General features: G+C 39.6%; 4 protein-coding genes across 4 annotated transcripts; all 4 read left to right on the top strand.

Moving 5' to 3' along the window:
- The first annotated feature begins 3681 nt into the window (after positions 1–3681).
- Positions 3682–4191, top strand: LOC131228103 (chaperone protein dnaJ 20, chloroplastic-like). The gene has a single exon (XM_058223935.1). It carries the CDS (start codon positions 3682–3684, stop codon positions 4189–4191), a length of 510 nt encoding a protein of 169 aa, XP_058079918.1.
- Positions 4192–11125: 6934 nt separating this feature from the next.
- On the top strand, positions 11126–11635 carry LOC131228105 (chaperone protein dnaJ 20, chloroplastic-like). The gene has a single exon (XM_058223936.1). The coding sequence runs from the start codon at positions 11126–11128 to the stop codon at positions 11633–11635; it is 510 nt and encodes a 169-aa protein (XP_058079919.1).
- A 4815-nt stretch (positions 11636–16450) lies between these two features.
- LOC131228106 (chaperone protein dnaJ 20, chloroplastic-like) lies at positions 16451–16960 on the top strand. The gene has a single exon (XM_058223937.1). The coding sequence runs from the start codon at positions 16451–16453 to the stop codon at positions 16958–16960; it is 510 nt and encodes a 169-aa protein (XP_058079920.1).
- Positions 16961–22897: 5937 nt separating this feature from the next.
- LOC131227026 (mitochondrial import receptor subunit TOM40-1-like) lies at positions 22898–46329 on the top strand. Its single transcript, XM_058222711.1, has 11 exons — positions 22898–23158; positions 31296–31377; positions 31473–31572; positions 31667–31762; positions 31892–31942; positions 35049–35114; positions 36535–36636; positions 39493–39561; positions 39654–39737; positions 44495–44590; positions 45909–46329. The coding sequence occupies exons 1-11, from the start codon at positions 22999–23001 to the stop codon at positions 45963–45965; spliced, it is 963 nt and encodes a 320-aa protein (XP_058078694.1). The 5' UTR covers positions 22898–22998; the 3' UTR covers positions 45966–46329.
- Positions 46330–72089: the final 25760 nt, after the last annotated feature.

Raw genomic sequence — 72089 nt, forward strand, 5'->3', positions numbered from 1 at the left:
CGATCCTGACTGATCTTGACCATCGGTTCTGTTCGAATCGGGACGGATCGGGTCTGATCGGGCTGGATCCACCGGTTCAGGTATGAAATGCCCAGCTCTACCCGCGAGCGGTGGTAATCAGAGTACCGCCCACGGTAGTCCAACTAACGCCCAGGCTGGGTTTGGTCCGAAACTCATGCAGCTAGCTCCGCACACTTTTTTTCGAGAGAAAGCGGTAGTTTGACTACCATCGGCAGTAGTCAAACTACCGCTCGGGTATAGTTTCTCCCGCAGTTTGATCGGTGGACCTATTTCGAGCCCGGATAGTGGCTCAAAGCCCGCTTTTGGATATTTTGCTCAAAATGACTCGAAAATGGCTCGATTGTGACCCGAAAATGCCTAAGAAATGGATTGATTTTGAGCATGGTCTAGCTTGAATGATGGCTCGTAATGGCTCAAGTTTAGTTAAGGTTCGGATCAGGTTTAGGAAATGGCTGCGGTTTTGAGTAGGGTGTGGAGTTCGGGGGTAGGAATTAGGGAATAGGTTTGGTTCGGATTAGGGTTTAGTCGGGATTAGGATCTAATCATGGTTCTCAAATTATCTTTACCTTTTTCAAGATATTAGCTTGGGTAGAGTGTCTACAGTTTCATATACATACCTTCCTTGCCACCAACCACACTTCTTTAAGTCATTTCATCAAACACTTGGTTAGCAACATCAATATCAAAATAACCGAGTCACTGAACTGGTTCGATCCGAGTTCAATTCGAGTTGGGTTCGATCCGCGTTGAGTCGAGGTAGGGCTAGCTTGAACTCGGCTCGAACTCATTTTCGAGCTCAAAAAATCAGCTCGACTCGGCTCGAACTCAGCTTCTAATCGAGTTGAATCGAGCTTTTTGGGGTCGGGTCGAGCGAGCTAACTCGATCCGTGTACACCCTTAATTATATCTGGTCATGTGTCTTTATGCTAGCTTCACCGCCTTAGCGTTAGCGTGCTCTTTTGCATTTACATAACTTGTATTTTCTTGCCACCTATTATTAGGAGAATGACAACATTTAAAGTTTTGGTTGTGTATGTCTTTCGATGTTAATCTCTCTTCTCCATAAGTAACTTTTTTTAAAAATTGTTTTGGGTGTGTGTATGTCTATTTGGACGTATGATCATGCATGTAGTGATTGGTCGGAATTCGATTGGTGTACATTTATGTATGTGCCAAAGTTGTATACGATTTGATTTGAACCAAACACCTTATGACCCTTAGATCCCAAATAATCAAATTATGAATAGATTTATGAATATTAAGCCGACTACTCAGCCACCAATTGATAAGGAATCAGACAATTTGCAAAGTGGAAGGTTAATCATTCAAATGAGTTCATTTTGCCTTAGATACAAGGACTTTTTTATTACCGTGGTGATAGCTTGTGTCATTTATTAACAAATTAAACACTTAAAGAAATAAACAAAAAATATAAGGCTAAGTGTCGATTTTAATTAAATTAAATCTGAGATAATACAATTAGTAAGTAAATAACAAGTAAATAAAAAAAGCATAAGAAATTATCAGCGGCAATTCATGCCGGCTAATTGGCCATGGATACTTGATGATCATCTAAATTGGGACAATCGTGAGACAGTAATGATTTGACCAATCGGTCATGGCCTAAAGAAATTGCTAAGGACTTAGGGATTTGGAATACAACGATGAGACCATGGACGAGAAGATAAACGAATTTTGATTTATTGCACTAATGTGTTAAATAAAAGTGGACAAAACTAAAATAAAGCTAGATTTGTTGTAGCATTGTGATGGATAGAAGTGGAGAGGCTAAATTAAATCTAAGTTAAAATAAGCATCCATGTGGATCGAAAAACTAAGATAGGCCGTTGAATTGAATAAAAGATTTCTTTGATTCGATTGATGAGAGTCTCAAGCTCTTTATTATTTACTGCTTTTATAGATTTGAATAGACAATGGCCTCATGTATAATCAATAGGCCTTCAGGGGTTGATTAACTAATCAGTGGAGATAGCCTTGACCTAATAGACTTTTAACTGGAGACTAAATATCATGCTACAATATTTTCTTATATTTACATTTTTGGATTATTTTCTCTTTGTAGTATAATATTGGCAAGTTTTCGTATGTATGTGACTAATTATATCCGGTCATGTGTCACTATGCTTCACCGCCTTAACGTTAGCGTGCTCTCTTGCATTTTCATAACTTGTATATGGTATTTGCATGACTTGTATCTTCTAGCCATTTAATATTAGGAGAATGACTACATTTAAAGTTTTAATTGTGTGTACGTGTTTCAATGCTAATATCTCTTCTTGGTAAGTACTTTTTTTAATGATATGTACGAAAGTACTGACACGTTGCAAGTTGAAGCTTATACACAATGTCTTTCTAAGGTTGGTGGAACGTTCTAATTTTAGTCAGAAAACACGTAAACCGATTGGCTACGGATCCTATCACTAGCCAACTGTAAATAGATTGGCTCAGACCCTCCCACTAGCCAATGGCAAGTAGTCGGTGGTTTGTGGGCCCCACCATGATGTATGTGTTTCATCCATGCCGTCCATACATTCTTCTGGGTCATTTTATGGTATCAGCCCAAAAATGAGGTTTGTGGGCCCCACCATGATGTATGTGTTTCATCCATGCCGTCCATACATTCTTCTGGGTCATTTTATGGTATCGGCCCAAAAATGAGGTTGATCCAAATCTCAAGTGAACCGTACAGTGTAGATTGAACGCCCACCATTAAAAACTTCCCGGGGCAACAAAGGTTTTGGATCAAGCTTTTATATCCAAATCTCAAGTGAACCGTATGGTTGCTCTGATTAGGTCGTGTTGCTACCACCGCCAGCCATTTGTTTTGTCAGCTCATTTTCAGGCATAACCTTAAAATTGAAGCATTTCCAAAGCTCAAGTGGACCACATCACAACTAACACTCCCATCGTAACCACCCAATTCGGTGTAATGTGGTTTGTTGCCCTTTCTATTTTACCAACCATTGGCACGCCAGTGAACGGTTAGGATAGTCTAATCCTAGTTGGCCTCGTGGAATGAACGGCCCGGATCGTGCATAGGTCATCAGGATGGCATCAATTGAACGACTCATAGTCTCCAGAATCTAAGTTCACCACCGTTTACTCATCCACGGTACACATACGAGAGGCATACAGCGAATAACCAATCGAGACAATCCAAAGGCTGGAACCATCCTAACCATCCATTCGGGTAACAATCATATAGACCGTTAACTATAAAATGCTCCATGGTCCAAATTCCCGAGTCAATATCAGACGGTTAAGATCGTCAGATCACTGTATTTCTCAACCTACAAGCCATCCACAAAGGGGCCGTGGATTGGATGGTCCGGATCGTCTCACACGTACGCCAAGGGCACCACAATTGATTCCCTACCACTCTTCCCTTCTCGTAACCTACCCTAACAAAAAGAAATATCCGAGGGTATTTTAGTCATTACAGATAGAGAATTTGGATTTGGATAACAACAAAAACCACGTCCCCCGAAAGAAATCACCCAAACACGAAATCGAAACCGTAGCTTCTTAAGTGGGCCCCACCTCGCTTTTCCCCCAACCTATATAAACCCCGACAAGCTCCCAGTCCCTCTCATGTCCTTTTTTATCCAACTCTCTCTTCCTAGTTTAAAACCCAAAACCATGCAATACCACCTTCCATCCTTCACTCTCACCCCAAAACCGCTCCCCACCCCAAAACCGCTCTTCCCTAAAACCAGACTCCACTACAAGCCCCGGTTCTCTGCCTCCGTCGCCGCGTCAGCTCGTCCCACAACGATGTACGAACTCCTGTCGGTGACCGAGAGCGCCGGTCAGGACGAGATAAAGGCCGCGTTTCGGAAGATGGCACGGAGGTGGCATCCGGACACGTGTCGGTCAGATAACGAAAAGGAGGATTTTACGAAGCAGTTCATAGAGGCTCGGGAGGCATACAGGGTGCTGTCCGACCCTGTGCTTCGGGAGGACTACGATTACCGGCTTAAGAGCGGTTTTAACGGCGTTTTATTAAGGAAAAGGGGGATTAGGAAATCGGGTTTTGGGGACTGGGAATCGCAGCTGGCGGGTCTGAGGACCCGATCGTACGGACGTGCCACGTCAGTCTCCTGGGGGAGACGTATGAGAGCAGCTGCTGCTGGAAATTCTCGTGCATGAGAAGGCCCACTTCTGGTGGCCCTCGGGATTATGCTGGTGGGTCCCATCGTTTCGACTGGTAGGAGCCGTCTAGGAGCCGTGGGATTACTCGAGTTGGTAGTCCTGTGGACTATGGTTCTCTATTTTATTATTGATTTTTTGTAAATATTTTTTTTGTAAATTCTTCCGTAGATGCAAATACGTGTAAGTTTTTATGGAAAAAAATTTCCGCAATCTCACGGTGGGCCCCACTGCGGACCGGGTACACTTCTGGTGGTCCGCGGTATTAGTTATTAAAACAGTGATCACCTGATGCTCCAGTGGTTACCATCCTTTTGGCTGAGTAAAAGGCGTGGGACCACCTGAGTCGGTAGTCCTGTTGAATATGATTTTTTTGTCTTTTGTTTTTTAATAATATTTATACATTCCTTGGCAGATGTAAATGCTTGTTATATAATTATGGAAATTAAAACACTATTTAGGAAAATTAAAAACATAAATGCTTCAGGGGTGTAAGAGCATGAGTTATAGTGCTCCTAGTTGCATGCATCCCTTCACATTGGCAATCCAATGGATCGATCCGAACCGTTGATTGATGATTCTAATTTTTTGGGTTTTCTGAATTCTCGTTAGAGTAATGAATCAAATCTCATTATTGAATTAGAGGCTTGCGGTGTGGAATTTGAGTGGGATACATTTAAGCTTCTATTATATCAAAAACCCATTAAAATACTCAAAAGACCGGACCTTCTATACAAAGGAACCAACTTTTAACCATCATAAAACTGGCAGAAAAGCTAGTATTCGGTTAGAACAAATAGAGCTACGGTCGCACTAAATTAGACAGGAAAGTCGGTGAACAAATTTTTTTACTTTCGGTCGTACCAAGTGTGGTTTTCGGTCAGACCAAATATGGTCATTGGTTGGACCAAATGTGGCATTTGGTTACAGCTGAAATAACTTGAATTTCTGTCAAGCACGTTGACTTATTTTAACTTATTTCGGTCGGTGTGAAGGTGGGTTCGGTAAGACTAATGGTTACTGGAATTGTGCAAATTTTTTTTACCAACTCAAGTCCTCTAAAGCAAATCTAAGTATGTCCCAATAATGCTGGCTGAGGAATGATCGATAAAATGTTTACCTAATAGGGTTAGGATCATCTAAAAGTTTATATTGTTTTGGCTCAAGAGTTAGGGTCACATAGTCAATCTCATATACATGTTTTTTATTCCTTGATGTTACACTTCCACTTATATATTCAGTCTTTAGCTTCTAAGGGCTCAACCGACTCCCTAACACAATGACTCACGTGATTTACAAACAAGGTCACAAATCAGTACCCATTTGCCTTGGATGCAAGGATTTTTTATTACATAGTGATAGCTTGTGTCGTTTATTAACAAAGTAAACACGTAAAGAAAAAAATAGAAAATATAATGCCAATTATTGATTTTTATTAAATTAAATATGAATGTAATCCAATCAGTAAGTAAATAATAAAGCAGAAGAAATTATCAACGACAATTCATGCAGGCCAATTGGCCATGGATGCTTGACGATCATGTGAACTCGGACAGTCATGAGACTGTCGTGATTTGACCAATTGGTCATGGCTTAGAGAAATTGCCAAGGACTTGGGGATTTGGAATACAAAGATCAGATTGGACGAGAAGCTAAACTAATTTCAATTTACTGCGTTGACGCATTAAATAAAAGTGGATAAAACTAAAATAAAGCTACATTAATCAATATGAACTTGTTGTAGCATTGCCTGGACATAAGTGGAGATGTTAAATTAAAACTAAGCTAAGATAAACGTCCATGTGAAAGGAAAAGATAATATAGGTAGCGTTGAATTGAATAAGGGATTTCTTATGTTCCATTGATGAGTGTCTCTAGCTCTTCATTTTTTGCTTCTTTTATAGATTTGCATAGGCAATGGTCTTATGTATAATTTATTGGCCTTTAAGGATTGATTAACTAATAAGTTAATAGCCTTAGCTTAATGCGCTTTTAATTCAAGACTAACTAGCATGCTACAGTATTTGCTTATATTTACATTTCCAAGTTGTTTTCTCTTTGTAACACAACGTTGACAAGTTTTTGTATGTATGTGGCTAATTATATCTAGGGGTGTACATCAAGTCGAGCTGGCCTCAGCTCGACTCGGCTCGGCCACTAGCTGACCTTGGCTCGAACTCGGCTCAGCTCGGTCCTCGAGCTTGACTGACCAGCTCGGCTCGATTTGGTTAGCTTGGGCCAGCTCAGGCCAAGTTCGAGGCAAGATCGAGCCGAGTTTGCCATTGAGGCATTTTCACAAACATCTGGACTGCACCTTCCAAATCTCACTATATTTGAGATAGCAGCAATGGTTTTACAGGTATTTTATCAAACACCTTCTGAGCAACATAAAAATCAAGAAAAAAAAAGGGTGTTGGTTTCTGTGAACACTGAAAATCGATGCCCACGTTGATTTATATGTTTGTTTTGGTGGTGAGGGTGATTAGGCTAATTTGTGGATGTTGGAGTCGTCACTAGCCAATTAATCTCAGAATCCCGCAGTCGGCTAGAACTCACGGAATATATAAGGTTGGAGAAATCCAAAGATTTTCCTACCTTAGATTGACTCCTGATCTGCGATCTGGGATTCCGGGTAAGGGACCTCGGTTACAAAGAGGGAAGGTATTAGGCACCTTCTCTGCCCGTACAAATGTACGGTCTCTAATCAGTGTAGTAAGAAAATCTCAATGGATGAATGGTGTAGTCAAAGTAAGACTAGGCACACGTGGATTTCTGATGCGGCAAGATCCGAGATTTCGGCAAGCCACAGAGCATACGTCCAATGATGTGTCTAGAAGGCGGATGCGATAATGCTTATGCAAAAAGGTAAAGAAAAGTGGACTAGATTGCTAGAAATTTCTGATGTAACAGGATCCGATGTACGGCAAGTCATAGAGCATACGTTCACTAGAGATCTAAATAAGCAGGGGGGTTGAGAAGAGAATATATGTCATGATGAATGCTTGCACAAAATAAGAGGATCTTTGGCTTGAACTTGAATAGGCTAAGACATGGGTTGCACCATGACCAATCCAGGCTAGACTTAGGATTGAGAAGGTTAAGAGGAGGTTAAGAAATGGCTAAAAAATCTGATCTTAAAGGCTTGAGAGCTTTCTCTCACCCTCACTCTCTTCCTTTCTCTCTCTTTCTCTCACTTGGATTTTTGGGAATGTGAAGTGTGTGTTGAAATGTGAAGAAGAGAGGGCTATTTATAGCCTTCTCCAATGACAATGTGGTTATTGTTGGGTTTGAGAGAGGTAAATGCTGACATGACAACTTGGGATTAGTTGAGGGGAGAGGAATGCCACATGACATGCTCTCATTGGCTCTTGGGGCTGGTAAAATGATAATTAGGGTTGGCTGGAGGGGTAATTTCAGAGGAAAGTTGACTTTCGGGCGCAGAGACAGCTGTTGCTCGGAGGATACATGCGCCCCGCGAGCGGTGGTAATCAGAGTACCACCCACGGTAGTCCAACTAACGCCCAGGCTGGGTTTGGTCCGAAACTCATGCAGCTAGCTCCGCACACTTTTTTTCGAGAGAAAGCGGTAGTTTAACTACCACCGGCGGTAGTCAAACTACCGCTTGGGTATAGTTTCTCCCGCAGTTTGATCGGTGGACCTATTTCGGGCCCGGATAGTGGCTCAAAGCCCACTTTTGGATATTTGGCTCAAAATGACTCGAAAATGGCTCGATTGTGACCCGAAAATGGCCTAAGAAATGGATTGATTTTGAGCATGGTCTAGCTTGAATGATGGCTCATAATGGCTCAAGTTTAGTTAAGGTTCGGATCAGGTTTAGGAAATGGTTGCGGTTTTGAGTAGGGTGTGGAGTTCGGGGGTAGGATTTAGGGAATAGGTTTGGTTCGGATTAGGGTTTAGTCGGGATTAGGATCTAATCATGGTTCTCAAATTATCTTTGCCTTTTTCAAGATATTAGCTTGGGTAGAGTGTCTACAGTTTCATATACATACCTTCCTTGCCACCAACCACACTTCTTTGAGTCATTTCATCAAACACTTGGTTAGCAACATCAATATCAAAATAACCGAGTCACTGAACTGGTTCGATCCGAGTTCAATTCGAGTTGGGTTCGATCTGAGTTGAGTCGAGGTAGGGCCAGCTTGAACTCGGCTCGAACTCATTTTCAAGCTCAAAAAATCAGCTCGACTCGGCTCGAACTCAACTTCTAATTGAGTTGAATCGAGCTTTTTGGAGTCGAGTCGAGCTAGCTAACTCGATCCATGTACACCCTTAATTATATCTGGTCATGTGGCTTTATGCTAGCTTCACTGCCTTAGCGTTAGCATGCTCTTTTGCATTTACATAACTTGTATCTTCTTGCCACCTATTATTAGGAGAATGACAACATTTAAAGTTTTGGTTGTGTATGTCTTTCGATGTTAATCTCTATTCTCCATAAGTAACTTTTTTTAAAAATTGTTTTGGGTGTGTGTATGTCTATTTGGACGTACGATCATGCATGTAGTGATTGGTCGGAATTCGATTGCGTGTGTACATTTATGTATGTGCCAAAGTTGTATACGATTTGATTCGAACCAAACACCTTATGACCCTTAGATCCCAAATAATCAGATTATGAATAGATTTATGAAGATTAAGCCGACTACTCAGCCACCAATTGATAAGGAATCAGACAATTTGCAAAGTGGAGGGTTAGTCATTCAAATGAGTTCATTTTGCCTTAGATACAAGGACTTTTTTATTACCGTGGTGATAGCTTGTGTCATTTATTAACAAATTAAACACTTAAAGAAATAAACAAAAAATATAAGGCTAAGTGTCGATTTTTATTAAATTAAATCTGAGATAATACAATTAGTAAGTAAATAACAAGTATATAAAAAAAGCATAAGAAATTATCAGCGGCAATTCATGCCGGCTAATTGGCCATGGATACTTGATGATCATCTAAATTCGGACAATCGTGAGACAGTAATGATTTGACCAATCGGTCATGGCCTAAAGAAATTGCTAAGGACTTAGGGATTTGGAATACAACGATGAGACCATGGACGAGAAGATAAACTAATTTTGATTTATTGCACTAATGTGTTAAATAAAAGTGGACAAAACTAAAATAAAACTAGATTTGTTGTAGCATTGTGATGGATAGAAGTGGAGAGGCTAAATTAAATCTAAGTTAAAATTAGCGTCCATGTGGATCGAAAAGCTAAGATAGGCCGCGTTGAATTGAATAAAAGATTTCTTTGATTCGATTGATGAGAGTCTCAAGCTCTTTATTATTTACTGCTTTTATAGATTTGAATAGACAATGGCCTCATGTATAATCAATAGGCCTTCAGGGGTTGATTAACTAATCAGTGGAGATAGCCTTGACCTAATAGACTTTTAACTGAAGACTAAATATCATGCTGCAATATTTTCTTATATTTACATTTTTGGATTATTTTCTCTTTGTAGTATAATATTGCCAAGTTTTCGTATGTATGTGACTAATTATATGCGGTCATGTGTCACTATGCTTCACCGCCTTAACGTTAGCGTGCTCTCTTGCATTTTCATAACTTGTATCGGGTATTTCCATGACTTGTATCTTCTTGCCATTTAATATTAGGAGAATGACTACATTTAAAGTTTTAATTGTGTGTACGTGTTTCAATGCTAATATCTCTTCTTGGTAAGTACTTTTTTTAATGTTATGTACGAAAGTACTGACACGTTGCAAGTTGAAGCTTATATACAATGTCTTTCTAAGGTTGGTGGAACGTCCTAATCTTAGTCAGAAAACACGTAAACCGATTGGCTACGGACCCTCCCACTAGCCAATGGCAAGTGGTCGGTGCTTTGTGGGCCCCACCATGATGTGTGTGTTTCATCCATGCCGTCCATACATTCTTCTGGGTCATTTTATGGTATCAGCCCAAAAATGAGGTTGATCCAAATCTCAAGTGAACCGTACAGTGTTGATTGAACGCCCACCGTTCAAAACTTCCTGGGGCCACAAAAACTTTGGATCAAGCTTTTATATCCAAATCTCAAGTGAACCGTTTGGTTGCTCTGATTAGGTGGTGTTGCTACCACCGCCAGCCATTTGTTTTGTCAGCTCATTTTCAGGCATAACCTTAAAATTGAAGCATTTCCAAAGCTCAAGTGGACCACATCACAACTAACACTCCCATCGTAACCACCCAATTCGGTGTAATGTGGTTTGTTGCCCTTTCTATTTTACCAACCATTGGCACTCCAGTGAACGGTTAGGATAGTCTAATCCTAGTTGGCCTCGTGGAATGAACGGCCCGGATCGTGCATAGGTTATCAGGATGGCAGCAATTGAGCAACTCATAGTCTTCAGAATCTAAGTTCACCACCGTTTACTCATCCACGGTACACATACGAGGGGCATACAGCGAATAACCAATCGAGACAATCCAAAGGCTGGAACCATCCTAACCATCCATTCGGGTAACAATCATATAGACCGTTAACTATAAAACGCTCCATGGTCCAAATTCCCGAGTCAATATCAGACGGTTAAGATCTTTAGATCACTGTATTTCTCAACATACAAGCCATCCACAAAGGGGCCATGGATTGGATGGTCCGGATCGTCTCACACGTACGCCATGGGCACCACAATTGATTCCCCACCACTCTCCCCTTCTCGTAACCTACCCTAACAAAAAGAAATATCCAAGGGTATTTTAGTCATTACAGATGGAGAATTTGGATTTGGATAACAACAAAAGCCACGTCCCCCAAAAGAAATCACCCAAACACGAAATCGAAACCGTAGCTTCTTAAGTGGGCCCCACCTCGCTTTTCCCCCAACCTATATAAACCCCAACCAGCTCCCACTACCTCTCATATCCTTTTTTTTATCCAACTCTCTCTTCCTAGTTTAAAACCCAAAACCATGCAATACCACCTTCCATCCTTCACTCTCACCCCAAAACCGCTCCCCACCCCAAAACCGCTCTTCCCTAAAACCAGACTCCACTACAAGCCCCGGTTCTCTGCCGCCGTCGCCGCGTCAGCTCGTCCGACAACGATGTACGAACTCTTGTCGGTGACTGAGAGCGCCGGTCAGGACGAGATAAAGGCCGCGTTTCGGAAGATGGCGCGGAGGTGGCATCCGGACACGTGTCGGTCAGATAACGAAAAGGAGGATTTTACGAAGCAGTTCATAGAGGCTCGGGAGGCATACAGGGTGCTGTCCGACCCTGTGCTTCGGGAGGACTACGATTACATGCTTAAGAGCGGTTTTAACGGCGTTTTATTAAGGAAAAGCGGGATTAGGAAATCGGGTTTTGGGGACTGGGAATCGCAGCTGGCGGGTCTGAGGACCCGATCGTACGGACGTGCCACGTCAGTGTCTTGGGGGAGACGTATGAGAGCAGCTGCTGCTGGAAATTCTCGTGCATGAGAAGGCCCACTTCTGGTGGCCCTCGGGATTGTGCTGGTGGGTCCCATCGTTTCGACTGATAGGAGCCGTCTAGGAGCCGTTGGATTACTTGAGTTGGTAGTCCTGTGGACTATAGTTCTCTATTTTATTATTGATTTTTTTGGAAATTCGTTTGTAGAGGTAAATACGTGCAAGTTTTTAGGGAAAAAAATTTCCGCAATCTCACGGTGGGTCCCACTGCAGACCGGATCCACTTCTGGTGGTCCACGGTATCAGTTATTAAAACAGTGGTCACCTGATGCTCTGGTGGTTACCATCCTTTTGGCTGAGTAAAAGGCGTGGGACCACTTGAGTCGGTAGTCTCGTTGAATATGATTTTTTGTTTTTTGTTTTTTAATAATATTTGTACATTCCTGGGCAGATGTAAATGCTTGTTATATATTTATGGAAATTAAAACTCTATTTAGGGAAATTAAAAACATAAATGCTTCAGTAGTGTAAGAGCATAAGTTAGAGTGCTCCCGGTTGCATGCATCACTGCACATGGGCATTCCAATCGATGAATCCGAACTGTCTATTGAGGATTCTAATTTTATGGGTTTTCGGAATTCTTGTTAGAGTAATTAATCAAATCTCTTTATTGAATTAGAGGCTTGGGGTGTGGAATTTGAGTGAGATTCATTTAAACTTTTATTATATCAAAAATCCATTAAAATACTCAAAGGCCGAATGTTCTATATATGTGTATCAACTTTTAACCGTCATAAAACTAGCAGAAAAGCTAGTATTCGGTCGGAACAAATGAAGTTACGGTCACACTAAATTAGACAGGAAAGCCGTTGGATAGATTTTTGCACTTTCGGTTGTACCGAATGTGGTTTTCGATTGGACCAAATATGGTCTTTGGTTGGACTGGATGTGGCATTTGGTTACAACTGAAATACCTTGGATTTCTATCAAGCATGTTGACTTATTTTAATTGATTTCGGTCGGTCCAAAGGTAGGTTCTGTAGGACTAATGGTTACTGGAATTGTGCAGTTTTTTTAGCAACTCAAGTCCTCTAAAGCCAATCTAAGTATGTCCAAATAACGCTAGCTAAGGAATGATCGATAAAGGGTTTACCCAATAGGGTTAAAATCATATAGAAGTTTATATTGTTTTGGCTCGAGGGTTAGGGTCACATAGTCAACCTCGTATATATGTTTTTTGTTCTTTGATGTTACACTTCCACTTATATATTCGGTCTTTAGCTTCTAAGGGCTCAACCGACTTCCTGACATAATGACTCACGTGATTTACAAACAAGGTCACAAATCAGTGCCCATTTGCCTTGGATGCAAGGACTTTTTATTACCATAGTGATAGCTTGTGTCGTTTATTATCAAAGTAAACACCTAAAGAAAAAAATATAAAATATAACGCCAAGTATCGATTTTTATTAAATTAAATATGAATGTAATCCAATCAATAAGTAAATAATAAAACAAAGATATTTTCAACGGCAACTCATGCAGGCCAATTGGCCATGGATGCTTGACGATCATGTGAACAAGGACAGCCATGAGATTGTACTCGTGATTTGACCAATTGGTCATGGCCTAGAGAAATTGCTTAGGACTTGGGGATTTAGAATACAAAGATCAAATTGGACAAGAAGCTAAACCAATTTCAATTTACTACGTTGATGCATAAATAAAAGTGGATAAAACTAAAATAAAGCTACGTTAATCAATATGAACTTCTTGTAGCATTGCGCTGGACATAAGTGGAGAAGTTAAATTAAAACTAAGGTAAGATAAACATCCATGTGAAAGGAAAAGATAAGATAGGTAGTGTTGAATTGAATAAGAGATTTCTTATATTCGATTGATGAGTGTCTCCAACTCTTTATTTTTTCCTGCTTTTATAGATTTGCATAGGCAATGGCCTTATGTATAATTCATTAGCCTATAAGGATTGATTAACTAATAAGTTAATAGCCTTAGCCTAATACGCTTTTAATTCAAGACTAACTAGCATGCTATAGTATTTGCTTATATATACATTTCCAAGTTGTTTTCTCTTTGTAACACAACGTCGGTAAGTTTTCGTATGTATGTGGCTAATTATATCTAGGGGCATACATCGAGTAGAACCGAGTTGAGCTGGCCTCAGCTCGACTTGGCTCGGCCACTAGCTGACCTCGGCTCAAACTCAGGTCCGCTTGAACTCGGGTCGGCTTGGTCCTCGAGCTTGACTGGCCAGCTCGGCTCGATTCGTTCAGCAGCTCGGGCCAAGATCGAGCCGAGTTCGCCATTGAGGTATTTTCACAAGCACCTGAACTGCACCTTCTAAATCTCACTGTATTTAAGATAGCAGCAATGGTTTTATAGGTATTTTATCAAACACCTTCTAAGCAACATAAACATCAAGAAAAAAAAAAGATGTTGGTTTCATATACGTACCTTCCTTGCCACTAGCCACACTTCTTTGAGTCATTTCATCAAACACTTGGTGAGCAACATCAATATCAAAGTAACCGAGTCACTGAATTGGTTCGATCCAAGTTGAGTCGAGCTGGGGCCAGCTTAAACTCGGCTCGAACTCATTTTCGAGCTAAAAAAATCAGCTCGAACTCGGCTTCGAACCGAGTTGAACCGAGCTTTTTCAAGTTGAGTCTAGTGAGCTAATCGAGCTAGCTCGATCCGTGTACACCCCTAATTATATCCGGTCATGTGTCTTTATGCTAGCTTCACCGCCTTAGTGTTAGCGTGCTCTTTTGCATTTACATAACTTGTATCTTCTTGCCACCTATTATTAAGAGAATGACCGCATTTAAAGTTTTGGTTGTGAGTATGTCTTTCGATGTTAATCTCTCTTCTCCGTAAGTAACTCTTTTTAATGTTTTGGTTGGAGCCTATGAACACTATTCATCCCATCAGTGGCTTAAAGGTGGAAAGGTTGGTGGATCGTTCAAATATCGGCCAACAAACACACGGGATTATTAGATGGTGATAGGGTTTCTACTGACTTTGCGAACAACCCAGCCATGTGGGGATGGGATTGCATCCTACCCTTGCCGGTCTCCAGCTGGTAACCGCCAGGAGCTTTGAGTGGCCACCATGATGTATGTCTTATCCACACTGTCCATCTATTTTTTAGTATCATTTTAGGGTATAAGCCTACAAATGAGGCAGGTCCAAGGCTCAAGTGGACTACACAACGGGATTAAACTCTTACCATTGAAAACTTCTCGAGGACCCCAAAAGTTTTGTATGGAGTTGATATTTGTGTTTTCTCTTCATCCAAGACCTGTAACTTTATGAATAGGTTGGATGGAAAATAAACATAATTGTGGGCCCTAGAAAAGTTTTAACGGTGAGAATCATTATCACAGCAGTTTCTTGTAGTGTGATCTACTTAAGCCTCCAATCTGTATCATTTTCGGGCTTATACCCTAAAATGGAAAAAAAAAATTGGATGGATGGGTATGGATAGGACCCATACATTAGCAGTTAGATTAATCTCAGAATCCATTTGGTTGTCCTTTTTATATGCTCAAAATATCTATAGATGATAACTCTCCCTTCATCTTATCTTAAATTCTTATGGGTTGATAAGCTGGCCGGTGAACACGAAATGGACACTTGATCTATGATGTAGAATTAGAAATGCTGATGCAATTTGCAGGAAGGCAGTTTGAGGACCAGACAGGAAGGGACAATTATCACGACTGTGAGATCTGGGACGTTCATCAGGTGGGGCCCAGTGACCGTGGCACAAAGATAGGCCGGTCCACTCATCAGGCGGGGAACACGTTTGAAAAAACAAAACGGAAATGACTAGTAGCCTCTTTTTATTTTTTTTGTTAGCGTGTTAGTACACCCATTGTCAGATCACGCTTTACTGTTAGCCACCCCCACTAGGGAAACGATGCCAAGACCTCAGTGTTGAAACAAGGGATCCTTCACTCAGTCTACCACTTGAGCTATGGATCTGGGTGTGGAAATGACTAACAGCCTATAGTCAACGCAGAAGCTGTGTACCAACCTGATTTTTGCGGAGGCGGTTTTCCTGCTACGCTTGGTGGACCCATTTTTACGATTCGATAGTAAAAATGAAGTAGATTCAAAACTCAAGTGGGCCACACCACAGAAAACACTCCAATCATAACCACTGAATTCCGTGTAATGTGGATTGTTACCCTTTCTATTTTACCAACCATTGACACGCCAGTGAACGGCCCGGATCATGCATAGGTCATCAGAAGGGCAGCAATCAAGCGACTCACAGACTCCAAATCCAAGTTCACCACTATTTACTCATCCACCGTACACATACGATTTGCATACAGCGAATCAGAAATCGAGACAATCCAAAAGCCGGAACCATCTTAACAATCCATTCATGTAACAATCATATAGGCCGTTTACTATAAAACGTTCGGCTATCCAAATTCCCGAGTTAGTATCAGACGGCTGAGATCGTTAGATTACTGTAGTTCTCAACCTACGACCCATCCACAAAAGGGCCGTGGATTGGATGGTCCGGATCGTCTCACACGTACGCCAAGGGCACCACAAATGTTTCACCACCACTCTCCCCTTCCCATAACCAACCCTAATAAAAAGAAATATCCGAGGGTATTTTAGTCATTACAGATGGAGAATTTGGATTTGGATAACAACCAAAACCACGTCCCCCAAAAGAAATCACCCAAACACGAAATCGAAACCGTAGCTTCTTAAGTGGGCCCCACCTCGCTTTCCCCCTACCTATATAAACCCTAACATGCTCCCACTTCATCTCATATCCTTTTTCTCCAACGCTCTCTTCCAAGTCTAAAACCCAACACCATGCAATACCACCTTCCATCCTTCACTCTCACCCCAAAACCGCTTTCCAACCCAAAACCGCTCTTCCCTAAAACCAGACTCCACTACAAGCCCCGGTTTTCTGCCTCGGTGGCCACGTCAGCTCGTCCCACGACGATGTACGAACTCCTGTCGGTGACCGAGAGCGCTGGTCAGGACGAGATAAAGGCCGCGTTTCGGAAGATGGCGCGGAGGTGGCATCCGGACACGTGTCGGTCAGATAACGAAAAGGAGGATTTTACGAAGCAGTTCATAGAGGCTCGGGAGGCGTACAGAGTGCTGTCAGACCCTGTGCTTCGGGAGGACTACGATTACCGGCTTAAGAGCGGTTTTAACGGCGTTTTATTAAGGAAAAGCGGGATTAGGAAATCGGGTTTTGGGGACTGGGAATCGCAGCTGGCGGGTCTGAGGACCCGATCGTACGGACGTGCCACGTCAGTCTCTTGGGGGAGACGTATGAGAGCAGCTGCTGCTGGAAATTCTCGTGCATGAGGAGGGCGCCCACCTCTGGTGGCCCTCGGGATTATGCTGGTGGTCTCGTTTCGACTGGTAAGAGCCGTGGGATTACTTGAGTTGGTAGTCCTGTGGACCATGGTTCTTTCTTTTATTATTGATATTTTGTAAATATTTTATTGGAAATTCGTTTGTAGATGTAAATACTTGTAAGTTTTTATAGAAAAAAATTTCCGCAATCTCATGTGGGTCCCACTGAGGACCGGGTCCACTTTTGGTGGTCTGCGGTATTAGTTATTAAAAAGGTGATCACTTAATGCTCTGGTAGTCACCATCCTTTTGGCTAAGTAGAAGCCGTGGGACCACCTGAATAGGTAGTCCTGTGGAATATGTTTTTTTTTTAATAATATTTGTACATTCCTTGGTAGATGTATGTAAATACGTGTTAACTATTTATGGAAATTAAAAACAGAAATGTTTCAGTGGTCTCAGAGCACTGTAAGTTATAGTGCTCTTAGTTTCATCAGTTGACATTGGCATTCCAATCGATTGATCCGAACCGTCTATTGAGTTTATAACACAGCTTATGTGCCACTGTGAAAAAATCGCATGGATCGGATGGTTCAATCACCACCGATTTGACATTATTTTATTTAGCCGTTCCTTTCCAGGACATGGATGGGATGGTTGTGATTGCCTGGCAAAAGTGATACTTTGGAATGATAAGCAATCGATGATGGGCCCTAATAAATAGAAGTATCGAATTGTTGATTGGACCTACTTTTGCGTAAACAATCTTGTCCGTCCATATTAAAAGCTATTGATCAAATGGACCCGTTGAACTGGGTGAGGTCAACATACCACCTACGTCTTCCAATCCGGTGATGGAAACGGATTGGCTACTCCCCCTGCCACCAGCCATTGGCTGCTGGTCGGTGGTCTGTGGGCTCCAGAATGATGCATGTGTTTCATCCATGCCGTCCACATATTTTTCCAGATCATTTTATGATTTGAGACCAAAAATGAGGTATATCCAAATCTCAAGTGGACCACATTACACGAAACAGTTTTGAATGAGAGTAGGCCATTAGAAACCTTTTAGGGGCATAAAAGTTTTGGATCGAGATGATTTTTATTTTTTCCCTTCATCTGAGCCTGGATGACCTAATCAACCGATTAGATGTTAAATAAACAGTACAGTGGGCTTTAGGAGAATTTTAATTGTGGATATCCAATCAGTATTGTTTTCCTGTGGTGTGGTCCACCTGAGATTTATATCTCTCTCATTTTTTGGAAGAAGCCATAAAATTATATTTAAAAATGGATTAACGGAATGGATGAAATACATACATCATGGTGGGGCCCACAGAACACCGACCACCCTCCAGGGGCTGGTGGCAGGGGGAGTAGCCAATCCGTTTCCTCCGGTGATTGACACGAATGGGTGGTGAGCGGATTAGGCGTTGCTCGGAGGCGTCATCGCTGATGTCACGGCCGGATATTATTTATCATTGGTGTGTAGAAGGAAGCTGGTCGCTAGTGTACCACACACCAGCTATATATCTGTGTATTGACGTTAGCAAGTTTTGTGGGTCCCATTATAAGGTATGTATTATATCCAAGCAGTCTATCCATTTGGCGAGCTCGTCTTAAGGCTTGATCTGAAAAATAAGACATATCTAAAAATCAAGTTGACCACATTTAAAAAAAACAATGAGGGATTGAACGTCTACAAAAGTTTTGGATCAATATGAAATTTGTTTTTCCTCTTCACCTGTAATTTTTTTACTTATTAATAGATTTGATGTAAAAAAAACTTTATGTTGGGCCCTATGAATTTTTTATAGGTGAAAATCATTATCCTTACTACTATTTTTGGTGTGGTCCATTTTATCCTTGGATATAATTATTTTTTTATATAGTAATTTAAAATGACCTCGGAAAAAATGGATGCACAGTATATATAATAAATACATCATTGTAGGGTACGTAGCTTTGATCTCCTTTGAATTGTTTGTATAACGTGCAACCAGGGAAGCATGGAGCTTATCTTCGCACAACATGTATCTACATCATCAGCTACCTATTAGGCGTGTGGTACACCAGCCAATCCACTTCCGTTTAACAGGAATTGTATTGGGAAATGCGTAAACTATGTGCGGTCGACAGTAATTCATGTATTTTATCACCGTGAATTATAGCACAGGAAACCGTGTGAATTGACAGTCCACCGTTGAAAAATCCCTGGAGCCATATAAGTTTTGGATAAGCTTACATTTGTGTTTTCCCTTCAACCAATTTGCGGTGATCTTATGAACACGTTGGATGACAAATAAACATTATTGTGGGACTTAGAAAGGTTTCAATCCCATGGTTTGGTCCACTTGAACTTTGGATATACTTTAATTTTGGGCTTAACTCTTAAAATGAGCTTGTAAAAAATAATAGAGAGTGTGGATAAACCACATACATTCATGGTGGCCCCAAGAGAGTTTAGTCAGCGTGATAAAAGCACAACTAAGTACGCATTCTGATTTCAGTGTGTACTTGACCATACTGCATGACAATGATATGCCGCTGGGTGAAGTATAATCCACTCCTGCTTTACTTCAGTTGAGTGAAACTTGGTCCAGTTCAGCTCAACTCGCCCATCAGGCTAAGCCAGCTTGACTTCGCTTGGTTTGGTCCCCGAGCTTAATTGGTCAACGTGGCTTAGCTTGGCTAGCAGCTCAGGCCAACTTGAGTTGAGTTAGAGTTCGAGTTCAAGGTTAAGTTTGAGACTATGGGTTGAGTTTGAGTTTAGGTTTCAAACTTTTTAATATATAATATATATAATATATAATTTATTTAAATATATAAATATTTATAAAATATTTATACTAAGTGAATTTGATCCGAGTTGAATCAATTTGAACCAAGTCAAATTTAAAGCCCAATTGAGTCAAACTCAGTCTAGCGTGGACTTGTCTCAAAATTTTTTCCAACTAAAAAAATCAATTTATTTCAAGTTGAGTTGAGTGGGTTAACTGGGCTAACTAAATTTGATTACAACCATACTTATTAGGGGCTTTGTGAGGATCATACACACACACCTAACCACATTCAATATTCCTCCGTACTTTCACTGCATTTAAGATTTATGTGGCTTTATGAATAGATTGGATGACAAATAAATGTTAAGGTTTCAATTGTAAGAGTCATTGTCACCATTGCTTCCTTTGATGTGGTCTACTTGAGCCTCCAATCTGCCTCCTTCCTGTGTTCATGATCTAAAATGATTCACGGCATGGATAAAACACATACATCGGATATACATCAGTGGGCCCCACAGTTAGCCTTGTCAGGACCGTCCGTCTCTAGCAAAGTCCTAGTGGGGTAGTACCCAATTTGCATCCTCTCGGCCTGTAATCACCACACGTGCTGGCCATGCCAGGCAAAGCTTCTATATAAAAGCTTTAAATAAATTGAACCCTTGAATTTAATGGGTAGGCTAGACACAGCCCAAGATCGGACCCATGACAGACCAGGCCCAATAATCGGGTCTGATTGACCCTCCGTCACTTCTTATTTTCTTTGATGTGATTCTCAGTTGTGGCCCAATGTGGTCAACGGCCAAGATTGGGTAGTGTCATGGTCAGTCCAAGCCCTACTGGATAAGACAAGGTCCGACCCTTATCCGAAGATGGTCCAATTTTTAGGTCCGATGACAGCTTATGTCAATCACGGTTAAATCATCCTTACAAGCCCAGCCCCATATCAACGGCTGAAAATAGACCCATTACAATTGGGCCTTGGTCAGTCTGACCCAACCATGTCTGTAATAAAGGGCCCAGCCAGGCTCGGGCTGGGGCTTGACATAGCATATGGGTTAAGGAGGGTCCTATTGGTTCGACTCGAAGGGAGTTCTAAACCTGAGCTAATTGATAATGGGGTCTGCATTTCAACCCCGGAATCGATCCATTAGTATAAGGGCTTGGTCTGGGTCAGATCCAGATCCATCTAAGGTGGGTCCAGTTGGGTCCTAAGAGAATCCAGAGCTGGTCATTTATCTACGGTCGATCAGTGGGGCCCACATTATCAACGGTTTGGACTCTTTAGCCATGGGAGTACTTGAAACGCATAAGATATCTGGGCCAAACCTTAGTGGACCGTTGATCATGTGCTACGTTACACACACACACACACACACACACACCAACTTTCCGTTTGCTGGTCACTGATCAGAAGGACCACCGTTCCCTTGCTGTGACTCTTTTCCTCGAATGGTTCAACAGTGATGGGGAACACCAGATAAACGGTCTGGATCAAAAAAGACTGGGCCCTGCTTGTATGTATTTAAGGCCCAACGACGGTATGCGTATCCTCCGGACGAGGATCATATGGCAGGGACCACGGTGTATCTAGTGGCCCCATGCTAAAAGCAACATCTGTCGTATGATCTCAGCCATCTGATTAGCGGTTTTCAAATGGATGGTGCAAGAGAAGATGATTAACATTCAACAGGGAAGATTGATGGCTAGAGTCGTCTAATTTGTTTGGTGTTCGATGGTGGACAAGGTGGGCCATTCATGGATATAACACGCTAGATAGAAAGTTAGATCAATGATCCTCAACTGCCATTCTTCAGGTAGTGGGCCACCAACAATCGTGCTTGATACATATTGAGCTCGTCCTCAAAGCTATCAAGCAGATGGATCTCTAGGGGTGCACACTGAGTTGAGCTGACTTTGGCCTCAGCTAGACTCGGCCACTTGTTGACCCAAGCTTGAACTTGGCTAGCTTGGTCCTCAGCTTGATAGGCCAGCCCGGCTCAATTCAGTTAGCAACTTGGATTAATTCGAGCTGGTTCGAGTCAAAATTGATCTCTACAATATTTTTACAAATATATACGGTGTGGACTTTCACTTTCTCACCATATATAGAACAATAATAGCTTTTTACAAGCATTTTGTCAAACACCTTATCCACAACATCAAAATTAAAGAAAAATGATAATTGTTTCATATGCATACTTTCCTTGCCAGTATCTGGCACTTCCTTGAGTTATTTCATCAAATACTTGGTGAGCATCATTAATATCAGAATGATCGGGTCATTGAACTAGTTCAATCCGAGCCGAGTCAAGCTCAGGCAAGCACACACTCAGTTCAAAATTTTTCCGAGCTGAAAAGATCAACTCAACTTGGCTCGAACTCAACTGAGTTGAATTGTACTTTTTCGTGTCTGAGTCAAGCAAGCTAACTGAGCTAACACGGTTCATGTACACCCCTATAGATCTTCTTTCCCAGATCCCGACGGTTAATCAGTCGTTCCCCGGTGGCCTGGACAATCACGCTATTCTGATTATCGAATGGACCACATCTGGACGGTCGGTAGTCGGAAAGAGGGATTGAACACATGAGGCCCATGTTTCAGTGATCCCAAAACATTGATATTGTGGGGCACACCATGGATGGTCCACGCCCAAATAATAACCCTGATTAAAAGATCCCAGGCTTCTGCCTTGCATTGATTGAATGAGAACCGTTGCTGTATTGTATTTCTCGATGGGTTCTTTGTTGACCGTCTGTTGAAAGTTTTAGGATTTTCCGATCAAAGAGATCTTCAGTTCCTGGACCATTCAGAGAGGGGTCCATAATATCAACGGTTTAGATAACTAAAACATAAACATGGGTCCCACTTTTACAATCTAAGAACATGTGCTGAGTATTATATCATGCATCTGTTTGATAGCCTTTCATTTTTGGTTTCAGTTTCCACACGAGTGTTTCCGCGACACGACACGAAAGAAGTGGGCCCAATCTAACGACCGGTCCAGATCTCACTCACACGCATGCCAGTTTGGCACGTGCGGGTAGAGTAGGGTTCGTGATCCAGCCCTTCCGAGTAACAGAAGCATTTACCCGTCCTCGTCCGTATTTCATACGTATGGTATACGAAAAGAAAAAACCCTCCCAAAACCCCCGTATTCTCACTCTCTTTCTTTTCCACCACAGCAGCCACCGAGGGCGAAGCTCCCCTTAACCTACGCACCCTCCTTCCCATTTTCCTCCGCCCTACAATAGAGAGAGAGAGAAATGGGATCGTACTTCAGCCACGCCGCTCCTCCGCCCCTAGCAAGCGCCGTCCCTCCTCCGTCCGACGCGAAGGATGGAGAGTCCAAGACGGAGGAGAAAGTCGACTATTTGAATCTCCCATGCCCCATCCCTTTTGAAGAAATCCAAAGGGAAGCTCTCAGTAAGTCTCCATTTCTCGAAGATTTTCCATTTCGGAGCGTTTGTTTTCTATCGAACGGCCCGGATGAACTGAATCTTCTATTAGATTTCTGTTGATTTGATTGCATTCGGATTTCGATTCGATATGAGATTGAACTGAATCGTTGCATAGCCCCCTCTCTCTTTCTTTAATCTTTTCAGGGTTTGGAAAAATGACAGTAAAAAAATAAAATGAAATGCAGAGTTTTGTCTTCTCTGGGGAGAGATTGCGATTCAAACGTTATGCCTCCACTGGCATAAGTGTGATGATTCATGTGTGTGTGCATGGATACCGTACACGTGGCATACGTGGACTGTCCAAATAATGGGCCCCACTTATCAGGCTATGAATAGAAAAAAAAATGTGCTTGATGAGTGTCCTGAATGTTTAATAGATAGGTAGCTATCAATGGATGGATAGAATTTTAAGTAGCCAATGTCCAGATTAAGAAGAAAAGTTATTAGAGGCGTGGGATGGCCAACCTATCTGATTTTGGGGCTCTGCCCCATCCATTGGACGGTTTGGATTGAGTTACATGTCATCAAATCTTTTCTTTCTACGTCCACCCGTGTCCTCTTGGGCCTTGCCCTTTCCCTTTTAGAGCCTTCAACTTGAACCTACTCACCCGTCACTGGTGTAGTTACTGGTTTCCGATGCGCATGGATAAACCATCCAAGTCCACTTTCTCTCATCTTATTTACCTGTTGGTGCTACTCCTAAATTCCTAGTCATGCGCATTCATTTCTAGCTCTATCCTTTCCCATCTTGCCACTCATCTTTGACAACATCCCCATTTCAGCTACATGCATCCTATGAACATTTTGTTGCATAACTGCCCGACATTCTGTGCCATAAAACATGGCTGGTCTTATAATTATCCTATAAAATTTCCCATAAGGTTTGAGTGGTACATGGCGATCACATAAGACTCCAGTAGCAAATCTCCATTTCTTCCATCCAGCTTGGATTCTATGGACAACATCATTCTCAAAAAAAAAAAAAAAACATCATTCTCAATCTCTCCACTTTCATAAATTATCGACCCAAGGTATCAAAAATGGTCATTTTGGGAAACTTCTTGGTCAAAAATCTTAACTAGTTTCTTTTTCCTCTCCCATTGTTACTAAAGTTGCATTGTATTGCATGTCCTCTGTTTTCGTTTGAATGAGTTAAAAATCTTTAGATTCTAAAGCATCCTTCCATAGCTTTGCTTTGACCCTTCCTCTCATCTTGTCAATCAAAACTCTGCCATCTATAAATAACGCACACCATCACCATGGGACCTCTTCTTGCTAATGCCTCATTAACTCATCCATAACCAATGAAAAAATATATGGGTTCAATGCCAACTGTTGGTGTAAGCCTACATTAATTGGAAACTTATTTGTCTGTCCACCAATGATCCTCAAATTTGTTAGTGCTCCCTTGTACATATCTTAATCACATCTTTCCCAAATTTGTTACCCTCTGAATTTTCTCTCTAGGTACCTAGGACTCTATTGTATGCTTTCTCTAAGTCAATAAAGATCATGTGGAGATTTTGTCCTCTCCCCATATTTCTCCAGTAGCGGTCTTAGTAGGAAAATAGCTTCAATGGTTGACTTTCTTGCCATGAGTTCAAATTGATTGTCTGATACATTCATCTTATGCCTTAATCTTTGCCTTCAATTACCCTCTCCAAAAGTTTCATATTCTTTTAAGTTTAGCCCCATGATAGTTAGTGCGATTCTGTATGACTCCTTTATTCTTGTAAATTGGTACCATTGTACTTTTACTCTGTTCATCTAGCATTTTCTTCGATCTTACAATTTTGTTGATCAACATTGTTAACCAAAATAAGCCAATCTCCCGTGCACTTCCAAACCTCTATTGGTATACCATATGATCCAAGGGCTTTTCTTGTCTTCATCTTTCTTAAAGCTTTGACACTTTAGATGTGTTAATCTTATGAAAGCATCATTGGTCTCAGCTGTATTTGAGTTTATGATTCCTTCATCTTTAAACTCTCAAAGCAGTCATTATTTAATAAAGGTATTCAATAACGAAACACTGGCGGTAACGACCATTGCCATTGCTGTTATTATACGGACCATGATGGACAATACAATGTCCATTACGGCCTTTGTAACCATTGTTGTGGCCTTTTTTTATTTTGAAAGAAAAAACTTGTATTGGTCACTCAACGGGTTGTTATGGGCCATTTTTTTTGAACAACTATTATGGCCCCATAACGCATGACAGTTTGCACTGTTACTGTTACATAATGGCTGTAACTGCCCTTATGTAGCCATTTTTTATTTTTTATTTTTTGAAAACCTTACATTTAACAAGTTCTGGAATAGGTCCACCACCTTTCATTCTTCTCATCATCCTTAAACCAGTGCCCTCCGGTCGTATTTAATATATATAACATTATGTAGGTCCCTTCTTCTTCCTCCTTGTTTATGTAAGTTTGAAGACATTTACCTTCTTTTGTCCCCAATCTATTGTACCGATCATCATATGCCATAAGTTTTGCCTCACTACTTTCCTAGTGTTCTTTTTGACGTTTCCATGTTCTTCTTATTTTCCTCGTATCCATTTCTTTAGTTGCAGGATCCTTCTAACTAGGTTCTCTGATGTAGGATGGATGGCCTAGCCTAGAATGATGTAATGAGATCATTAACGGATTAACTAGAACAAATTAAAGCACAAAATAATGCTAGTCAATCACAAGCTTAATGAAATCAAGTATTTAAATATGCTCAAATTCAAGACTAAATCACAACCCATCCGTTAGATCTCATAAAACATGATTATATAGGACCTATGGAAGGTAGGACTTCCATCTAGCATATGAATTGATATAATTCTAAAGGGAATCTCTTGGTTTATTAAAGGATTTAAGAACAAGGGTTTTGGGATTTTAGAAAAATTGGGGTTTTTGTGAAATTAGGGGATTTTAGGAAATTAGGATTAGGGTTTAGATGTAAGGTTATGGGGAATTATGGTTTTGAGAGTTAGGTTTTGAGAATTAGGACGATTTAGGATTATGGTTTAAGATTAGGTTTTTGGGAAATCTAGGTTTTAGGATTGGACTTGAGAGTTTTAGGCTTAGGGTTATAGATTTTAGAGAGAGGACTAAGATCAAAGAGGGAAATAGGAGGGAGATGGGTTGGCCATATGGTCTTATCTGTATGGTCGTACGGTCGTGTGTGGAGGTTTGTACGGTGGTACGGTGTAAGTAGACACAGGTAAAGATGGCTTTTGAAGGAGATTGAGGAAGGGTTTTAGGGAAAACCAATGTTCGAAATATCGGTATCATGTTACGTATTGCACCCTTGGGATACAGATACATATCGGTTATCGCATGGGATATATCGATTGTATTGCATAATGTATCGTTGTTATTGGAAACATGGGGAAACATTAGGAAATTGGTCGAAATTTTCAATTAAACTTTAATGATTGTAAAAAAAAAGATATCAATACACACTTATAAATCAAAACATTACAAAAAACAAGTGCACATAACAGGTTTTCTTTGTAAGGGGTCCTAATCTATGTGTTGTCTAACTAAATTGATGTAAGTATATTCAAACTCTATTCATATAATTTATAAATGTAAGAAGACGTGTGGAAACACAAGCAATGCATTCAAAAGCAAAAGAAGAATCAATAGATCAGGTTACATATATGTTTGATTTTATGTTTGGACACAAAGATCGCAACCGATTTGTGAGAAATTCATTTTATTTTATTTTTTTAAATTTTTCGCGACTCTGCTCATCTCTTCCAAATCTCAAAATCGAAGCTCCCAATGCATGATTTTTCATGTTATCATGGATTTGTAATAATTCGACACTGATTTAACATGATTTATAGAAAAAAAAAAAGAGATCAGAAATCGAAAATGCTCACCAGATCGAACATGTGGTATATATCCCACTACTTTTGCATTTTGTATCGCACATGTGGGATATAAGATATGTTGTGGGATATATCAGCCGATATCGTTAATACTTAAAACACTAGGGAAAACAAAGTAAATAAAGGAGTATAGAAGGATTGAGAGAGATTGAGGAAAGTAGCGAGAGAGAAAAGAAAAGAAAAGTGTAGATAATACCTTGAAAAAGGAAAATAAGAGAAATAGGTAAGATGGAATCACTCCATGGCTTCATACCGTTACAATCACAGGAGATTTTACTTAATTAAAAAGCAAAGAGAAAGAGATTTTTTTTTTTTTTCCATATGTAATAATGGCTAAGATGGGGATGTCCAAGCCTTTATAGTATCAAAAAAGACTTTTTATAAAAAGATGCTCTCAGATAAAAATTCTCATATAAAGACACTCAATGAAATAAAATTTAGTCCTAACTCTCTAATCTCAACAAAAATATAAGTTAAACCAAAAAAAAAAAAAGGAAGCAAAACATATAAACAAACTAAATAAACTAAACTATTTCGTGGCGTGTGGGGTCCATGATCAAGACGTCTAATGACGATGATTCAACGGTCAAAATGGTCTATGGTCAAAATCCAACTGGCCAAATGGTCCAACTAAGTAACCCACATGCATCTTCCCAGGTGGGGCCTTCAAAGATGCATGATCATGTATGTGGGGGTCTTCAATAGCTAGGCACTTGAATTGGGCCCATGGGGCCCCATGCATGCACCACCTAGCATGGGAACGGGGGCTTTCCTCCTCTAGTATACTCTGATTGGTGCTCAGATGTCTTCATCATGCTGCTCCCTCATTGAATTGTGCTTTGGACACCCGTTCCCTCATCCTAAATATTTATGCTTTTTTACATCTTGAAACAAATGCTTCCCTGCTCCTACACTTGAATTTCTTACTGTTTCGCTTCATGTTGTGTGCACATATATCCATTTCCTTGCTAAGCCTTGAACATGATCCTTTGTCCCTGATAGCCTCTTGCGTCTCATTGTTCCACAACCAAGTTTCCTTATATGAGTGACTTTTCCCTCTATATACTTTTAACACTTCTTTTGCCACTTTCATATTGCACTCAACAATCTCATTCAACATATTATCTTCTTCCCCGACATTCCACTTTGCTTCTTTCATCAATTTATTATTAAAATAACACATTTTCTCCTAAAAAACTGTTTTGTCTCCTTTTAAATCCCACAAACTTGTTTTTGGACACATTGATTTCACTTTCTCTCTTCCATCTCTTAATGTAAACATCCATAACCATTCACATATGTAGTCAAACTATCTCGTGGTATAACCTTGTAGTCTTTACATATTGATCGTTTTGTCTTCTTAAGTACAAAGAGACTATACACACACAGGGAAGAAATTGTGAGCAAACAGTGTGCATTGTGCCCCTAATCTCTCACCATCGATATCATGGGCAGGAAGCTTAACAAGCATATCAAAATGAGCACTTGAAAATTCCCATTTGAAAAAATGCTTGCTAGATTCCCACCAACCAAGATTTTGTAGTGGGAGATTATGTGGAAAATGCTTGCTAGATTCCTATGGGAGATCGTGTAAAATGCTTGGTAGATTCCCACCAACCATCATTTTGTAGTGAGAGATTATGTGTGCATTGATTCTTGGTGCTTGCGGTGGGTATTGAGGTCATGCTTGTAATTTTGTAATATATACAAGAGCGGTTGATGTATGACTCTTAGGAGTCTCAACACCTGGTCAAGGGTTTGAGTACCCATAGGTGGTGAAATTCCACTATGGCGTGAGTGTGTGGGTGTGTGTGTGTGTGTGTGTAAAAAAAAAAGTGGTTGACATATGATCTAACTAGAGTTATGGCCCTTGATAGAGTAGAATGGCAGAACATGATTCATATAGTTGACCCCAATTAGTTAGGATAAGACTTAGATGATGATGATATACAATAGTAGATTGTAAAGACTTTGATGTTTTTTCCATAATTCATGAAATTGTGCTGAATCATCCATGGTACATGCCGATGCATTCATGCATACCCATCCTACCATCCGGATTGCCCAAATTGCAGGCCTCACTTGGATGTAGCTAAAGCGAAGAGCAAAGAGCGATGATTCTTCCCAACATCCGTCTCATGTGTATGTCAAGTGAAGAATCGATCAATCATCTGTTCATCCACTGCCAGTTTGCCACCAAAATTTGGTCGCACTTCTTCAGTTTGTTGCACATCGATTGGGTTACACCGAAGTCAGTGGAAGAGTTGCTTCGGGCTTGGCACAGAGTTGGATTGGGCAAATCCGGCAAAAATATTTGGAGACTGCTAATCATGGCAGTGTTTTGGGTTATTTGGAAGGCTAGAAATGATCGTTGCTTTAGAAATATGGCGGAGAGTGATTCTGTGGCCATTTTAGAAATATGGCGGAGAGTGATTCTGTGGCCATTTCTAGAGTGAGGAATCTGGTTTCTGGCTGGGTCATGTATGTTAAGGCAGCTTCGGTTGGCCTTTCGTTTGGGTCTCTTTGATTTCTTGTTGCTTGGGTTGTATTCTTTCCTCGTGTCCCGTGAGTCTTCTAATAAAATTTTCTGTTACCTCTCAAAAAAAAAAAAAGAGAAAAAAAAAAAGAAAAAGAAAAAGAAAAGAAATGCTAAATACACAAAGGGCATAAAGAATAGGCTCCAAAATCTTCTTGCTACTTTGCAATGAAGAAAGGGATGGTCCACTAATTCTTTTACTTCTTTAGACATGAAGCAAATGTTAGGGAACCTTGTCTCCAATAGGGAAGGTGGTTCGGTGCAAGTAATGGTTCAACACCACTATGCAAAAAACTGCTAGTCTAAGAGGCATATATGTTCCCCGCATGATGGTGCATGAGGATCTTGTCTCACCCTTACATGATAGATAAAAGACTTAACTAAAAAAATGATTCATGGAGTTGATCGTTTTCTGAATCATCCCATCTAATTTATTCCTCAAAAAGATCCATTTCAAAGTTTCTTGATTTCCAGCTAAAGGTAGTATCCCTAACTAAATTTTGATTTGTGAACTCATAACATCTTTAGTCAAGCACACATTTTCATATGATTGAAACCATTCAGCCAAGGGAAACTAATGGTGGACAAACTACCTTATATGTCTTCACATTATCTATCTCCTCCAACTCTCACCCTGACCTTGATTCCCATAGTGAAGATATTGCCACCCCTTTGAGTCATCCCAAAACTTATTATATCTCTTTCCATATTCTAGGACGTTTATGATGACGATCCTACCTGGAAGCCTATCCCTAGCTCAATATTTGTATGCAATCACAAGCCTTCAATGATCATTTGGTTAACTGACCAAAATGGCACTTCCATTTTTCCAGCAACCCAACTTTTATTTTGTACCTGCCCTCATACCTCTTTTCCCCTTTCCTCCCATTCCATCCTCTTCCCCTTTGATTTTTTTTTTTTTTTTTCATGTCCTTCTGTTAGATTGAAAGGAAATTGTGGCTTGCATCCTTTCCTTCCTCTAATATTTGATATGTCCCATTGGGAGAAATGGTTTCCTGTTGAGCAGCCCATAGGAAACCATTCGTGCTAGCAAACAAGGGGTCACCTCGGGTGGGCCTCATTGTGATGTGTATGTGAAGTCCACTCCAACCATCAGGTGTGTCACCCCATGTTAGGCTTAGCCCAAAATTCAGGTAGATCCGTGATTCAAGTGGGCCACAGCAATGGAAACAGTTGGGAGGGGGACACCCACCCTCGATTTTGTACGGGGCCCACCATGTTGTGTATGTTAAATCTAGTCCATCCATTAGGTGTGTCACCCAAATGTAATGCCTAAGGCCCATAAATAAGGCCATTTTGCAATTCATGTGGGCCCTGGTGAAATCAACAGTGGGTATTCACTCCCAACTGTGTTCCTTTGTGTGGCTCACCTGAATCATTGATTAACTGGATTTTTTGGCCCTGGCCCTAACATGATGTAACACATCTGGTCGGAGTAGATTTCACATACACAACATGGTGGGGCCCGTTCAGTTTGCTCTCCTACGGCACGGCTCACAGGAAAAACCATCTCTCATCCCATTGGAAAGTTCATTCTATTTTGTTGAATGCTCACATAATTTGGTGATTTACATCACTTTGCAAGCTTTTCTGACAGCTATAATTCATATGATTATCTGAAATATTAATTTATCTTAATGCATGTTTTTGCAGTGTCTTTAAAGCCAGAACTTTTTGAGGGTTTGCGCTTTGATTTTACGAAAGGACTCAATCAGAAATTCTCACTTAGTCACAGGTAGATTAAGCTATAGATGCATCTGGTGCAGCTGCAATTTCCTTTCCTTTTGGTCAGTCGTAGAAATAACTGACAGCTTGTGAGTCCTCCGTCAGTGTGTTCATGGGTTCTGCGGAAATTCCCTCCCAATCGTCCGAAACCATCAAAGTGCCTACTGCACACTACGAGTTTGGGGCTAATTTTCTTGACCCAAAGGTAGCATTTCAACTTTGAACTAGTTTTTATTATTTACATTCTAGTTTTCTGGCTGTCTAATTGAAGCATGATATATTTGGTGGGTTTTTTGCAGCTAATGCTTATAGGGAGGATATTGACTGATGGGAGGCTTAATGCAAGAGTCAAGTGTGATTTGACTGATAACCTTACTTTGAAGATGAATGCACAGGTTTTTTTTTTTTGGATTTTTTTGTAAATTGTGGATATTATTTTATGACAGGTGGAAATTGAATGCACTTATATTTTACTTGGTAATTTGGATTTAACACTTTTTTTTTTTTCGATATGTTTCATCCAGATTCAAAATGAGCCACATTTTTCCCAGGGCACATTCAACTTCGACTACAAGGTTGTCTTTTTTTTCTTGTGTGATTCAAATTTAATATAGATGTATGCCATATATTTTGAAATTCAATCATACAGTCTTCCTTGCGAACTGTGCATGATCAACATCCATGCAATGTTTGAGATGCTGAGTTAAATGTTTGAATGGTTAGAGGAATGAAATCATAACAGTGCAGTCTGTCTTTGCTTTTAAAAATTTCTAACAATAGAAATCATCATCAGCGATGAGGGGGGTCATATTTCATATTTGCTCTTCTTGTGCATATCCTAGGAAATAGATGAGGAAAAGGGCTTGTGGGGGGTTTTTGATGTTCCCATGGATTTCTGCATCCATCCATGTTTCTTTGTTAATATTCGTTAAGCAAATTATTGATAAAAAACCCGTCACGGTTTGGGTGAACGGCTTTGGTCGTGGGTTTGCTCCCCACAGACACGAGTTCGAGTCCCCGCCTCGTGGATTACCCGATGCATGTGGTTGGCGGGTGATTGTGTTCATCCGCAGGGAATAGTCTCGCCTTAAAGGGGTGGGGATACCCTGTCGTCGTTAAAAAAAAATATTGATAAAAAGTACCATAGCAAATCTTCTTAAGCTTTACAACGTTTTTTTTTTTTTTTCATTTTTTTAAGACTTGGATATTCAACGCTAGTGGTTCTCATTTCACTCCTTGAGCTTTCCTTTGAGTCTCTTAAGTGCTGGAAGTGTATACTCTACTAATATGTTATGCCATGCATTTTCTGACTTATGCACATCTTTGTGATGCCTTGTTCTAGTCTCTCTCTCTCTCTCTCTCTCTCTCTCTCTCCCCTCAATTTCTTGAAACCCAAATACTATGCCAGCCAAGGTGTGCAAAAACGGTTATGTATCGACCATAATGGCTGGAGCCATTACACGGTACGGGTCCAAAACGGGGACACCCAATATTTTTGGATGGTAACGGCCGTTACATGGAATAATGGTCATTACGGTTCCATGATAGTTGTTATGCACAACAAACCTAAAGAAAAAGATGAAAAAAGAAGAAAAAAAAAACAACATACCTTTTTCTTCTTCCTCTTCCACTTCTTCTTCAGATTTTCTCCTTCTTGGGATGTTGCAGCTGTTGCGGCGGCGGTAGCAGCAGTTGCTTTCCTTCTTCTTCCCCCGTGGTAGGTGGGACAGTGCACTTGCATTGTTTCATTGCGTGGGGCCCACCTTGATTTGTGTAATTTAAAATTTGGGACCATTGTTGCTAAGTCACAATCCGAAAATTAAATTGTTTGAATAGTTTTCATCATTAATTTGTAGACACTTGTTTTTTTGAAATATGACCATTTGATATTTTTCATTCTTCATTTTCCAATTAATGTCCAATAATCCATTAGTGGGATAAGTGCTAATGGATTGCATGAATTTGAGCCTGATTTGGGGCATGAAATGGTTCCCCAAATTAGCCCCAAATCAACAACACTATTGAGCCGAATTTAATTTTAATTTTTTCTTATGATCTAGGGGAGAAATGATATTAAATTGTTAGGTATATGAATGACATAATATGACACAAAAATCCCTAGACCCTGTATATTAACAAATCCATCAGTCAACCCGATATAACATTCTTACTAAAGACTAGACCGTTACACTACCATAAACATGTTCAAAATTATAAATGAATGCATATTCAGAATATTCATAATTTTCCAGATTTTCTGGATATTTTTTTTTTTCTGATTTTTTTGGAGCAAGAAAAAAATTTCGACTGATACAGGGGTGTTATGATTTCACATGTAACCTGATTTTGGATTTGTCATTTAACAGACGTTAGCTTCCACAATTCACACAGTTTCTTTTGAGTTTGTATATGCCAACTATTCAATATCCAAGGGCGTGTTTGGTTCGTGGAATTGAATGGTATTGAATGGTATTAGATGGGATTAACATCATTATTGCACAATGATTGCATGTCTGGAAATTCCATGGTATTGTAGCCATCCAATCCCATGTTTGGTATAAAAATTTTGCTACTCGAAGACACCGGACTAAGTAAAATCATGTTTGGTGGAACATGGAATTGTAATCAACGGACCAAATTCAAAACGGATTTCGTTCACTTGTACACATGTATAACTAGAATGTCATGTGTAAACGGTGTATGTGGATGGACGACATAGATAAGTGCATGCATCAATGTGGGGCCCACATGTGTAGTGGATTTCAAAATCCATGGAAATCCTACATGGGACCAGATGCAATTCCATGGGACTAAATGAAATTCCATCCCACCTAATCCCAACCTCTCCAAATGCTGGATGGAATTGCACGGTACCAAATGCAATTCTATCCCACCTAATCCCATCTAATACCCTGCGCCAAATGCCCCCTAAGTGCTTGTGTATCAATCGACCTCGTTAGCAGAGTATCAAATAACTTACCAATTTTTTAGAGTGAGAGAGGACTCAGGTTACATCAGTACCGTGTTCTACTGGAAAATATAAAGTGGGTCTTAGGAAGTTTTTAATGGCGAGCGTTGAGCGTTTAACCGCCACTGTTTCCTGTGGTGCAGTCCACCTGAGTTTCAAATCTGCCTCATTTTCAGGCAGCTGGCAAAATGGATGGACGGCATGGATAAAACACATACATCATGGTGGGCCCCACAGATTTTCCAGTAGCACAGGTGATCGCTGTGTGTTACTCTACGCAATCCGAGTTCGGATTGTGGAAGGCACACGCCTTTGAGGATCTGTATATCGCCCGTTACACCCACCGTTACTGCTACGGAACACCTTGGTGTCATCATCTTCTTTCTTGACATGCTAGTACTTCCCATGGACAGACAAAAAAATTCATGAAGCTTCCTCTACTAATCTGTCATGCTCTATTCTAGTATTTCTCATAGTTGATGCCTTTCCACCGACGATCTTGTATACCATATTCAGATGGTAGTCAACTGAATAGGGTCCTTGCATTGTGACAATTTTAGTTGTTCTGTTCCTAAGTGTGAGCTGGATGCAAGATCATTTGAAAGTTGACGAAAGACCTCTCTTTAAATTGTCTTAAAAACATTGTAGCACTTTTGTGGTGTGGGTATTCTATTGCCAATAACTGGAATTGTTTTTTCCTTTCTCTTTATCAGGGTAAAGATTTCAGATCTCAGTTCCAGATGGGGAACAATGCCTTCTATGGCATCAATTATATTCAGGTAATATAGGAATAGTGCCTTCTATGGTGTTACCTTTTATCCAGGTAAAGTAGTAAGCATTCTGCTCTGAATACTTCTCTGATTCACCGACGCATATGATCAGTCTTAACTTTCTGTATTTTTGCTAATGTGCTGGAATCGGGCCCTGTTTTACAGACCACAGTTTTGGCCTGGGACTGAAATTGAGGTCTGCTTAATGAATGTTCCCAGTCTGGATGTAGATTTGACAATTTTTTCTAGTGAAGCCTTATCCAAAGCCTTTGCTTGTGACTGTTATGGGTTTGCCTGGGCCTGAACTTCTAATAAACAGGCGAATTGCAGCTTGTCTCAAACCCAGGCCTATTGCCACCTTGATGCCGTATCTATATTCTGTAACCATGTTGTATCTAGGTATCATGGGTATCGGATATTTGGATAATGCCCCTTGTATGATTTTATGCTGTATGCATTGTAAATGAAGCATTTTGTGTAAATATCTGAATTGTTATGACTGAATGCAGATTGACATATGCAAGAATCATTTCGTGCAATTGTGTATTTGCTCCTATCTTACTGAACCTTGTCAAGATGGCTGGTTGGATCCTTAGATGTTGCTCCCGCTTGAAATTGTGCTTTGGAATTGCGACTCCCGCTCCTGTATCCTATCCATTTATACCCAATGACTTTGAAACAGATTCTTCCTCACCTGCACCCAAATTGCTGCTTCGCTTCACATTTTGTGCAACTATAGGCTTCCCTACTAATCTTCGCACTAAAAGTTGTACCTGTGATGTGTCGCAGACAACGAAAGAAAAAAGAAAAAAAATACACTATCGAGAAATACTGGAATACCGAGCCACTTCCACCCTTAGTCGCAGGATCCTTCCAACTAGGTGTCGGTCTCGCTTTGAATCACGCTTCAGACTTGTGCTTCCTAGCCCTTTATTACATTTTGAAACAGATGCTTATTGCAACCACTCCCGAATATGCTACCATTTCACTTCACACTTCATGCAACTATACTTTCACCAAAGTTAGGACTTTCAAGTTTTTGAAAGGGAAGTATTGATTGTAAAGCCAGGTAATGTTTGACCCAATAGGAAGCCTCAATTATAATAAGTTTAGCCAACTTTTCCCATCTCTTGAAGGATACCGAAAGCTGTCATTGAGCCTTATAGTGAATAATCACAGTTGGTATGAGATATCAAGAAAGATTGTTTCTATCAGAGACAGAAAGAAAATTTTTTTGGTGTTTTATTCTGCTAGAAGGATATGTTTCTTGAGGAGAATGATGTGATGTTTTATTTGTTATTTTTCTGGGTTTTACAAATGGTTAAACCTGTGATTTCTTTTCTCATTTGTACAAATGACACCACCTTCTTCCTTTGGAAGAAGACATTCATTTTTACATTCTTACTGAAAGTGTATTGTCGTTCTGCAGAGTATCACTCCACATTTGTCTCTTGGAAGTGAAGCATTTTGGCTTGGTCATCAAAGAAAATCTGGTATTGGTTTTGCTGCTCGATACAACACGGATAAGATGGTATGGCGACTTTCTTATTTCTTGTCAATTCCATGACACTCATAATGTGGAAACTGTACTTCTCTATGTTTATTGGGGTATCTAGAAGCATAGCTCCATGCGACTACCTTTCTGTTGCTCAGTTTTGTTGTAGGATTAGAATTTATAGAATTGTGTAACTGAAGGTTCGAGATGTTGAATATAACAACGAGATAGTGGATGAGTGCAACTCCAGAAAGAAAAGGGTGGAATCTTTAGCCACTTCTATGGATTCTCTGAAAGTCTGAATTTTCATGCATCTTGGAAGCCAAACTGTTTTGTTGCTGTTATTCATGTTAGTGATTTACTATATTCTATCGCTGGAGTGCCTCATCCACAGGTCTATTTTCTAGTTACAGTTATCCTGCTGCTAGGCATTATGTTCTTACTCTCTTTGCATATGAGAACTGCCACCAAATCTTATCAGAAAATTTCTGACTTCTGATTGACAGAGAGAAGATTTGCTGTAGTTGTTGCAGTTTTGAGTAGACTGGGATTCTGGCATTTGGATAAATGTTTTGGTCGTTTGTTGATTTTCAATTCTATTAGTCATCAATGCTTTCATCTCCATAAAATGAGAATCAGAAAAAGTTAAAAATGAGTTGCGCCACAGCATGTGTGAGCAGTTCGACAAATCAAAACAATAAACTGAACTAATTCAGTGAAGAATCTTTACTGTACCCAAAGATAGGGAAAACGATGTCTCTTCTAATTTATAACAATTATAGGGCACAATTTTGTTTTTATTTTTATTTTGCTTTTCAGAGCAATATTTCCCACATTCTGTTGTTTGCTTTTGTTATCCTTTTCAAGGAGGACTAAGGACTGAGCTGAGGTATTAGGAGGGAGGAGAACTTTTTTTATTTCTGTGTTGCTGTAACTGTCTCTTACAATGACCCTCCTTTCTTTTAGTAATGTGCTGTGTTGGACACCTTCTGTGTTAGAAGTCATTGACATGGTGGCTCTTAGGGGTAAACCTGAAATTATCCTCCTTAATTGTTGTTTAGTGTTAATAACTTTTTTTTAATGGTGTTAATGTATTTTTATGTGTAGCTTTTTCATTGCTACATTTCTTATCACACAACTGTATGGGGTGTATCAGTGTGTCGCTTTCTAGTTTCCTGTGTTGGACATGAGTTTCCATCTCCAACAACGACATGCATTTGTCTCTAAGTTACTTTGTTTTTCGTCTATAGGACATCTAGGTTATTGTTTCTGGATAATCGAAACAACATCTAGGTTATTGTTTATGGATAATCAAAACAGCTTGTTTATGCTTTGACTTTGTGCTTGCAATTCGAAGATGAGAAATGGGTGTTTTCATCAAGCTATTTGATGCAGGACAATTAACCACTTGCTTTAAAAGCTCGAATTGTTAGAGCATGGCGAATTAATCCCTTTTTCTCATAGCCCAGGCTCCACATCTCATGGGTTAGGACCTCAGCCAAACCCCTCTCGCGGGCCCCAAATCACATGGGTACCGCCTCACACGAGCCACCCGCCTCCCCGAGTGTGCCCCTGCATCCCACAGGTAACCCCACTCGAGCCCGGTGTGAAAATGCCCCTGCATTAATCACTCCCGGTGAGGAGTCTCGAACACGAGACCTCTCGCTCTGATACCAATTTGATGCAAGACAATTAACCACTTGCTTTAAAAGCTCGAACTGTTAGATCATGACGAATCAATCCCTTTATTTAATAACTCAGGCCCCACATCTCATGGGTTAGGAATCCAGCCGAACCCCCCTCGTGGGCCCCAAATCACATGGATACCGCCTCACACGAGTCACCTGCCTCCCTGAGTGTGCCCCTACATCCCACAGGCAACCCCACTCGAGCCTGGTGTGAAAATGCCCCTGGATTACTATTCCCATGGAATCTACTTATTAAGGTTCTTGGGCTGACCTAGTGTGGTTCATGCATTTGTAGTTTTTTTGGGAAGGAATTTGGAAAGTCTGTTGGAGTGGATCTCTATTGTGTTCGATAGCCTTCAAGAGATCTTTAGTGGTCCCATTATTTTGTGTTGACTAACTTCAAGACAATTATTTGCTGAGATAACAATGTTTAATTTATAATTGGAAATTTTGTTTCAAGATTGATGCAGGACAACTAACCATTTGTTCTTTCTAAAAGCTCGAACTGATAGAGCATGACGAATCAATTCCTTTATGTCATAGCCCAGGCCCCACATGCCATGGGTTTGAGGCACCCGCCTCACACGGGCCGCCCCCTGCATTAATTACCCGTAGTGAGGAGTCTCGAACACGAGACCTCCCGCTCTGATACCACTTTGATGCAGGATAACTAACCACTTGCTCTAAAAACTCGAACTGATAGAGTATGGCGAATCAATCCCTTTATCTTATAGCCCAGGCCCCACATCTCATGTGTAAGGTCCTCGGCTGAACCCTCCTTGTGGGCCCCACATCACATGGGTTCCACCTCACACGGGTAGGGCCTGCCTCACATGGGCCGTCATCCCGAGTGTGCCTCTGCATGCCATAGGCCACCCCACTCGGGCCCAGTGTGAAAATGCTCCTGCATTAAGGATCCTTCTAACTAAGTGCCACTCCCATTTCATATGCACTTTAGACTCGCTCCTGCTCTTGCTTCCTACCTATTTATACTTATTTACAATTTGAAACACTCTTCACAGTAGCTCCTGCATCCGAATCTGTTGCTACTTCGGTTCATGTTAGTGCAACCATAGTTGGAATGTGGTTAAAGAGGATTAGAAAATTTAGTTGTGCTGTTTTCATATTTTGACATTTGATTCAGAAAGTGTGGTGCATCATATTGAGAAATGGGCGTTAAGTTAATGCTTTGGAAGGACTGCAGGTTGCAGCAGGGCAACTTGCCAGCACTGGGATAATTGCTTTGAGCTATGTGCAGAAGGTATCTGAGAAGGTGAGGAGATTGGCTGTTTCAGAACTCTTTTTTGAATTTCTCAGCTATCACCACTGCATTACCTGTATCTCATGTTGCCTTTGGCCTTCCAGGTTTCTCTTGCAACTGATTTGTTATACAATCATATGACAACAGATATAACCACAAGCGTTGGCTACGATTACATGCTGCGACAGGTACTTCAATATTTCTTTATTATTATAAACTATCTATGCCTTGAGGTTAACGCACTCTTTGGAAGGCTTCTGGGAAAATATATATAGATGAAAACAGGTTCTGACAGTGCAGTCAGGGACCTGCCACCTAGGATTCTGTCTTTTCCTCAGCTTTACTCTCCATCGATATTGCAGTGATGAAAAATTAGTCTTTGGGACGAATTTCTACTTGCGAAAAGATTAAAACATTCTGATGCATGTGTGTAGTTTGAACAGTGACGGAAATATCGAAGAACAAGTAACAAAGACCATGACAGCCAGAAACATGCAGTGATTCTCTCGTTCCCCCCCTGCAAAAAAAAAAAAAAAACGACGAAGAAGAAGAGGAAAAACTGGAATGCACAAATATAAAAGGGGAAACCCAATGGCCGCACTCCCAGGGAATCAATTAGGTTCGACCTTCCATGCCCCCAGTGACCCAACCCCCGAGAATATCTACCAATGAATGCCATAAGAAGTCCTGTCTATCAGATGGTGAAGGATTACTCATTGAGTGAGTTATTTTTTATGATGTGGGCGATTCATGGTGGGACCTCCTTAATGAATGGTTTAGGTCATGGACCAACGTACGCTGTGTTCAAATTTTATTGGAGCTCATGGACATGTACACACATTTAACACGCGGAATTATTAAATCTTTGGCCTGGGGTATACTTGGGTTCTCAATTGCTGCAAGTGTACATATGTCCCCAGTGACCCAAACCCCCAAAAAGAAGTCCTGTCTATCAGATGGTGAAGGATTACTCGATGAGCGAGTTTTTTGATGATGTGGGTGATTCATGGTGGGATCTCCCTGATGAATGGTTTAGGTCATGGACCAATGTGCCCTGTGTTCAAATTTTATTGGAGCTCATGGAGATATACACACACATTTAAGAGGAGGAATTATTAAATCTTTGGCCTGGGGTATACTTGGGTTCTCAATTGCTGCAAGTGGCCCATGGTTCAATTATCCAGATTCTTCTCCATCATGGATGGTTCATGCTCCCAAAAAATTTCATGACAGGGCAATTCTAATATGTATTTCTGGCCTGCAAACAAATGGCCAAGAATACAAATACAGCAAGAATCCACATTCAATTGAAAAAAAAAAACCCGTCACAGTTGGCAGCAATGATCTTCCAAATCTGGGTAGTGTCCAGGGAATGGTCCATCCACGATGTTGAGCACAGTAGAAGTTTGGTCTGCGTCACTGAACCATTGGACCTCGTAGAAACTGGATGTGAGTGTATATTGTGGTTATCCTTCGGTTGAGGATCATATAGTTCCACCTTTTGTGCACACATGCTCTTGCATGCATGCATGCATGTGCACATGGGTGGTGTATACAGCAATCGCAGAAATTTAAATGCTCTCATTAATTACAGAGTATTATGTTCATCATGGGTACATGAAAATGTAATGTGAATTCTTGTTCTGACATTAGTTTCAATGAACTATTGCATTTGAAAAATCACATCCCTTGTTCGTCTTTTCCATGAAGTGTCTAAGGGCCTCGTCAGCATGTAAAATCCCCATTAGGATTAGGGCTGTTAATAGGCTGGCCCTGGGGTCAGCTTATGCCTGGGTTTTGACCTACTCGGCCTGGGCCTACTCAAAATTTTGATTTTGCTTGGTCCAGCCCTGCCCATTGGAAGCCCTAATCTATGTTGTCAAAATCCTACAGTTTTTTATTTAATATTTGAGTCAAATCTTAAGCAAAACGATTTGAATCCCACCACTGAGTCCCTGTTTATATGAATCCTATGATTTACGATTCAAATTATACTTGTTTTCTTCTATTTTAAGCTTCACTTGGCTTTCATTGTATGTTTTAAAATTGGTGGGGGCTTTAAAAATCATTAAAAAAATCCTTTTAAAAAAAAATTGTTTAGAAAATAATTTAGTTTTTTGATATTTCCACTTGCTCAAACCAGTGTATCCTGCTAGATATTGAATCAACCTGCAGTTTCATGTCGCAGTTTGAGTTGAGATCTGAAAGGTTGATCTACTCAGATTTGAAAGTAAAATTTCAAGTGTGCATCTAGAAGGAGGTCTCTATATTTTTATTCTTTCCGATGATCTTGTGTCCTCTTTATTTATGTTGCCCGGTTAGAATGGATGTCCTTGTGAAGTGAGATCAATGCATTGGTTATTTTTGTTACCTAGATGTTAAAAAAAAAAGGTGCCCCACCCAGGCTGTGCTTGTACTGGATTTATATTATAGACTAAATTATCATCATAATCATCATGTTCTTGTCCTAGCTATTTGGGGTCATATATTATTAGATACAAATGGCTACTTTCCTCTCTAATTCTCTTGTATATACTCTTATACATTTAAAACTGCAGAACATGAGCGCATGTAGAAAGATTTTTTATTTTTGGAATGATACTTCATTAAGAAAATGAAAAAAAAAAAGAGGCAACAAAACAAAGAAAAACAAAGAAGAGTAATCATCTCAAAAGCGGAAAACAAAAATGCTGCTCCCAAGACTGAATAAAATTTTGAGAATCTTGACCTTGGCATGATTTCAAAACTGCAGAACATGAGCGCCTGTAGAAAGATTTTTTATTTTTGGAATGATACTTCATTAAGAAAATGAAAAAAAAAAAAGAGGAGTGAAAGAGGCAACGAAACAAAGAAAAACAAAGAAGAGTAATCATCTCAAAAGCAGAAATGAAAATGCTGCTCCCAAGACTGAATAAAAATTTGAGAATCTTGACCTTGGCAAGATTTCGACCCAGTAGCCTGCAACAAAAGCTTCCTTTTATCTCTTCAGAAAAACCTGGAACAATGATTCCAACCTATTGTTAAAGATCATACTATTCCGTTCCTTCCGTATCGGCCACAATCTGGTTAGGCTAGTAAAGACAAACACCACAGGGAACTGCAATGCTTATGGCCACAGCCAATCTCCCAAGCTTGGAGCAGCATTGAGATCGAACAGACATCATCCAATCAGTCTTGGAAAGCTTAAAGAGACCCTTCATCCCTCTCATATGAACAGTGCATAACAGATGGTGCATCCAGGGTTGTTCCCACACGAATTGTAGGAAGTTGGTGAATCAATGAAATGGAAGAGGACCACTGTGGCTAAGTCTCTGATTTCCCGGCTGTGCTGCCCCCAGTTATTTTTGGCCATTTTGATCAAAACTGTTGAATCGTGAGACAGGCTGGCTTGAAGTCATTTTCTGTCATCCAGAGTCTATTGAACATCTTTAATGACATGAGATTGACTGCAGACCTGCAATTGAGGCACAGTCCATTTAGTGCAGATATCTCCCAGTGACCCAGTCATGAATAAAGAACGATTATGTGCCGTTGTCCCTGGCAACATGTATTTGTCTGTGAAGGTGATAGTCGCTGTGCAAGTTGCTCAAGTGGTTGTTAAGGAATCTCTTGATTCCACCTGGTGGACTTGTTGAAGAATACGTCTGCAAAGGTGGTACTCGCCGTGCAAGCTGCCCAAGTGGTTGTTTAGGATTCTCTTTATTCCACCTGGTGGGCTTGTCAAAGATATTGTTCGGGGTCTGTGAGAGCACTTATTAAAGCAAGATACAGCTTGGCCACTAACAATGGAAAAATGGCAATTATGTGCGTGTCACCAGCAACAGATCATCATCCATGAAGGTGACAATTGCCATGCAAGTTGCACAAGTGCTTGGGAAGGATTCCCATGACTCCCCCTGGTGGACTTGTCAAGGATAATCTTTGGGGTCTTTGGAGCCCTTATTAATAGGGCTGTCAATGGGTTGGGTTTGGGTCGGCTCTTATAGCACCTGTACCTGGGCTAACCAAGTTCGGGTCTTGCTGGGTACTGGTATGGTTCTTGAATTCCTGGACCTGGATCTGATTGGGTTCGAGTACCCATCAGGTATCCATCAGGTCCTTGTATCTAGGTTTTGAGTTGGGTTCTGGAATTGTAATAGCATTTTTCATGGTTGAACCCACCCGATGGATGGATTACATCGCACACACGTGCCACTTCGACATGTGTATGGTGTGTTAATGGCTCTCTCACATGTGTGTGGCTTGGGAAACCTCATTTGGTTGCTAAAATCATCAATAGTTGAGATGCCAACTGGATCCAACCTGAGCCCTACTAGGCCCGATTTTTAATCAGTCCAAAGGTCGAGATGCGAACCTGACCTGATTTCTTAATGGGTCCAAAAGATGGTGACTGGAACCATTAAAATTGGGTCCGGTTCATTGGGTTCCTGCGGGTCCGGCTACCCATTGACAGCCCAACTTGTTAAGGCATGACACAGCTTTTGCACTAACAATGAAAATGACCCCTGTTTCTTAGATGATCAATGGTTCACATGCAGTCTTTTGTTAATGCTAAGGCCAACCCTAAGACCACTGTTTTCCTGGCTTGATACGCCGCATTCGAGTTCGCCACATGTAACAATAGTTTGCGTTCTGGATTGTTCATTGTTTATGTCCCACCGTGGCTTGAATACAACAGAAAAACTCACCGATCTAATGATCTTAACTGTCAATGATCAATGGATGACGCAAAATGTTATTGCGGATAGTCAGTGCTGAATGCAAAAAGCCATGCTGATTGGATGGGTAATATCATCAAAAACCACGTGACATGGCGATAGCAGTTCATCCCAGGTGGAAACCGTGGAATGCATCCAATGAAAATCCAGTAACTCTTGTATTTGAGTTTAATCAGTTTATCAGCTATCTTTGACTTTACTAATGACAATGACCATGGCTTTTGCAGTGTCGCTTAAGGGGGAAGCTTGATTCCAATGGGTGTGTTGCTGCTTTTCTAGAAGAGCGGCTAAATATGGGTGTGAATTTTATTCTTTCTGCAGAGGTGAGCTTGACTAATTTGATTCACTTCAAAACTTTTTGACCTCTTATGATTCTGCATCATCATCAAAATAGGAGGTTTGAAAGTCCTGCATGCACTGCTCCCCAAGCACCATGGTTTTAAGGCTCGTCTGAGCTGAGTCTACTTGGATCTGGCATTACCTGGTCCAGTTTGATACCATAAGTTGTCCCCTGAGTCACCCCCGTCTCATGCAAGTTGGGCTGATACACTCCCAACTCAGCCGAGTCATAACTTGACTTGAGACTGAATGAGTCAATCCGAGTCATTGAGTCTAAAAACCATGCCAAGCACCTCTGCACACTGACTCACGTGCCAACTGGGTACATTTATGACATTCGATCTGTGTATAAGGTGGGACTTACCATGTAGGTCCTTTGGTCAAATTCTCAGCCTGGTAAATTATCAGATCGGTCACTTGTGTATGGAAATGATGGATGGTCTAAAACATAGGCTATTGATAGTTTCTGTACATGTGGTGTATGTTAGGACAACATTCATTTTGGTCTAGATCATCTACCCAGTGTTCCACCTAACACATGGCTCAGATGTGTGCATGGTAGATTGGAAATTGGAATGGAATCTGTAGTTGTGGTGTGTGGGCCCAGCAAGGCTTGTAAAGTAGAACACAAATATAATAACCTCTCATCAGCTAAATGGAAATGCTTTTCCTAACTATGCTGTTTTACTTCGAAGAGTCTACAGTATTGCTTTGCTTCGAAGAATCTACAATATTGGATCAAGCATTTTCTGGGCCCAGCAAACTGTATGCGGGGCCATCTTTTGGTGATCTAGACTATTCATATGGTCAATCCTGCGATGTCCCAGAAGGTCATCCCATCAGATTGGCCGAACTGTCTGATTGGATTCCCTTTAAATTTTAGAATCTTTGCTTGTAAGGGAGATATTATGCATGACCCATGTAATGATCAGGACCCACCAGATGGACTTACGTTACCCAGGGGTGGATTCCACTGATACGATTGTTGGGGCGAATGAAAGAAGGCCATTTATTTTCTTTGAGCATCATATAATATGAAGGATCAACAACTCGGATGAATAGAATGTGACTTGTCTGAGTTGACTTGGACTCAGTCGAGTCCGATCATGTTTTACACTGTGAGTTGCGATTGAAATTAGGCTGTGACTTGGCTGTTTCTCGATTCATTTCAAGACTGGATGAGTTGGTATGAATCACCAAGTAAAAAGGAAAAAAAGAACAAAGATAATACCTGTTAAGATATTGCTGTTGGCCATTGCTTTGATGTTCTGATCCATCTCTACTTCTGTCGGCTTTTTGCAGATTGATCACAAAAAGAAAGACTACAAATTCGGATTTGGCATGACCCTGGGAGAGTAGGGAGATGCTTCTTGATCCCTCGGAAAACGATTTTATTTGTATTTCTATCGACTGCTGTTTTCAACGGCTTGGCCTCAATTTAACTTTCATAGGTGTGGTCGAGCCTACCATTTCGGAGCAAGCTCGTTTCGAGTTTTTCCAGGTTGCCATTATTCTTTGGGCAGATAGAAGAAGGTATAGATGGAACTCCCAAGTTTTGTATTTTGACTCAGAGTTACAGTTTCGGTACATTAGGGAACACTGTCCTTTCGAGGCCGTGGCCACGGCAGATTTTAGCCTTTGATTTCAGTTCAGAGCTGGAGTGCTATTCAGTTACTAATAAGTGAAAATTTTAGATAGATGGTCCTGTGGATTTGGACGGTTATTGTTCTCTTGCAAAATCCATGTCCCACTTGTATATCTCCTGGTGTTATGGAAGTCCCATGTTTAGTGACGTGGATGCTCCGTCACCTTTTGCTGCGCCATCATGATATCATTGTCTATTCAAATCTCAATGCTCTAATTTAAGCTGGACCACTAAAATCGTGCGAACCCATTGGTCCAAATCTTAAGAAAAAAAAGAAAAGAAAAAAGAAAAAAAGGCAAAAGAAGGAAAAGAAAAGGAAAGAGTTCTTGTTGTATATGGATGCATGTATTTTTTCTGAGTAGTATATTTGCATAAGCAATCGGGTCCCAGTACACATGACGATTGGTACATAGGCCTTTAGCATCTATCCCACGCTTCCATTTGAAGTAATATGCTGATATTACGATCTGCATTTCTACTTGGAAACTTTTTTGTTTTCAAGGAATATTTGGATGCTCTGTCACCAAAATGTTTATTTCCATGTAAGGGAGTTCGACAGGATTTCTTCTATTCAGAGAACCTTATTTGGGCTTTTTGAAAGGATTTTAAAAAAAGATGAATTTGTAGGTTTTGTTTGATTGATACACTTTGGTTTTGGTGAATATGCGCAATCTAGGGTGATGATATGGAAGAAGTACAGATTTTTTCTATAAGTGCTGTTGAGAATGGATTTTATTTCTAGGAGTTTTGTTTGTTTAGGAAGCAGAAAATTGGGATCCATTGGACAATGGCCCACCTTATATAAACTGTCAACTAACCGTGACTATAGATATGGATAATGATTATTTTTTGAAATTCATTTTTATCTATTTGAATATGAGGCACCCCTTGAAGTTGGATAGTTGCGTCCAAATGAAGGCCTGAATAGGAGTTATTATGCAATGTATTGCACTTTTGGCACATGTACAACCCTTTGTGACAACCATAGATGAAAAATCTTGCTTGAGAAATTTTGATAAAATGATATATTGTGGTAATATCATGAGATATTCAAAATCTTTTTATTTTTTTATTTTTGCGAATTTATTATAATTGGGAAGAAAAATTATTCAACAATTAAAAGAAGTCATTTTGTACTCGTATTTTTAAAATGTTAAATTATTTATTTATTTATTATTTTATTTTTAGAGAGATTTTCTCAAATATCATGAGAAAAATGTATAATTTGGAAATCTCTGCAGAGATTGGCAAGAATGATAATTTTCACTATGGTACAACCAATGTAGTCATTTATAATTGTTGATGGATCCAGGAAAAAAAATAGTTGCGTCCACTAATTTAAGCCATCCGTTAGGTGGGCCCCAGGTTAATTTGTTTATAGCTCTAAAGAGTCATTGGACCATTTATTAGATGATCAAGATAGTCCAATAAAATCAGAATTTGATTAGGGGCCAATCAACGGCTGAGCCCAAAGGATGCTTGGTTTAGATCTACATACACGTGCCAAGTCTGGTAAACATGGAAAAATCACCTTCACCTGACGGACTCAAAAGGACAGAGGAGTCTGGGTTTGAGTACTCTTGTCATGGGCCAGGCCCAATGAGCTGGCCCAACCTGTTGACAACAAATACTCTCTCTCTCTCCCTCTCTCTCTATGGAAAGCATGGGAGAGTGGATTGCGTACTGTGTAAAATTTATGGGACCCACACGTGATGTATGTGTCTTATCCATACCGTCCATCTGTTTTAGCAACTTATTTTAGATTATGAGCTCAAAATTGAAGCATATCCAAAGCTCAAGTGGACCACACCAGAGGATACAATGGGGATAATGACGTCCACCGTTGAAACTTTCCTAAGGCCTACAATGATGCTCATTTGTCATCCAACCTGTTCATAAGGTCACACAGACATGAATGAAAGGAAAACACAAATATCAGCTCTTCTCTTTCCTCTGGTGTGGTCCACTAAAGCTTTGGAATGCTTCATTTTTAGGTTTATGCTAAAAAATGATATCGAAAAACAGATGCATGGCAAGGATCATATACATATATGATGGTGGATTCAACGAGGTTTACTAAGAACCAAAGAGAGACGGAGGAAAAGAGTGCAGCCATTTGCCACATACAAAGAGAAAAATCAATGTTGGCAACAGTTGATAAGGCATCTCCACGTCTTCCATTACATTGGTGCACTCAAAGCTTTAGATTTGTCTCATTTTCCACCGAATCTCCTACCATGAGGTGGTACAATAAATGTATTGAATGATTGAGTACATTCATCATAGTGCAATAAATAAATGTATTGAGAAATTGTGTACATTCATCATGATGGCCCGGCACAACATTTGTATGTATGTTACTTTCTACCGTAAATTCTGGCATTTTCAGGACGACAGTTAATTTTTCATATTCCTAAAATATTCTTATTCTGTGGTGGGAAGTCTCTTCGATGTTATCTGTATATTGGAAAGTCTCGGCCCTATGAAAACTACTTGCAGGTGCAAAAGCTCCTGGCTAACTTCAATAAAATAAATTTATCTAATTTTGGTGGATTGAAGAAAAAGATTATTTTTCAATGAATAAAAGAAAATTAATAGGAGATTTTTGTGTCCTGGGCCACAGCCTCCTTACTACATTGTTAGGATGGGTAGAGCTTGTTTTTATAATTTATGGTGGCACGTGTGGCTTTTGTGGGCTTTTATTGTTTTTTCATTCTGAATTATGTGATTTGGATTACGGGTCAGCTGCGGTCCAGATTGCTATTTTGGTTGATTGCATGGAGTGGATTTCATGGGAAGTTATCATGAAGTCGAGCTCTATGGGGCCCACCTGCTTTTTTTCATGAAATCCAACCCGTCCATCAGATGTGGCCTCTTGTGTTTGTGCAGGAACCCAAGAATTAGGAAGATCTAAAGATAAGGTGTGCAACAGCGCAGGTAACAATCGGGAGGGGTGAGCCAACGGTAAAGATCTTCCAGATTTTTTGTGGTACCCACTGCTGTAGTATGTGTCATCCAATCTGTTCATTAAGGATGTCCCTTCTGGATTAAGGGATACCCCAAAAATCAAGCCAATCCAAAACTGTGGTAGGACACATCAGCTGAGCTTGGAGGTTTTGGGCAAGGTTTTATGTTGTTCCATGCTGTGGGACCAACCTAACTTTTGGACCGCTGGATTTTTGGGCAGGTTTAAGGGCCAGAAAGGAAAGTACATCTGATATGTAGTTTAGATTTCATTCACACATCACGGTGGGCCCCACAGTTACAATTGAGATGACTCCATTGCGATCATCCCCACTCACCCCATTTATACTTTGGAATATTTTGCAATAGTAGGCATGCAATGTGATACTATGGCATTCATGGTTTCTTAATTAGGGGATGCTGGCCTGCAACTATGGGCTCTACCGTGATGTATGTGAGAAAGCCACTCGGTTCATCCATTTTTCCAGCTCATATTAAGACATGACTCGAAAAATGATACAGATCCAAAACTCGAGTAGTGGGCTATATGATGTGAAAATGAGGGAGGAAAATGCCTACCATAAGTCCTGCATGTGTAGGGTCTCCATATATATATATGGGTCTCCATATATATATATATATATATATATATATATATGTATATATACACACACACACACACCCCCACACACTTACACTAGTGGAATTTCACCACCTATGGATACTCGAACCCTTAACTGGGTGTTGAAACTCCTTAGAGTCTACCACCCGAGCACGAGTAAGGATCCCATGTGTAGGGTCCTTGCTCTGGTGGTAGGCTCTTAGGAGTTTCAACCCCTTGTCAAGGGTTTGAGTACCCATAGCTGGTGAAATCCATGTCGTGAGTGTGTGGTGGTGTGTATGTGTATAAGAAAAAAAAAAAAGAGGTCTTGCATATGTAGCTTCTATGCATTATTATTATTATTATTTTTTTAATTTTTACACACGCACCTGCCACACACCCAAGCATGCCGTTGTGGGATTTCACCATTTATGGGTTTTGAACCCAAGACCTTATGCATGATAATGGGATTTCTTTGTTCAACCAAAACAGGGAACTTGTTCTCGTTTTCCATATAAAATTACAGTTTGTGGGGACAATTTTACTCACCTAGTTAGTTCTCTAAGTTTACAAACTTCGAATATTGAAAACATATGAAAAGCATTTGAAGTAAAACTAAGGCTATTTTTTGTAATTTCGAGAGTTCACTTCGCAAAGGACATTGAAATCATTTAATGTAACCACAAGGTTATTTTTGTAATTTGGAGTCTACTACTACTTCACAGCCTACTACTATGATTTTCCTTACAAGAAGACAATTTTTACCTCTTCAATCTCTATCAATGTACGCAGACCGTAATCCTCCTTAGATAGTCTCCACCTTTTCTCTCTCTACGTGTAACTGGTACCTCTCTCTCTCTCTCTCTGTGTCTCTGTATATTTCACCTTTTTTTTTTTTTCACACACACACACACCCCACACACTCACGCCGTGGTGGGCTTTCACCTCCTATGGATACTTGAACCCTTGACCGGGTGTTGAAACTCCCGAGAGTCTACCACACGAGCAAGAGCAAGGATCCTCTGTATATTTCACTTGTCCTTTCACATCTGGTCTCTCTCTTTAGTCCTATATTTCATTCTCTTTCTCTCTTCACATATGTGCCATGCCTCTTATAAAATTAATGTGTTTATTTAACCATACTGCATATATTTAGTAGTACATACTAGAGCGACCGACATGTCCACTCAATCGTTCCCACATCATGTACCAAAGTAACCCACCGTTCAAGTAACCTTGGTTAATTTAGTCACATCAGGTTAACAATTAAAGAAATCTAAATTTCTCATAGGAGATTATTGAAAAAAGAAAAAAGAAAAAAGAAAAATGAAAAAGTTGTCTTATTCAAAACTCTAATTATGAGAGTCATCTCGCACTAAGAACCCACAAAAAAACGTGCTTTAACATCTTCTTAATTGAAATAAATAGTTAAGGAGAGAAAAGGTTCCTTTTTGAGAATATTCTTGAAAATAGATCGAGTGGAGATAAGGTAGGGCCTTTAGCTTGGAGGATTAGAGCATGTGGCTACGAACAAGGGTGTCAAGGGTTCCAAACCCTCCTCGATCGCCACAACGGTCCCAAAGGTAAAGACCTTGGGGCAAGTTCAATGACATATTAGGGTTAGGAGTAAAGGCATGTAAGATCCTATTTTAAGCTTAGTTTCACTCATGACATTTAAGGACTAGAGAAAAAATAATTTTTGATTTAAAAATTTCTTCCCTTACTTGAATTTCCATCACCCACCAAACACAACCCTTTTATTGTATTGAAAAGAAATGGCTTTTTCCATGTTTAAACAACTACATTTTCGTCGTTTTTTAAGGGGTTGAAATCTAAAAATTGTGAATTTTTTTTTTCCTCACCGCTCAAAGCAACTAGAGCTTTGGAGATCTTTTGATTGTAATTTAGAGAAAAATTTGAAATTCCCTAAGATATGTGCATGTAACTTTACCGCACATATGGTATTTGATCCTCGCAATGGTACACAGAGAAGTAAATATGGACCTACATGTTTTGTCTTACGTATTTGCGGATGCCGTCGTGCAATAATTCAATCTGCATAAATTCATATCCTTGCTAGTTTTGCTTTCATTTAGCATTCAAGATCTATTGTTTTGACACATGGTTGTGCTTGTCCTTTCTTCCTCTCTTTCTTTCCCCTCTTTCTAGAAGTGAACCGTGCAATGCATGGGCGCACAATACATGCGCCTGTAGAAAGTTTGCATAAGATCTAAGTCATTGTAGATGTGGGCTCCGCTCCTAACATTCAGCTGCCAAGAAGTCAAGCAAAGCTGGCGTCACATGGGCATTGATCTTACATGTGTTTCATGTTGTTGTGTATGAACGTATAGTTAGAGTAGTATTCTTTGAGTAGTCTACTTTGTTAAGGAAGCACCGTGGTTGATTTGCTCACACTTCCTCAGGAAAGAGAAGAAAGAGGCTACTAAAAGAAGAAAAAAGCACTAAAAATTTGAAAGAGGTACGGTGAGGGCTGCCACATGGGCAATTTTTCCATGTCGAAAAGTCAAAGACAACTTCCAGGACTATTTGGATTGAAAAATTCAAATAGGAAAGTTTAATATAAGACATAAAAATAGCTTAAACAAGGATTTTAGATTTTAATTAATATAACTTTGCGACAAGTTATCAGATTTATATATATAATTATCTTATTGGAAAACTATTGATAAGTCGTACATTCTGGTTAATAACAAGAATGGCTTTACACAATTTAAGGGTTAAATTTGAGTTTGAGTCAAATTTGTTATTTTTTGTTAGTTACAATTTTACTAATTTTAAAATTGTTTCAAGATTTGAGGAGTCTCACAATCATTTAGACCTTTTGTTTTGAGTCTTGTAAGGAATTTGAGTAAGTTTATTCATTTTTAAATATTTTTATCAAGTTTATTATTTTAGAAAATTTTACTTTTTCAGGAAAGTTATGAATTTAGGATTAAATAAGCCATATCAATTGCTTAATAAGGATAGAATTTAATTAATTACATCAATTATGTTTTTGTAAAGATTTTTTTCTCAAGGATTTTCTTAGAGGAAGGAGGTATTATTTAATTTCCTCCAGTTTTCACCATATACATACATGTTATGTCACTTTCGTCCTCGTGTTTTCTGACTTTCCTTTTTAACATGAGAGAGAGAGAGAGAGAGAGAGAGAGAGATGCTCATGCTTAAACATTATTAAGAGATCATTAGAACAAAAAAACAACCAATAAATTGTCTATCAAGATATTCTTCTAAGCTCATCTACTCTCCTTCCTTTTTTTCTTAAAATAATAATAATAATAATAGTCATTGGTGGGGCAAGAACACAAAACACAAAGTATTGAAAATTCTCAATCCCCAGACCCCATGATTCAAGAAGCAAAACGGCTTGAACTTAGACAAGATAGCTTCCATTTATCTGCTAAAGATAATGGCTTTCCTATGCTCGAATTGCTAATATTCTATACTTCTTACTCAAAGCTAATGCAATGCAATGAATCAAACGCAGAAAGAGAATACCATTTTTCCTCGACAAGGGATCTCCCTAGATTCTCTCTCTTTTATTTAAGCTATCTCTCTCTCTCTCTCTCTCTCTCTCTCTCTCTCTCTCTCTCTCTCTTTCTCTCTCTCTCTCTCTCCATTGTTAGGCCTATGTCCCTCCAATGCCAAGAATCAGGTTGGTCCAAAAATCAGGTGGTCCACAGTTTATGAAACAAATAAATGGCCTAAAAAACATGGCTGAAATTTTCTAAGCTACCCACTTGTTTCTACTATTGTGGTCCACCTACTTAGTTAACCGGCTTTCTTCCTACGTATAGAGAATCTATACGGTTGGGCCCACCTGATGGATGGCTTGGATATCCTCCATTTGCCACTTTGGCACGTAAGCGTTCCTTACTCTTAACCATAGTTGTGAAGATTCAATGAGTCAACTCATTGACATGACTTGCGGTAACTTGAGTTGGAGTTACATGGTCAGACTATCTTTCTAAGTAAAAGAGGCCACTGACTTTCAAACGCCCAACCTCTATCAAACAAAAGGGTCAACAAACAATGCACCCATTTTAGGTTTTTATTTTTATTTTTATATCATTACATTCCATTTAAATATTTTAAAGATTTATTATTATTCTTATTATTATTATTATTATTATATTTTTAATTTTACTATTAAATATTGCGTCGAGTTAGGTAAACTTCAGTTGAACCAGTTAGTTGAACCGATCTAGTTATATATATACCCTGTCGAGCCGAGTCGGGTTAAGATTTTAGGGTTTTTTTACTCCATGCACTTTACCCCATTGCACATGGTATTAAAAAATAATACATATGGCATGCATGTGAAGAGGGGAAAGGAGAAGGAGAGAAATGTGCAACTAGGCTGCTCATTTTAGCTGTCGCTTACGCAAGTTTTAGATATAACTCATTTTGAGTAGGTATTGACTTGAGTTGAATTCACGAAGGTATGAAGTGAACAAAGACATCATGATTAGACATATAAAATCTTTAATTCATTAGCTCTTTAATAATACCCTCTCGCACTTCATGAGAAGTAGGAGCAAGCTACTCGTGCAAAGGCAAAAATGCCTCTATTGTTAGCTGCAGGGCTTCATGCCAAAAAAAGTAAGATCTAATACATCTCTTCAATTAATTGCAGGGGCAAAAATGTCCAAAAGCCACTTGCACCGTACAGGTATGGATGTGACCATGCTCATCTCCCACTGTCAAAAATGAGATTAGCGGGAATCCAGATGGGCAACTTGAAATGGGGAATTTTGGATTTCCATTTTTAGAGTGCGTTGGATTCCCGCCCCATGTATCTTGGTCACTGTGTGCATGGGATCAGACCCGTATGGCACGTGGGCACGTGCGGTGCACATAAGAGAGGGAAGAAACCGTAGCAAAACACGACGGGAATCTGTAATCAGGCACTAATTTGTATGTAATTAGGGAGACAAAGCTGTCTAACAATAACATGGGGGGAAGCATAGATTAAAAATTCTTAATCAAAACCAACGTGTGACATGCGACGCTTGCAACGCTCGTTATGTTTCTAAGCTTTATAACACACAGTAAGTTCAATGCATCTGAATGAGTGAGAGGGGAAAATATATAATATGAAATCTATGCATATATAAATTAAGCAACAGCCCTTCTTTACACCCCTAATTGTACCATCATGGCCCACTGTTACAAGATCTGACCCGTCTATCATGTGGGTCTCACTTTGAAGTTGCCTTGGCACAAAAATCAAGTGAACCCACTGGTTAAATTTGGTTGAAATTTAGGAAACAAATGGATGGCTGATAAAAAGTTGGGAAAGTTTTTTCAGGCCATCAACCTGTTTCTAAAATCATAGCCAATGGTTTCATGGCCAGATCATTAATGTCGTCAGATCCATCTGTTGGACGGCTTGGATCATGCTCAAGTGTGCCACAATAATGGTTTTAGGACTCGGACCTGTGAGATGTGTCTCGGATTAGGCACTACATGAACCGACTTAATACTGAGTTTGCCCCCAATTCGGGAGGTGAGTCGGACGGATAGTCATGACTAAACTCGAGTTAGAATAAGTTGGTCTGAGTCAACCAGTCTTAAAAACATGGTCACAACGGCAAATAAGGTAGCGTGTAGACGGGGGACAGGTCATAAAAATGAGGCTTTTTAGTTTAAAAAATTAAAAAAAATTAATAAATTCAAAATTAAACGATAAATTTGCTACTTGCCTTTTTAGATGTAAAATTAATAATTAAACTTTTGTATTCAAGTTTACCCGATAAATCAATTTCGATAGATAAAATTGTTAAACCCTTTAGTCTATCTTGAGATACAATTGTTCTTAAATAATTTTTTATAATATTTAGTTTTGAAAAACTTCTTTCTACAAATGCATTTGTAACAGGTATGGTAAGTATTCTATATGCAATAAAATAATTTGGAAAACAATCTAGTTCTTTTATTAGATTAAGTATTTCAATTGGAGTATTAATTTCTGTTTTTGCAACTTCTTTTAAAACTTTTAATTCCGAAAATAAATCCAAACCGTTAGAAAAATGAAGTTAGAATTTAATTTTAAAAAATGACGTTAGAATTTAATTTTTTGAGAACTTACTTAGCAATAAAGTAAGTAGTTATGGTCCTAGGTTTTAGGGGAAGAATTTATTGGGAATAATGCTATTATTTTGAAAAGAGATGATAGAGTTAGACTATTGTTATTGATAGTGCTAGTTTCTAGGATTTGTTTTTTATTTTCAATTTCAAATTTGTAAACTAATTTTTAGATGTTCCTATTTTGTAGGCCTTTCAATAAATTTTATTTTAAAATTTTTAGGCTTTTTTTTTTCTTCTTAATTTTAATTTTGTTATAATATAAGACCTTCATAATTAAAAATTTTTAATTATATTATAATATATAGCCTTCATATATAATTAAGGGGCCTTAGGCGATTGCCTCACCTGCCTACCCCTTTGAGCCGCCCCTACATGTAGATGGGACACTTTACACACACACACACACACACACACACACACACACACACACACTCAGAGAGAGAGAGAGAGAGAGAGAGAGAGGAACGCTTAGCTGCACATCGGTTCTAACGGGTTCTCATGATAACTTATTTACGGTGATATGAGCCCAAAGACTGAATTGTCCACCTGATATAGCACCCCAAGAAACCTTTACGGCTAGACAAAATCGTATGGGCACTTGAACCCATGACCTCAGTGTTGAAACACACTCTGTTTACCACTGAGCCTGGGAAGGAACCCATGTGTAGATGGGACACTCAGTCCACAAGTGTGGGCTTAAAAATCTTAATAAAACAAGAAGGAAAATGGGTATTTAACACGTCGATGTATAAAATCCAATACGCTACCATACATTCACATCGGACTGGGCGGACATGTACGCATCATAGTGTAGGTGACCGATATGGTCAACAAATTGTATTGTATCTCCCAACCAAATAGTATCATAATTATCTTATTAGTGAGGTCAACCCATCTGTTGAGCTAACACGGCAGCACGGAAAGATGAAACCGCTATTTTTTAACATATCATAATATTAGTGGCCATGATTAATCCACACACTTTTTCATTAATTTATTTAATTTTTAATTCTTCCAACTTCCCTCGCAAAGCACGAGCACAGTTTACAGTTAAGTTAAAAGCTGGCGGTTGGATCATCGTCGACGCCTTAAAATCCGACACGCGTCGATGGATTTGTAATTTAAATAATCCTAGACATGTTCTGCTAATTTTGATGGACTTCATGCTGGAGAACATTTGCCTCGAGATGGGGATTAGTTGGTTTATCATTATCTAATCTTTGCACATGCTTGGAATTAGTTTATGTTTTGTAAACAGTGCTTTATTATTTTAAGAAGGGTTTGTGAGCTAAGGGTATGTGAATCTTCCCATGCACTTAGCTGCATTTGGATATGTGGACAACCTACATTTTTAATCTGGAGCATTTGTTTGGACTGACCCACTTTCTATAGGCTACCTTGAAAAAATCACTTTGATTGGATGATGAAAATTATATTAAGTTTGTGGGCGGCAAAAATGAATGGATAAGATCATTTATAGAAGATAGGTCCAGTCAAGGATTTTTAGGACTACTTTATTGTTCTGATTTTTAAATGAATATTAGGGGAGAAAGAGTAGAGTAAATCTAATGGGTGGTCCAAATAGGTGACGCAGATGCTGATGAATCCAAATGCAATTAGGTGAATAGAAAGGTTTTCATATACTTAGCCTTAAATATTGAAATTATTGGATATTGGCATCTTGGGCAGTGATGACATGGCACTGCTGTTCTTTTTTGTTAAAATTTTTTATGTCGCGGCTGCTGACTCATCACAAAGTGCCATGTGTCGTGTGCCACGTAGCGTCGCATGGTGCTTTATTTTTCATAACACAATTTACTTTATTCTTGTCATTTGGTTTATTTGCACTGGTTTAAGGTTGTAATATGAATTATCTGTGGGACTATCTTGTCCAGGCGTCTTTCTAAGCTGTGTTTTGCCAATCTCTTTAATTTAAGATTGTTTTAAAGAATGAGATTGGGATAAAATGATTCTAACTATGTTTTTCTTTTCTTGCTATGTATTAGAATGGTATTAATGAAGAAAAAAGAATCATATACTAAAGATATTTTTTTATTGGGTATGTTAGGATTAGGCAAGATCCGATATAGAGTGGGTTCTAGCTCCATTGCTCGGTGGTAGACAGATTCTATTTCAACAATGAAAATACGGATTGAGTGCCCATGTAGTGTGAGTAGGTGTGCGAGTGTGTGTGTGGGGGGTGGGGGTGGGGGGAAGAAGGAGAAGAAGACTTGAAATAGATAATTGCTGGAGAATTAATTCGAAAATAGGAAAGATTCATAAGGATTCATTTGAGTAATTTTATGACTTGGTCACATACACATGTGAAAATTAAAGATTTTTATTCAATGAGTAAACAAGGATAGGAATGGAAATGATCAACATACATTTTTACAGCAGAATTCCTCAGAAATTATGATTTTATGAAATAATGCCTATGTGTGAATCGGATTGTCGGGTAGATGCATTTTGAGGAGGGAATTACCGAAATTCCATTGATTAGTTTTTTATTCCTTTAAAAAAGCAATTAATAAACACTAGAATTGGACAGCCTACATGCATGGTTTGTGTGTGACATCCAACCTGTCTAAATCACCCAAATAAAAAATTGTGTCTATCAAATCATTGGATGGGTTACAAATGAATTTAAATGTTTTTGGGTTGTGTGAATTATTTTTTATACACCATATTTTCTGTTCATCTGATAGTCATGGTGGGGTGATGTGTTGGACACCTTAGATGCCATGCACATGCCGATTATGCCCCACAATTCTCAAATTCAACACTTGCTAGAGAATAATAATAATAATAGTAATAAATGAAGAATTTTGGTAATTTCACACCTCCAAATGCACTACTCAGTAATTTCCAATCGAAGAGGCAGTATTTGGCAAAATCCAAAATAGTGAGGAATTTTGCTGTAAAATCCCAAATCTCAATACCCTTTTTTTTTTGCTTTGTAGTAGTTATACCCATTAGTTGTCCACCTAGAGTAAAGGAGGATTAAAGTCAAATGGGCAGCCATGATTTGAGGCGATCCCAAATATGTGGAGCATGGCTTTACATGATGATGATGACAATGCTTTAAATATTGAGGAGAAAAAAAAATGTCTTTGGGCCAAATATTTTATTTATTCATTTTTTTTTAGAAAAATGCTTTAGATGGAATTTTGGCTCTTCGAAGCATAAGATCTGAAAAGAAATTTATGTCAAAATTTCAAGATTAACAAGCACTTTAACCCTAGATTTGAGCCCATATATATCTCAATGATAGGTAACTTGCATTTCAACATTTCAACATTGAGGTCTCCAGTTCAAGCCTAGTTACTTAAAGAAAAGCATCTTGATCTTTGATCTAATCTATGCAAAAAACCAAAAAAAAAGAAAAAAAGAAAAAAAAAGAACTAAAAACCAAAAAACAAAAAAGAAAAAAAAATGCAAGAAAAATTAATACTAGTAATCTAATTATTAATTTTCATGCATAAGCTCTTACTCTAACTTGGGGTTTTGATAGAGTACAATGCCTCTTAATCATAGGACCCTTGGTGGGCTTTCGCCATGTATTTCATCTTAGATGATGATATGAACTTTTAAAAAAATAATAATAATAATAAAAAAATAAAAAAATCTTATAGTAGTTGTCGCCTTATAATCATACTTCATTAATGACCCTAACCTTTTATTATTGGATTTAGGTACGAGTGATTCCAACTTCACTTTTTAGTGTTCCAAATCTATCTTAGTACACAATCATCATCAGTTTAGCAAATGTTTCTTAGGATTCCCCTTGTAGCATAGAATATAGAATATGAACTGTTCAAATCATCATCTAGGGTGGGCATGGGAACCTATCAAAACCCACCCATTTTGTAAATTTCCATAGTGGTTTATCATTTCAAAAAACCCAAGTTCGATCTCATGTCTAACCCCGTTGAGAGTACCATGAGTCATCACCTAGATATGCCGGATGGGGACCGAATGGGGCCCACCTTGATGTATGTATTATATATCCACAATGTCCATCCATTTTGCCAAATCAATTTATGGCATGAGCCCAAAAATGAAATAGATCCAAATCTTAGGTAGACCATGCCAAGGAAACAATGGTGATTGGCCATTAAAACCTTTTGATGTCATAAAAGTTTTGGATCAAGGTGACATTTGTTTTTATTCGCTCCATCCATGTTTTTGTGATCTTATAAGCAATTTGAATAGCAAATAAATATAAAGGAAATTAACAATATGGTGGGCCCTAGGAAGTTTTTAATGGCTGAGCGTTCTACTACCATTGCTTCTTATACTACGGTCCGCTTGAGATTTTGCTTTGCTTCATTTTGGGCTCTTGACTTAAAATGTTCTGAAAAAGAAAATGGATAGATGACTTAAATATACAATACATGCATCAAGGTGGGCCCATGGTAAGGGCCACACCGTTTTGGCTGAGGCTGGGCTACACCTAATCCACTCCGTGCCTGACTCGGCATCCCTGACTCACCCCAATCTGCATTCAACGCATAGCGGGATGAGTTGGTTTGGGTAGCCGAGTAAAAAATAAAACACACAATCTTTATCCATCCATTCACTCAAATAGATCAATTTCAACGTGACATTGATGTCTATGTCCAATATTTAAATATATATGGACTTCTACTTTCATTATACCCATGTATACATGTATCACTCATTTCTCACCCCAATCTGCATTCAACATTGAACGGGATGAGTTGGTTTGAGTAGCCTAGTAAAAAATAAAACACATACATGGACTTCTACTTGCACACCCATATCCATGTATCACTCATTTCTCACCCTCTGCGATGCTACAAGCATTTAACTGCAGGAACTGTTCACATGAATTTGAATGCACGTTATGGTTGCCATGCATTTGAGCAGTCGGAAGCAGCCATGATATTTACGTTGAATCCAAGCATTCATACGATGTGTCACCTCATTAATTCTCACCGTACAATCCAAGAGCTGTTCTTATCCAACTGAAGGTGGGACACACCCCAGGAAGCAATATATCATTACATCTAGGACCTATATATATATATATATATATATATATATATATATATATATATATATATATATATATATATATATATATATATATATATATATTCACGTGTTGTAGCTCTTCGCACTTATATATAATGGTTTGAATGGTACGTAGAAATGGGGAGCGGATTAGGTGTGGCCTGGCATGGTGACATCACTCAACACGGTGCTTCCATGACCAAAGGGCTCACTTTGATGTATGTATTGTATATTGGCACTGTCCATCCGTTTTTAAATTTCATTTTAAGTTATGAGTCCAAAAATGAATGAGATCCAAATCTTAGGTGGACCACGCCACAGGAAATAGTGGTGATTGACCATTGAAAACTTCTCATGGCCGACAGAAGTTTTGGATCAAGTCGATATTTGATTTTTACCCTTCATCCAGGCCTGAGTGACCTTATCACCGGGTTGGATGGCAAATAAATATTACGGTGGGTCATGGGAAGTTTTTAACGGTGGAATGGACATTCAATCACCTCTGTTTCCTCTAGTGTGGTCAACCTGAAATTTTGATCTGGTTCTTTCTTGGGTCATGTTCAAGTAAGCTGGAAAAACAAATGGACGGCGTGGATATACAATACATAGGTCAAGGTGGCTCCACGGTTCTCCTCGTAGAAACATCGTGAAGAGCACTGTATTCTAGGGGTGCACATGGGTTGGTTCGGTCCGGCTCTGGGGTGAAACCGGAACTGAACCGTTAGCACCCTAGAACTGAACCGGAACCGGACCGTGAAAATCGGTTCGATTTCACGGCTGTAGGCTTTTTAAAATCCAGCCCAATTGATATGAACTGTTGGGGCGCATCATGATGCATAAATCCATTCCTGTTTACGTATAGGAAACAGTGGAGACAGAGAGAGAGGGCCAGAGAGAGAGAGAGAGAGAGAGAGAGAGAGAGAGACTTAGGGTTTCTTTTTCTTTTTCTTTTTAAATTGTAGTTCGGTTCTGTGGTTCGATTCCTGGTTCGGTTCCCCAGTTCGGTTTGGATCTACATGCCCCTAAATCAGAACCAAACCGCATCCAACAGTTCTTTGAAATTTGGAACCGGAACCAGTGCACTCTAGAACCGGACCAAACCGGACGGTTGGATTGGTTCCGATCCGGTTCCACAGTTCTACTGGTTCGATGTGCACCCCTATTGTATTCCATCTGGAGATTTCTACGTTGGTGCTACTGTTTCTAAAATGCTTCGTAGTTCCCATTAGACGTTGGCCTCATCTCAACCGTTGATAAGGTCATTCCCACTGGGATTAAGTGAAAACATAACAATATTAGTCTCACTCAAAACTTTTGTGGCTAGTAAATGTTTCAACAGTGGGCATTCCATCCCCACTGTTTTCTGTTGTGTGGCCCATTTAAGTTTTGGATTGGTCTTATTTTAAGCTCATGTCCTAACATAACTGAAAAAACAGATAAACTGGGTGCATTTCCCACAAACAGTTGGCCCCACCTAGTTGTAGGAACTTCCTCGCATGGCCCGGTAGGGGTGTACATTGAGCCAAACCATGTCGAGCTAGCTTGGCTCAGTAACCAGGCAGACCCAGCTCGAACTCGACTTAGCTCGATGACTGAGCTAGCATCTCGAGCTTGACTTGGCTTGGTTAGCAGATTGGACTAGTTCGAGCTCGAGCTTTTGAGCCGAGTTCGAGCTCCAACTTTCGAGCTGCATTCGAGTTCAACAAGTAAAGAGAGAGGCAACAGGGAATTGGTCAGGTAGGATGACTGGATGAGCAGAGACAGGGAGGCAGCAAGGAACGAAGCTAGTCGGGCGGGACGACTGGACGAGCAAAGAGAGAGGGAGGCAACAAGGAGTTGGTTAGGCGGGACGACTAGACGAGCAGATAGAGAGGGAGGCAGGGAGTTGGTCGGGTTATTTTTTCAAACAAAAGGGGGAAATGGAAAAAGGGTAAATGCTAGTTTTTTTTTTTTTTAATTTTTTTTAATTTTTTTAATTTTTAACTTTTTATACCTACCTAACTGAGTTGATCCAAGTCGTGCCGATTTCGAGCTATATATCGAACCGAGTCGACTTGAGCTGGGGCCAACTCGAACTCATTTTCGAGCTGTAAAAATCAACTTGACTTGGATCAAATTGAACTGATTCGAACTTTTTCGAGCCGAGTCGAGCGAGCTAACCCAGTTAGCTCGGTTCGTGTACACCCCTAGTTCTAAGTGGGACTCATGAGTTGACTGGCCTGAATCATCGAACAATAGGCCTCAGTACTAGCATAACTAAGAGCCACTAATCGAAAACCAATCTGCATACCTTATTCACACGCAAATTCCTCTTTAGGCCCTCCTATGATCATCACTAATGGTTAGGTAGGAGCCCACCAAGATTGTATGATCAAAGCCATCCCTTTAAGATCATGGCATGGACCAACCATCGATTTTATAGGCCTTTGATCGAATGTTCATGCACATCCTAGATGGATGATTTTCGACACATGTGCAATTCATGATAAATTCTTCTTATCCAATGGTCGATTTTGATCATAGGTGGGCCACATTTATCCCATCAATCGATTTGCACTATAAGGGCGTGTTTGGATTCACGAATAGGATTGTATTGTATTGTATTCTCGTACGGTCAAGGTATTCATAGCACTGTAGACCGTAGCCTTCCATTTTATCTTTGACAAACAAAATGTTTGGTATAGAGGATCCGAAAGAGGCTAACATGCAACCCCACGTCTTATATGTGGTGGAAAAGCACAATCTCCTCTCTCACAAGGGATGAGGACGAACGAAGAGGTACAAAGAGGTCGTAGAAAGGCGCTATGGACAACCGTACCAATGCCTGTTGAAACCTTATTTTTTTGTTAGTGGTGCAGTGTAATGAAAGCGTTGCACTGCATGATGCATTCATGAATGACAACAGAGACGTGTAGCCCTGCAAATCTAGTTTGACGACGCACTCGGCTGGTATGCGTACCATGGATTTGAATCCAAATTCAAACACCAGGTAATATATTAATTTATAAATAAACAATGCAATACAACTTGGGCGGTTGATCCAAACACGCCTTAATAAGATAAAATGAATTCGTACGGACCATTGCTCCAAAATGAGAAATTGACCACTGTAAACACCACCTTTTACCCAGCGTTAAGACGCTCTTAAACTCTACTTTCCGAAAGTAAACCATTCTACATGAACGCACTATTTGCAGATGAAATTATCCTTGCATCCAGGACCCATGGCTACAGATTATAACCATAGCCAGTAGGTATTTAGCCACTGTGAATGCAAGGGTATTTCTGTCCGCAAATAGTGTGTCCGTACATAATGGTTTATTTTGAGAAGGGTAAAAGGTGGCGTTTACCATGGTCAATTTCTCCTACCACCCTGCCGACATTGGTTGTCTCTGCGAGAGAAATCGTACGATACGCAGCTGGCGTATTTTAGAAGTACACACGCATTTAAATTCTGAAAACTGGCTTGTTCATACGGTACTCCAAACAGATGGAATGTTTCATACCACATCTAATGGGCTTTTATTGATGATGTATTTCATAATTCTTACATATATAAGGTTGAGAAGAGAAATTCAACAATGGTCCACATTCAACTGAAGAAATCAAAAGATTCTACCCCTGGTTTTTTCTAAATTTATAATTTTTTTCTATAAAAAGTTCATCCATGATGAGAATCAACATACCAATGGTGTGGATAATGGAATCATATGAATCTTTTGATGATTAAAAATGCGTGTGTACGTTAAGAACACGCGTCGTGTGTGATGCTATTTCTCCTCATTCAATCCCAAACCGTGAATGAGTATTCACGTTACTACGCTCTTTTAACGCGTATAACGGTCCGGAAAATTGTTTGTGGGATCTAGATGTTGCATATGTAAAATCCAGTCCGTCCATCATGTTGGAACCATTATTTTGACCGTCCATGGAAATAATCTTGATTAAAAACATATATGGACCACACTAACGAGAACGGTGCTAAGTTCACAAAGTGTAGCTCTTATGAGTCATATTTGAGGCTGATATTCGTCTCTTCTTTTTTATCCTGGTAAGGTACGCCTGATTAACGGGTTTGATGGAAGATAAATTCCACCGTGGCTCCACACATAAACCTATGGCTGGAATCCAATCCCTATTGTTGCCCATCCGAGCTGAGGATCTAATCCAATATTTGGCCTTGTTGCCTATGATCGACGGTACAACCTGATGGACAGAGTGGATTTTACATATTGCAGAGGGTGGGCCAGTGAGGCACTCAACGACCTTCATGGTGGTGTGAAGACTGTGGGGTCCACAACTCATTTTAAGGCATGAGCACAAAATTGTAGCATATCCAAGGCTCCCACAAAATAAAAATCAATGGCATAATGACGTCCACATTAATACCTTGTAATGCTTATAGTGATACTTATTACCTGACATCCAACCTTTTCATAAGGTCAAATAAAATTGGACCAAGAAAACACAAATATCAGCTAGCTTGATTCAAAGCTCAGCCTCCGGTTGAAACATTTCAGCAAGCGACTTTCCATTCTTACTATTTCTTGCAGTGTGGTCGGAGCTCTAGATATGCTTTAATTTTGGTCTCATGACTTAAAATGAGCTGTGGAAATGGATAAATGGTGTAGATAAAACACATACATCACAGTGGCCCACCATGATCCAAATTAGATTGATTAATGAGTCACTTAAGTATGCTTTTATTGTTCTTAGTATTTTTTAAAGCTCGACCTGAATGTATGTGGTTTATGCACACCATCCATCCATTTTTTTCAGCTCATTTTATGGGTTGAGCACAAAATTGAAGTATATTCGAAGCTCAAGTGGACTGCACCACACAAAATTGTGGGAATAATAATTTCCGCCGTTGAAACCTTCCTAGCCCACAATGAAATTTTTTTGTCATTTGTAAACATTTTATCTAAAATGAGGACAAGCCACTCTTTGAACTTTAGCTTACTTCAATAAATTATCTCATACTGACTTAAAAATCATTGAAAATCCAAACGGGTCGAACTAGGAGTATACTTGGCACGTCCTGAAGACAACCAATGGACTTGATCGGCTAACGCCAAATCCGGTAATGAGCCAGTTACGGTTGTATATCCGAACTCCATAGCCTCGCGAACTCCCTATATATAGCAATCAATGTACGAGAAAAGGATAAAATGAATTCTCTCTACCCAATGATCGCTCTTTGTATTAGTTAGTATTCCTGGATAATGTTATATTGAGGCATGATAGGTCATATCTTTAAAAAAGAGGAAAGTATAGTTTTCGTTGTCCATAAAGTAGCCATGATATTATTGAGAGCAAATTCTAACCAATTAAGATGATTTATAATTCATTGGAAAGGTGGTCAAATTATATTTCTAATGAACTTAATTAAGTTTTCTCTAATCCAGATTATGATGTGGAAAATTTGGCTCATTTATTAAAACCTCGCATTGTTGACGATCAAAAGCCGTAAAAACTCTGGCTACACTTTAGACTAGTTAAATGATATATGATTGAAGTGATTTCAATTGTATTGAAAAGCTTATCAGACGATATTTCCAATGATACTAAGATTATTGGTTAAATTGCAAATAATCAATTTCATATACTAAATGATCATACTTTTGACAAGTCAAACAGAATCCGATCGAAATGATTCTAATATTGTTAAGAAGCTTATCTAATTACCTTTTCAACAAGATTAATATTAACGAAAACGGATAAACAACGAAGAATATTATATAAGCATTTAAACAATTTGTAGAAAAAAATAAAAATTAATTATTACATTTTTTATATTATATATATATATTTATTATAAAATAAATATATAAAAGTAATCATTATTTTTTAACACACACACACACACACACAAATATAAATTACAGGTGCACACAACGCAACACGATGAGTTATGATGTTGGTAGTGGATTGCAGCTACCAACGCTTATATAAGGAACCTGCTGCCAAATGAACGGAGAGAACACGGAGAGAAATGAGGAAAAGTGAGAGAGAGAGAGAGAGAAGGAAAGAGTGAAAGAAAGAAACAGAGTGAAAAAGAGAAAGTGAGATAATAGAAAGAGAGATAGAAAAATATAAAGAGGGTTTGAGGTTGGAGTTCACCCGGAGGTGTTGCTCGAGGTGTCTTAAAGATTTCTAACATGCCGACATGCTAATATGTTACCCCACATATGAGATTAAAATGGCCATTAAAGAAGTCATTGAAGTTAAGAATTTGTACATTTCTATTTAATTCGCATTTCACTCCACACATTCTAAGTGTATTAATTATATCCACATTTCTTTTTATCTCATTCAACATTATTCTCTTAAAAAAAAAAAAAAACTTTATTTGCCCACCCATGATCTTAAATCTTGCAAAGTAAAGCTAGTTGGCATTTCATTTTACTCACTGTATTTTTACTTTATTTACCTACTTAGGGCATCTTGACTCTGTAATGTAAGGGTAAATAGTTTTTTCTTATTTTATTTTGTCTGACCCTTATAGGTTATGTGAAGTACAACCAAATATAAAAATGACAAAACTCTTTTGTATCCCTAAAAATTTCAAAATCTTATGAAGTAGACACCGCATATGATATGAGCGAAAAATGGCGCTTAGTCCATTCTTTTTACGTCATCGAGACCCTTACTCAGAATCTATGGCCATAGACCAACCGCATGACTCACTTGAGTTATGGAATCGTGAGATTCCCTGACTCCTAAGCAATTCTATGGTTTTTAGCATACCATATATTTTAAGCTTCATTCGACTAGTAGTAACTTCGAATCAAATGCATTTTTATACCCGAGTCAATAACATACTTTGTCTACATTAACAAATTAATACCAAAGTTAAGAAAGTGAGGGCACCACTATGCTCACGCGTAAAAGAAGGTGTCCACATCATCCAACCTGTTCATAAGATCACACAGATGTGGATGAAGGAAAAACACAAATATCAGCTTGATTTATAACTTCCGTGGTTCCGCAGAATTTTTCAATGGTAGACATTCAATTCACACCATTTTTTTTGGTGTGGTCCACTTCAGCTATTTTTGAGGTAAGTGGTAAAAATATCTGGTAAAAATGTCTGAACTGAGGGGATAAAATACATTAATCATGGTGGGCCCACAGAGTTTACTCAGTACGCTAGTACGCTTTGCCTACTGATTTACACGGTCAAGGGTGGTGAGCGCCTTTCCACACAATCGGCGTCCGGATGACAGACGTTGCAGAGGGGGCTGTCAGTAGCGAGATGGCTAATTATTTTACGACGTGGGCCCAAAATTAAGGAATATCCAAATCTAAGGTCGACCATACCACAGGCAACGGTGGTAACTCAATGCTAATTGTTAAAACTTTATAACAGGCAGAAAAGTTTTGAATCAACCAGATATTTGTCTTTTTCACTCCATGTAGGTCTTATATATGACTGAATCAATAGGGTGGATGACAAATAAATATTATAGTGGGCCCAAGGAAGCTTTAAATGGTGGGCGTTCAATTGCCACTGTTTTCATGTGGTGTGTGGTCCACCTGAGAGTCAAATCTATCTCATTTTTGAGCTCATGCCATAGAATGATTTGGAAAAATGGATGGACGGTATGGATAAAATACATACATCATAGTGGGGCTCACATAGCGCCGACTGGTAGTCACCTGGTTGCCGGTGGCGTCAGTGGGCAATCGGCGACGCGTCCGGGAATATCGTAGGGCGTCTAGAGAACATTCTCACTCGTACACGTGTTAGGTGATGCCTGAATCTGTGTCGTCCATTTACTGACACTTCTCGATCGTGGATGGCTGATGATATATGATTCAGAAATCACAGAGATCAGACGGTCCTTGCAAAACCTTTCCATCTTAAATTTCAGCCATTGAGATTTTTGTTTATACTGTCGGATTTGATTCCAGTAATAGGATAGCAGTAACCAACGGATAGATGTGATTTTCAGTTTATTAATCACAGACAGTGGGGTCAACTACATGGACGGTTATGATTCATACGCATATCTTCCACATGTGATATACATGCTCATCTACGGAGACGGATTGGCTACTCCCCCTGACATCAGCCCCGTGGCTGGTGGTCGGTGCTCTGTGGGCACCATCATGATGTATATGTTTCATCCATTCCGTTCATCCATTTTTAAATATAATTTTAGGATTGATAAAAAAAATTTATACGGATATAAATCTTAGGTAGGCCACACCACATGAAAACAATAATGATTGGATATCCACCATTAAAATCCTCCTAAGGCCCACTGTAATGTTTATTTGACATCCAATATGTTTATTAGGTCATAAAGACACAGATGAAGGGAAAAAAAATAAATATCAGCTTGATCCAAAACTTTTATGGCCCCCAAAACGTTTTTAATAGTCAACGTTCATTCAACACTTTTTCCTGTAATGTGGTCCACTTGAGATTGAGATATACCTCATTTTTTCTTTCATAGCATAAAATGATCTATAAAAATAGATGGACAGCATGGATGAAACACATACAGCATGGTGGGGCCCACAGAGCACCGACCACCAGCCAAGGGCGGGTGGCATGGGAAGTAGCTAATCCGGTTTCTACCACGGAATCATTTTCCGTTATCGTTGCGACGGCCTCAGTATTTTGCGGCGCCGACGAATCGCGCGTGGCGAATTCGATTCTGTACGTGCAGATGCTTTCATTTTTATTTTTATTTTTCCAAAACAATCGTCAGAGACGTGCCTACGTGACCAATGGTCAAGAGATCCGGGCTGTTCATCAAGCTAGATCATCGAAAAATATGCGATATAATGAAAGCTGGATCGTCCAAATCATCAGGTTGGCCACACGTGGTTGTTACGTAAATACCGTTGACAACCATTTTCTATCTGTCCATTGGTACGAATGATGTCTACTTGACGATTGGGCCTTCCGTATGTCGCGGGTCAAGCGACTTCAACCACCGTGAAGGGGGAGTGGATTAGGTGTTACGCGGGTAACATCTTATTGGGTGTTATCCTAACCATGTGGGGCCCACCTATATTTATTTTATTTATATCCAAGCGGTCCATCCGTTTCTAAGTATCATTTTAGGAAGATCCCAAATGTTAATAAGATCCAAATCTCAGGTGGACTACACCACTAGAAACAGTGACGAATGACCATTGAAATCTTTTTGTTGGCCACAAAAGTTCTGGATCAATCTAATATTTCAAATTTCCCTTCTTGACATTATCAACAGGCAGGTTGTGAAATAAAAAATAAGAAAGCTTTACGATGGGCCGTTTGGAATTTTTAACAGTGTGGCACTCAAACACCACTGTTTCCTGTGCTGTGTTGCACATGAGATTTGGGTCCGCTTAGTTTTTGAAAGAACTTGCTAAAATGTGCCGGAGAAACGGATGGACGGCGAGGATAGACAACATATCATCAAGGTGGGCCCCACGGTTAGGGTAACACAGGGCCATGGATTTTGCGTGGGAAGGTTCGTGCAGATGTACGGCTGCAAAATAACCGACGTGGATTTCACGCTTTAAAATGAGCTCACAAAACGGATGGGAGAGTGGATTTCACACAAACATTACGGTGGGCCCCACTTAAGTTTTCCGTGCAGGAACTTCCTGCGATAGGCTTTAAGGAAATCCGGATTGCCTGCTGACTCTGCCAATAGCCTTTTGGGCCCACCATGATGTATGTATTTATTCACGCCTTCCATTTTTTAAGTTCATTTTAGGGCACGAGACAGATGTAACTGTTAGGTGGACAACACAACAAGAAAACAATGGTGATTGAACATCACCATTAAAAACTTCCTAATGTCACTGTTATGTTTGTTTTCCATCCAATCTGTTGATTAGGTCAAATCGATGCTGATTATATATATAGAGAGAGAGAGAGAGAGCCATGCTCCCTTGCGCACCTACGCACATGTGCACCTTTGCACACGTGTCATGGGTGTCTAATCTGAACGGTCCATGTGATGCGGAATCCCATGAAACGTCACGTGAGAAATTTTCACCCTAATCTAAAATTCTGGTGGGCCATAGCAAAGAGAAATGCAAATCAAGGGAGAAAACTGTTTTAATTTTTCATGGCCCATCAAAGTTCTAGATCAAAGTAAAACTTGGTCCTGGGGGGTTTCACGAGGTGTTGCTTCACATGAACGGTTCAGATTTTAGATCCACATCAACTTATGATGGGTTCTCAAAAAAGTTCGTATGTAACCGGTACGAACTGGTTCGCAGGTGAGCGTTTCCGTGTGTGTATATATATATAAAATCTTGATAAAAAAAAAAAATTGTCCTCCAAGAAGTTTTTAACGGTGGGCGTTCAATCGCCACATTTTTTCATATGGTGTGGTCCACCTTAGATTTATATCTCTCTAATTCTATTGATTCACCGAGGATTTATATCTCTCTAAGTATATTGATTCGTGTCATAAATTGATATTGAAAAATGGATGCACATAATTGATAAAACTCGCTACATTATGGTGGGGCCCACGGAACACTGACCAGTAGCCACTCGCTACTGGCAGCTAAAGCAGGTAATCCGCGCTCGATATTCTCCTTCTAACTATACGTATCTAGAGAAAGGACGGTCCGGTTAGGGTTATATGGGCCCACATTGATGTATATGTTCTATCTACGCCGTCCATCCATTTGGAAATATCATTTTAGTTAATGGGCCCAAAAAGGAGGTAGATCAAAGGCTCAAGTGGACCACACCACAAGAAACCGTGGGGATTGAAAGCTTACCATTGAAAACTTCTCTCGGGGCAAAGAAGTTTTGGATCAATTTGATATTTATTTTTTACTTTCATACAGATGTACATGACCTTATGAACAGGTTGGATGGCAATTAAACATCATGGTGCGTCTTAAGAAGTTTTCAACGATAGAAATTTAATCCCCATTTCTTCCTATGGTATGGTCCACTTGAGCCTTCAATCTTCCTAATTTTCATGCTTATACCCTAAAATGATATGTCCAAATGGATGGATGACGTTGATAAAACATATATATCATGGTGGGCCCCACAGAGCCCCTACCGGACGTTTGGCACTGTGGATTGGCTGAGGACAGGTTGCTTGGCAGCATAAACTAACTAGGGGGTTTGAAACCCTAATATGTG

This window comes from Magnolia sinica, chromosome 15, assembly GCF_029962835.1.
Source record: "Magnolia sinica isolate HGM2019 chromosome 15, MsV1, whole genome shotgun sequence".
NCBI lineage: Eukaryota > Viridiplantae > Streptophyta > Magnoliopsida > Magnoliales > Magnoliaceae > Magnolia > Magnolia sinica.

Bases quoted from the DNA above. Each gene is read 5' to 3' on its own strand.
- LOC131227026 (XM_058222711.1), top strand. From the start codon at position 22,999: ATGGGATCGTACTTCAGCCACGCCGCTCCTCCGCCCCTAGCAAGCGCC. The intron at 31,378-31,472 runs GTAGATTAAGCT...GTCCTCCGTCAG, and splicing joins AAATTCTCACTTAGTCACAG to TGTGTTCATGGGTTCTGCGG. The intron at 35,115-36,534 runs GTAATATAGGAA...GTCGTTCTGCAG, and splicing joins ATGGCATCAATTATATTCAG to AGTATCACTCCACATTTGTC.
- LOC131228106 (XM_058223937.1), top strand. From the start codon at position 16,451: ATGCAATACCACCTTCCATCCTTCACTCTCACCCCAAAACCGCTTTCC.
- LOC131228105 (XM_058223936.1), top strand. From the start codon at position 11,126: ATGCAATACCACCTTCCATCCTTCACTCTCACCCCAAAACCGCTCCCC.
- LOC131228103 (XM_058223935.1), top strand. From the start codon at position 3,682: ATGCAATACCACCTTCCATCCTTCACTCTCACCCCAAAACCGCTCCCC.